Source organism: Rattus norvegicus, chromosome 7 (genome assembly GCF_021556685.1).
Source record: "Rattus norvegicus strain SHRSP/BbbUtx chromosome 7, alternate assembly SHRSP_T2T, whole genome shotgun sequence".
NCBI classification, from domain to species: domain Eukaryota; kingdom Metazoa; phylum Chordata; class Mammalia; order Rodentia; family Muridae; genus Rattus; species Rattus norvegicus.
Genome location: NC_141540.1, coordinates 43892960 through 43965048, shown reverse-complemented (window position 1 = coordinate 43965048; position 72089 = coordinate 43892960). Strand labels below are relative to the sequence as shown.

General features: G+C 41.8%; 1 pseudogene; it reads right to left on the bottom strand.

The window, feature by feature from the left end:
* Window positions 1-50426: 50426 nt before the first annotated feature.
* Window positions 50427-52282, bottom strand: Eef1a1-ps3 (eukaryotic translation elongation factor 1 alpha 1, pseudogene 3; annotated as a pseudogene).
* Between the last annotated feature and the right edge of the window lie 19807 nt (window positions 52283-72089).

The window sequence follows — 72089 nt, the reverse complement described above, 5'->3', positions numbered from 1 at the left end:
TTTCTTTTCTTTTTTTTTTTTTTCCCCCTTTGGTTCTGGGGACCGAACCCAGGGCCTTGCGCTTCCTAGGCAAGCGCTCTACCACTGAGCTAAATCCCCAACCCTCCAGCCGTTTTCTTATGGATGTCTCCGAAGAAGAGGGGAAAGAATCCTCTTCTTCTGACTGAATCCCTACTTCCTTTCTCTCCCTCCCTCTCCCCTTGCTGGGAGGAAGTTCAGCCCTATTTTCTCCCTGCTCAGTTACTGGCTGGTTAGCTCTTTATTGACCAATCAGGGAATGATTGGGGAATAAAGTTTATTCAACATTGAGATAGGAGAGTCTCTGAATAAGGATTGCAAATGGATATCACACAGAAGTCAACATGTGAATAATACAAGGATAATCTTTACAAGGGAAAGAATAACATTATGCCTACAGAGAAGGGTGGGACAAGCAAAGCAGATGGAATCAAGAGGAGATAAAACTTAGAGCATGCTGGCTGTTACAAGACTGTATACTCTGAGTGTGACGGAAAAGCATTGGGAAGTTCTTGAGCAGAGATCTGCTCATGCTATAAAGGAATCAATCTATCCATTGTGTCGTGGATAGATTGAAGTAGAGTCAAAGTAAGAAAACTACTTAGGAGGCTAGTCCAGTCATCCAAGAGAGAGATGGTGATATAAGTCTTTTGGCTACTCCTCTACAACATCGTTCTACATTTTCATGTACATTTGTGAATATTTTGTAATATTACATCTATAGGTCGCATCAATACCACATTCAATAATATTTTTAAAATATTATTTATTTAATGTATATGAGTAAACTATAGCTGTCTTCAGACACACCAGAAGAGGGCATCAGATCTCATTACAGATGGTTGTGAGCTACCATGTGGTTGCTGGGAATTGAACTCAGGTCCTCTGGAAGAGCAGTCAGTGCTCTAACCACTGAGCCATCTCTCTAGCCCTCAGGTTGGAGAGGGGAAATTCTTCCATCCATCTCGGGTCTTTATTTTATTGTGAACCTTGTACACAAGTCAAACCAAGAAACTTATTATTTCCTAAATAGTTCCGAACCTGACCCTCAAAGCAGAGGTCTGGTAATAGATCATGCATCACTCAGTTGCTGAATATTTTCAAGTAACCAACAACATATGGTTGGCTGCACCTGCTCATGGGTTCACCTGAGGCACTCTTGGGGGAATCCCAGAGATGCTTAAGCCAGACCTCACAAGGAGTTGGCCATATTAAAAGACTGTGTACAAGGCAAAAAGCAAACATTCACAACCTATCAATCAGGCTTCTTAATTATAAAGAAATAAAGTACTAATAAAAACTGGAACTTATAACTTGCTTCCGTGGTTCTTAAAAGCTAAGATTTCTTGGCTTGAGGTACCAATTTAGAATTGGGGGGGAGGGGATTGTAGTCTCTCTCTCTCTCTCTCTCTCAGGAAGAGACCCCCCAAAAATGGAACCATAAAATATAAGATTAGAATTTCAGTCCTGTGGTAAGACTGTTGCTGAAGATACCACCACGCACCATGCTGACAGGACATGAAGAAGTCAAGTTGATAGTAGACAGGAAGCTTCCCTGATGGCTAGCTTTCATACTACCTGAATGTACTGTGTGGGTGGCTGTGGGAGAAAGGTCATCCAAGGCTCACCCTGCTGTGAACCTTGGTAGCTAAAATAATAACGGAGTGGCAAGATACGCCCACAGGAGCACTAGTCTATAAATGGTAAGGAAGGAACCGATCACTTACTTTCTGATTGGATTTAAGGCCCACAGACAGAGGAAACGCAAGCCTGGCACTGAAAATAAGGCCAAAACCCAGAGATTGGGGGAATCACAGGACCCAGAAGTTAATTCACCGCTATTATTTTGCTAAATGGACCGAGTGGCTAACTGCCCTCAAACTCCTCTCACCCATAGACTCGCACAGGTCTCAAACCTCATCAAAGAAGTTCCTTTGTGTGGTGGACAGCGGTAAGTCTAGAGTCACAATTTGTCAAAGAGCAGAAAACAGGTATCTGTGGAGTCCACAAAAGAGAGGTCTATATCATAGCCCCACCAGCAAAGCTCAGGGACGGTCACCAAAGAGGCAACAACAAAACTGTAAAAGCCAGAGGTCAGAGAGGACAGCACTGCTGTAGTTGTAAACTCACAGTATGTGCTTTTATAGTGTGCCCTGCCCAAGATCTGCTCCAGCATGGAGGGGGAGGGGCCTCATAAGGCCCCACCCCAAGCTGAGGAACTATTGATAGTTGATGGCTTCTGGTGGGGAAGAGAGCTATTTTTCTTTAAGGTTGTGGCCACTGATGGATTCTCCCATGCTGAAGGTAATGGCCCCATCCCCATGAATATATGGGAAAGACAAATTATTGTTGAAAAGGTAAAGGTGAATCTGGGAGGAGTTTGGGAAAGGAATGGAAAGTAAATACAATCACTATACACTGTATATGTGAAATTATCAAAGAGTTAATAGTTACATTATTTTAAAAAGTTTCTCAGTTTCGTATTTACTTCTGATTAGATGTGGGCTTCAAGAATGTGGCTACCAGATATTATATCACTGTGGACAACCCACTTCTTAGACCTAGCACTTCAATTCCATTCTAGGGAACCGGACCACAGGGAAGAAAATTTAAAATAACTCAGACACTGAAAAAGTTCTAACTGTTGATGTGGCACTCCCCTTGATGTGTCTGTGTTGATTACCACAAATTTGGGTTTTAAAAGATAAGGTGAAACAAAACAAAACAAAATAAATTGGAAATAAACTGGGCAGCGAAAGTCTGGGAAGATGGCTCATGAAAAACTAATAATTGTAGTCTTTAAAATCCACACTTTTAAGGTTGTGTATAGTGTCACAGGCCTTTGATGGCAGCACTGGAGAGACAGAAACAAGAGTGTCCCTAAATTTGCTGAGCGAGCGCTAGGTTCAGAGAGAGAGAGAGAGAGAGAGACAGACAGACAGACAGACAGACAGACAGACAGACAGACAGACAGAGAAACAGACAGAGTTACTGTCTTAAAATATAACATGGAGAACAAGTGAGGAAAGCACCTGCTGTTAGCCTTCACACAGATGTATACACACACACACACACACACACACTCTCTCTCTCTCTCAAACATGTACACGCAAGTGAAGGAACAACACACACACCAACTCACAAGCATACACACACAGATAGAAGAACACACGCAATTCACAAACACCACAATACTATACAAAAGGTTAGAGACAGGAGATTGGCTTTCGGTTCTTCCGTTTTTTCCCTTGTGCTTTAAATAGTGAGCACAGAATTATGACTGTGAAAGTTCCTTGTCTCGCATTCTCCTGCCTTCAACACCTCCGTGACAAAGCCTTTAGGAGAGTATTAAAATATCATTCACAGAAGCCTTCCATGCCCCTCCCTTTCAACTGTGCATCCACAATCTTCAACATCACTGCCAAAGCAGCCTCTTCCCTGATCCTACCGAAACCCCCACTCCACTCCCCTCCAAAAGAAGTAGCAGCCTGAGCAGGAAGCCATTGAAGAGAGCTCTTGAAAAGTGTGATAAGGACTGAAGTTAGCTCGCCACAGTTGATGGCTTCTGGCACGGGTGCAGGAGGGGACAACTCAGCTCTATTTAAGGGGACGGCCACTGAGAGTGTGACTATGCTCCACGGAGCATACAGATCACACAAATCGGACTTATTCTTATTTCAATATTTATTTTCTTTGGGCGTGGCATGTCACAAGGTTGGGAGGGCACACATGAAAGGGCTGGAAAATGAGAGTGATGAGGTACATGATGTGAAAGAATCAATAAAAATATTGTTTATATGATATATAATACATGCATATATTATATGTATATATACACACATGTATATACATATATAGATAACATAACTATATATGTATGTATATAAAACATATATGTGTATAAATGTGTATATATACATGTGTGTATATGTATATACATTTCTAATATATGTCTGTATAGAGTATATATATAGTTAACCATATGTGTATAGATATATATACATATTTCTAATATATGTGTATATAGACTATACATATAGTTATACATATATGTGTGTATATGTATATATATTTCTAATATATATGTATATATATGTATATATATATAGTTAACAGGTGATATTTATACCCAAAAACCTGAAGCAATCATCTCTACTGGAAACTCATTAAGAGGCTTAAGGAGAGCAAACCAACTATGCATTGAAGATTAAAATTCAAAACACATCTGCTTACACCAGTGGTATGCTTTATACTTTCTCTGCTTATAAACGTGGGAAGTTTTAGGTTCAGTGTCTTGAAAAAAACTGGACAACAATAAGACTCAAAGCCCAGGTGTCGGAAGAGAAGGCGTCTGGGAGCTTCTCGCGGGTGGTTCCACGGTACGGTGAGGCAATTCTGCAGCTCCTGCCTGTGTCACAGGTCAAAACACCAGTAGGTCCTCCGCTGGCACTGAGGCAACCCCACAGCAGGATGTGCTCCTTCCTTGAGGTGACAGGTTACATCCCCATTCAAAACATCTCATTTGTTGCCAAACTCTACGTAAGGGAAAGGAACAAGGTCTGCCCTCAAGGGCTCCTCGGAGACTGAGACCGGAGAATAGCCGGACACACGCGCAGTATGAAGAACCTAAATTAAACAATGCCTTTACAAGAGCACCTCCCCCATGTGACTTTGAATCAGAGTAAAGGGAAGTCCACAAAAATCAAAGCAGTAAAAGGGACCTTTGTTTTGAAAGTACTCATTAACTAGGCAAAGCCAAGCTTTAAGAATTAGATCTCTGAGGAAAAAATCCTCCCGGCACTGAGACCCGGGCTTTGATTTCAACTGTCTTATAAAATAAATGATAATATTCCCTTACAGCCCTGCGTGACTTTCCAGTTCCCATATATTATTCTACTTCATCCTCAGAGCATGCGTCCCAGGTACTGAGGTCTGACTATTCCCTTGTATGTGTCAGGGAACTGAGGCACAGTGTATGGACAGAACTTCCTCAAAGACGCGTGGTTATTAAAGAACGAGAAAGGAGGCATCTATCAGGAGCTTCTGTGTCTTTGCAGTCAGTAGACCAAATCAGAATTATCAAATGTATTTCTGTGTGTGGGAGCTGTATTGGATTTGGGCCTGGTTGCTTTGTCACTGTGTGGCACAAGAAGTTTACATTCACAGAATGTTGTCAGCCTGAACAAGACCCTTCTGGGTCTCCAACAAGGTTTGACCCCTGCTGAGCCCTGCCCTTGCATGTGGAAGCCTTTTGTCCCCAACTGGGAACAGTCTGGCCAGGTACTTCTCACCTGAGTCAGAATTAGGCTGGCCTTCCTGGTTATTTCCCTAATTTATTCAGGCCACATAGTCGGTCCTTTGTTACCGAAGTCTCAGCCAGGGTTCCCCACTGTGCTTGACAGATACCTGCTAAGTGGTGTTCTTTGGATATATAGTTTGGTCAATAAAGAAACCAGAAGCGCGCTCTCTTCCTCTTCTGGCTTGACACGAATAACCTGTGTGTGTGTGCTTCTTTCATCCCACAGGCTTTCGCCCGATTCTCGGTACCGTGTCGGTGCTGGCGCCGACATCTGTGTTCACCGGGGAAATTCTAAAAGCAGGAGAGAAGAAATAGATCAGACTTGGAAAGTGGCCATTCTTCAAGCTGGTTTTTATGCACTCTGTGACAATAGCAAGGGTTTTAGTCTGAGAAACTAAGTTTAGTTTGTGAGTTATGAGTGTTTTGCCTGCATACATGTATGTGCACCCCATGCCTGCAGTGCCCATGGAGGCCGGGAGAGGGCGTCGGGTCCCCTATACCTGGAGCTAGAGACCGCTGCCATCTAGGTGTTGAGCAAAGTCTGAAAGAGCCGCGGGTACTCTTAACCAATGAGCTACCTCTTCGGCCTGTGAAATGATTTTTACTTTTGAAATTTATAATACTTAATATCGAAGGCCAATGACACAGTATGTATAAGAAGCTTTGTTAAAAAATGAAACAGATCAGTGCATACATAAATACATAAGCAAATGTTCCTAGGCCAGTTTATAAGCATGATTAAGCAACTGCCAAGAAACTAAATAATGTCATGATGTACCATGTTAGAAATATATGAAACTGAGTTGGAGTAACCAGAGTTGGGTTTTGGTATGTTGGTTAATTGACTGACCCTTTCGTTGGCTTTATTTATAAATATGAGCCAAGATAAAGCAGAGAGCTATGGTAAGAAAGATATACCTTTTCGGGGCTGGGGATTTAGCTCAGTGGTAGAGCGCTTACCTAGGAAGCGCAAGGCCCTGGGTTCGGTCCCCAGCTCCGAAAAAAAAAAAAAAAAGAAAAAAAAAAAAAAAAAAGAACCAAAGAAAGATATGCCTTTTCTATACTGCCTCGAAGAGACCCGAGCATTTTATTTAGCCACTGAGAACTTTATATGATTGGGGAAAAGAAAAGTCTGGTTTGGTTTTCTACCCTGGTACAGAGGCAGCCTTGAAAAACCAGCGCATTGGAAGGAAAGATGTGGAATTCTTAGTTGGAAAAGAAGCACATAATTGTGAGGGCTACGGGCGTTGCCATATCCGTTTCAGTCTGTAAGGTAGGTTAGCCCTTTTCTGATCTCGCCACTGAGTAGGACGCTGTGGAAGAACGCAGTACGCGAGATGCCAATCACTACCCAATGTTCACACCCACTTCAAAGAGACCTGCTTGGGCCAAATGGCACCCGTCCCCTAATGCAAGAGCTCACTCATAATTCAAGGAAATTGGATTTCCCTGGCCTGGAAGTCCAGAAATTAGCCTTATTAATTGAGATAGTAAAATAATGCTGGTAGGTTCGGAATACGGCAGGAGGGTTGGACCCATTCCAGCAAGAGCAAACGATAAGGGTGGGGGAGGAGGGTGTCACAGAGCAGCCGCAAGAAAGGTTGTTAAGAGAAAGCACAGAGCTGAATGGATGAGCCTAGAAAAGCAGAGCTGAGACTTGCTGATTTCATGGTTCCTATTTTCCTTCCAGCTTCAAAATGTTTTAGAGATGCGCCGGTATCCTTGCCACACGCTCTCCTCATCAGCATCTCGAGGCTTTCCCCCGTCCCTTTAAAACAGAAAGTCATAAATGCAGCAAACACAGAAAAGGGCAGGACATTGTTATCATAAAGGGGCGGTGTTACAACAAAAAAAAATGTGGAAAATTTGAAGGACAAACTAAAACCAACACAGACGATGACTAATGCAAACAAACAGCTAACATGCAGCCATAGCTGGCTGAGGCTGGCCTCGACCAAAAGAAATGAACGGAACCTTGTTTGTAAAGCAGAGAGATCCTGACTGCGAGGAAGGTATTTATGGAAATATGTGCGAGGGGCAATGACAACTCAAACCGTCAGAAGATCCTTCGAAGAAATGGGGTGGTTTTTTGATTTTGTTTTTTATTATCAACTTCAATTTACTGAATTCCTTTGGAATGCATTTTCTGCCATCCCATGAAAGTAATTTTTTTTTTGATAACTCTTATTCATTTAAGTCCAAAATCAAGTGTGGCCTTCGGATCTGGTTAAATGCTGTCAGTTTCTGACTTCTCAAGTCATCACCTGTTAAAAGTCCTGGTTAGAAGGCGCGAAGTAGATTTCCTCCTTCATGAGTTAAATACAAAAGGAAGAATTAGCCTATGCCAGACTCCCAGCTAGGTTTAGTGCTGTTGGTTCTTGGTTCTACCACTTATGTTTAAACACTTTGACATAAGATACACAAGGCAGATGTCGTGGCATATGCCTTTAATCCCAGTAGCTGGAAAACAGAAATGGTGCTGAAGGGAGCTTTGTGAGTTCAAGGCCAGCCAGATCTACATTGTGCATTCCAAGACAACCAGTGTTACATAGTGAGACCTTGTCTTGGGAGAAAAAAAAATCAGAAGGAGGAGGAGGAGGGGGAGGAGGAGGAGGAGTAGAGGAGGAGGAGGAGGCAGAAGAGGAGGAGAAGTATTTTCTCTTAACTTACAAAATATATGCATACAATGCATACATAATATCTTGAATTAGGAGTATGTGATGACAGGCTGATGCCCTGCGACAGTCTCAGAACACTGACTGTGTTTGACACAAATATTCTGTGTCACCAGCATGAAAAGAATTGTCAGATCAGTCAATAATGCTGGCAAAATTAAGGGCAGTTGACAAATGAGAAGAAGAGAAAATGGCTAGGAATAGCTGTCAAACAGCAGTTTCTCCCTCAAGACTGTCAGAAAGGAGAAATATGAAAGTCAATAGGAAAAGCCAACTCCTAGTGCTAACACATTGCTATCAGTTCACATAGCGGGGCTTCAAATGTACAAAGTTAGATCTTGAAGTCAGACATTTGTTCCATAAATATTCATGGATCTTCAGTTGTATGCCAGGTTCTAGGTACGAGTTAAGAGCCCTCTGTTGTGGCTGTCTTAGTCAACGACGTACTATTTGCTTCGAGGAGACACCATAACCATAGCTACGTTTAAAGGAAAACATGTCACTGGGGCTGGCTTATGTTTTAGAAGTTATCATGGCAAAATGCATGGTGGTACAAAGACATGGTGCTGAAAGGGTAGCTGAGAGTTCTACATCTGGATCTACCAAGCAGAAAGAGAGACATGGGGCCTGGCTTGAGCATCTGAAACCTTAGAGCCCACCCCCAATGATGCACATCCTCCAACAAGGCCACACCTACTCCAACAGGGCACAGATTGCAAACCTTTCAATTAATACTGCTCACTTCCTATAAGCCTAGGGGGGGTCATTTTCATTCGAACTACCACAGTGGTCCTTATCATCTGAGAAAGCATAGGACCTCTTTAAACTGCTATAGTGTGTCATCTCCATCATGTCTCTTTACCTTTCCACTGGAGAAGGACACACATGCATGCACTCACACATGTGCATACACACAAGCTCAAGGAAATGTTTTCCTTTATAAAAGTTGCTGTGGTTATGGTGTCTTGTCACAGCAAATAGGGCACCAGAAGTATACAGTTTTGTCTAGTCATTTCTAATTTTTCAAGCGTCACTTCAAATAGTACCTACGGTGGGACATTTACTCCCAACTTTGTCTGCATCTGATTTAAACCTCACATCCCTTCAAAACACAATAATGTGCAATCTGCAATACCTCACGCTACTGCAGAGCTCCCTGTAAAGGCTTCAATGTATCACAATATCAGATCCACAATGACTGCCCTGTATGTGTTTCCTGGATGAAAAAGATAACTGAACTGCTGAGACGCCGACAAGCAAGAGTTAAAAGCAAGCAGTCTTACATAGTGAAAATAGTGGCTTTTTTCCAAACTGAAAAAGGGGGCTGGGTTACGATGACAAGAATGGTTCATGTCACTTGTCATGGGAGCTTGGGAACAGCTTTACTTAAGACCTGAGTCTCTTAGGAATATTATAGTTTGCCCTTCACCAAGTCAAAAGTCTGGCAGTGTGATCAGTGTCTTTAATTCTGATCTAACACACAGTTGACACGTATGTGCTTATGAGTACATGGGATAAGGCAAGCACACACACACACACACACACACACACACACACACACACACACACACACACGGATACCTTCCTACTCTTGTCTTCACTAGATGTAGCAGCTCAGTACTTTGAGCACAACACACCCAAGATATCATACCATCGATGTTCTACTGAGGAAACCAAGTAAATACATTTTTTATTTCAGAGGGGGAAAAAAAATCCATGTTACAAGTTGCCCAAGTGTGAAATTTTAACAGACGACGATGACAAGTAACTTACCACATCTCTGGGGCCTGCCTCATGCTTCATTCTGTTGAGTAACAGCTGAACAGCCTGGCCTTGTGATTTAAATGCAAGCCTGGGATGGATGCGGCATGCCTACGACACTGAGGGGCCTGTCACTGCTGTACAACCTGACCTCCAAGTGAGTTCTATTACTGTCCAGGGAAAGACATTTTGGGCAGCTAGAAGAAGAAAGGCTATCACCACGGGTTCTCGTCATGGGCTAACTAATTTGGTCAGTGGTGTTGTAGGAGCCTGGAGAAGCATCTACGAATAATTGAAAACCATCGAGGAAGAGTCCAGTGATGTCAAAGCCTACAGGGAATGTGGGAGGCAGCAAAATGTGATGGGCTTTCTTTCTCAGTGTAGGGATCAGAACCTGACGACACTGACATAATTTGTCTCTCTCACATACATGCCCATCTCCACCTAAGGGATAATTCTAAAGCAAACTAATCTGTACAATGGTAGGTCTCCAGCTGTGTACTCGAGAATATTAAATTGCTAGTAAAAAAATAATCATCATTTCTGCATTTGCTTTATTATAGGCAAATAGAGTTCAATTCTAGTCTGAAGACCAGACGACTCTTTTAGTATCACTGATGTGAAACTCTTGGAGAGTTCTTCTATTTTGTTTTGTTTTGTTTTGTTTTGTTTTGTTTTGTTTTTGATTTACTATAATGATCAAGCAAGATGGCAGAAGGTAATTAAATAATGACTTCCTCATAGTTTGCTGGTGGTGGTCACTCCACTATCCTTAGTACATTGATGTAGAAGTTAAAAGGCAGATTAACAAGTGAGTGACTAGCACTAAAACTAGCCTACTGGCCAAGTATAGTGGCGCACACTTGGGAGGCAGAGGCAAGTTGATCTCTGTGAGTTCAAGGCCAACCTGGTTTATGTAGTTAGTTCTAGGACAGCCAGAGCTACACAGCGAGACCTCGTCTTGAAAAAACAAACACAAACAAACAAATAAAAAACCTAGACTACTCGGAGATTCTGAATGGGCAGCAAAGGGCACCTGCTGGTTGCAACAGCAGTGGTCTGTTTCTAAGAATATATGTCTTAGGTTCCAAGGTAAGTAACACCTACAAGGACTTTGTCAGGAAGAGCAGGACATATGTCCCATTCTGTTGTTCTTGGGCTCTCTCTCACTCCCTTCAGTGAGAGATAAATTTATCAGCGATGAATAATAATGACTAATTTACCAGACTTAAGGGAATATTTGCAGAAACGAGGTATTTTAAGTGTTTAGCCCACTCTAACTTCTCTCCGAAATACCTAACGTGACATAGACAGTAATGAAAGACTAACGTTCTACCTCTACAAACAAAATTAGGAGACTCACCCAAGGACCTCTTGGATAGTTCTGTGACATCCAACAGTGGAGCTGAACAATGCAGAGGCCTCTCTCTGCTTCTGAAGAAAAAGAAAAGTAGGAAGCCTAGTGGTTCCTCTCCTCTTTCCTCAGGTCCTTAAATCTTACTTCAGGACCCACAAACTACGGCCTTGCTACTGGTTGACATTTTGAGATAGCTCAAAAAAAAAAAAAAAAAAAAAAAAAAAAAAGACCAAAAAACAAAAAACTACCAGCTCTTTTTCCTGTATTATCCTATATCTGTTTGGAGACCAATTCTAAGAAAAATTCGAGAGAACTGAACACTCTAGGAACCGTCCTAGCCATTTGTCCTTGGCATAGATTTCCAAGTACTCTGATGTATTTCAGAAGCATTCCCAAAATAAAGTTCACAGAAGAATAACATCATGAAACGACTTTCAAAGGAACCTTGGAGACAAAGAATTTGGGAGAAAGGATGTATAGCCTTTTCCTGGATGCTTGCAGCATGTGGAACAACTTCAAAATATCTTCAGGAAGTAAACATACTCAAACCTTTATCCACTGTGGCCTAAACCCTGTGCGAGGAAATAAAGTAACAATTCTCAATCCCCTACATAGCAAAGCCACCTAGACAAATGACCACTAAGAGAAACAGAAAATGGGGTTAAGATCAGTCTTTTTCCATGCATGAAGCTGTCTGCCTGACCCAGAGAGGTCGGTAAGGAGGCCAACTCAACCTTTAACTATACAGTCAGTTGTGCCCCAGTTTTCCTCTGAGAAGAGATGTTCTCCTGCACCAGAATTGTCTGTGGAAAAAAAAAAAATAAATAAGGGAGAGCAATCCACAAATGCCATCTGATTGCAAAATAAGTTTAAAAGTCTAATTCTCTCTAACCATGGGTGAATAACCAGATTTTTTTTTCTTTTTGTATTTATTTTTTTATTTTTATTTTTTTTAGTCAGAGTTTCTCTTTGTCTCCTTGACTGTCCTGGAACTGACTCTATAGATCAAGCTGGCCTTGAACTCAGAGATCCACCTGCCTCTGCCTCCTGAGTACTAGGATTAAAGGTGGGCCCCACAGCCGTTCGGCCAGAAATCATTTTAATGTCTATAAATAGTGTATAAGTAGGAGAAAGGAAGGAGCGTTCATGGCCGCGAAAGGAAGGGTATTCCAAAAATGACTCTATGGCTCAGTGCCTTGGTTTTTAAATTTTCATCAAAATATGAAATTTAATCAAATGATAATATAAAATACTCAACAACCTAAATAAATTGATAAGCCTGAAGTAAATTGAATGTTTTCAAAAATATTGATTCGAAAATCAAGTCAAAAGAAGAAGCCCTTGGTCCTGCCAAGGTTGGACCCCCCCCCACTGTAAGGGAATGTGGGGGGAAAAGGGGTGTGGATGGGTAGGGGAATAACCTTATAGAAGAAGGGGAGGTGGAGGGGATAGAGGGCTTATGGACAGGAAACCAGGGAAGGGAATAACATTTGAAATGTAAACTTAAAAAAATCCAATAAAAAAATGTCAAAAGACAAAGAAACAAAAAAACAAAACAAAACAAAACAAAAGCCAAATCTTTAGATCTTTAGAATGAATCTTATAACATGTTACATTATATAAACAATTCCAGCATGAACAGGAAAACCTAATCCTCCTGGCTTAATTTACAAAGCTAGTATAATCCAACATTATACACAGCACAACACATGCACATACACACAGAGAGAGAGAGAGAGAGAGAGAGAGAGAGAGAGAGAGAGCTAGCATGTTTAGTATAGTCAGAAGAATGAACACAATTTATTCCCAGACTAATTCTCTCAGTACATTGAAGCATTTATTGCTTAAGCTGGCCGGCAAGAAATTGTTAGTGTCCAGTTTTTTTTCTGTACATGTGACTTTTCTCAACCTGCTTTATATCAACAGCTTTGCTATAGAAACCATGTTGACTATTAATTATATAATATACATTATTATATTATTTAACATGAAGTGTTAACAGAGCAACTACACAAGAGCCTACTGAAGAGACAATTCAGTCTCAGGCACACACGTCATGGGTAGCTTGTCCTCTGTTTACTTTGTCCCGAACTCAACAGAACAATGTCTCATATAAGAAAAGGAGAGGGTTAACATGCCCTTCCAAATTAATCACGCATTTCTCAACTAGACATCTAGCTGAGAGCCCTGGTGTCAGGTTTGGTGCAAATGAAACACGGGCTCCCGTCCAGGAAGGAGAACACACCTGCACTCCGCGCTCTCCCTGAGGCTATGGCTGTGCTGGCGCATTTGAACTTTGGAGTTCTCTGATTTCACTGCTCCACTCGAACTTGGAAATCTTTCCCATAGGCCCTGAACCTGGATCGCTTCGATAACCAATTTAATACGTCATATACATTTCCTCTGCCTTTGGCCTTCCATTCCCGTTGAAAACCTGTTTGATGTTTTACCTCACACAAGTTAATAGGGAAATATTTTTAGGAAAAAGACGATAAGGCACAGTTTTGGGCACCCTTTTGACTAATGGAGTCCAAACCGTTTCTGTAGGAAACTGGAGTGCTTGGCATCCAGCTTCAGAGAACACAGAGCTGAGAAGGTTAGACGGGCTCCTTCTCTAGAATCAGGAAGCAACTGAGTTTACTCCGAAGCTTGCCCTGAGTCATCAGAGCTACGCTTTCTTCCAAGTGAAGCAAGTCAAATTATTTTTACTTGGAGTCTTTAAAGTGAGGTTTGTGAGAGAAACGAGATTTTTTTTTTTCCCTTTTGTGTTTTACCTCATTGTGAAATGAACATTCAGTGGTACAGATTTCTTCCCACAATCGAGGCTGAAAGCTTAGTCAGAGATTAATCATTAGTTCACACCGCCGACTTCAGGATCGTCGATGTCTGGTTATCTGCTTTATGGAATTTTTTTCCCTAATTTAATCTCAATGAAAAACGTTCCCTTTTATATCTTTGTCGTGGTTGCTTTTGTGAGCTATCTAAACTGAGCTAAGGATGCCCACATCACTGGTGAAATATTTCTGGGAATATCCGTGAGGGTATTTTCAGAAGAAACTTGCCTTTGAATCAGCAAACGTTAAGCGGGATATGTCCTCAGGAGGACAAAGCAGTACCATGCAATCTGTTGAAGATCTTAATGGAACAAAAAGATACAGGAATGGTGAATTTGCTCTCTACCCATCTTCTCCCTGCAGAGGGATCTGCCCTTCATACTTTAAGGTTCAAGCTTGGACAGACACTGTCACCACTGACTGGCCTTCTCTCTTCCCTTGCCCAGCCTTGCAAATGAAACTGAAACTCACATCGTTGGCTTTCTAGTTGTTGGGCCTCTGGGATTGATAGCTTCTGTGGTTTGCCAGCTTGCAGATGGTGGACAATAGGACTTCTTGCCTCTATAATCATATGGACTAAGGCCTATAATAAATTATTACTGGTGTCAATGAATCCACCTATATCTATATGATCCCCATATAGGATTCAAGAGTCCTGACCAGGATTCATTATACTTGATTTGAGGTCCTGTAGTGAATATTTACATCTAATTAATTATGTAACTTTTACTATTTAAAGATGTGAACCTAATTTGCATCTTTCGGGTAGTCTTTTCTTTTTAGGCACAGTTCCATCTGCTTCTCTCTTTTCCTTGGGAAATGCTTATTCCTCACACCAGCACATACATCAGGGGAGCCACAAATTACAATGACCAATCTATATATCAGAGGCTGGACCCTCTGGGCAAACTGAAGATGGTACTCCAGGAAACAGGGCCACTCCTCTCTGGTACAAAAGCTTAAGATGCTAATCTGAAAGTTCTCGCAAGAAGAGTTGACCTTGTGAAAAAGACCTGGCTGGAGATTTTTTTCCCCCAATCTGTAGGATGCTGATTTGTCTTGTTGACTTTGTCCTTTGCCTTACAGAAGCTTTCCAGTCCCATTTATCAATTCTTGGTCTTAGAGCATGAGCCACTGGAGTTCTGTTTAGGAAATTTCCCCCTGTGCCAATGAGTTCAAGGATTTTTCCCACTTTCTCTTCTATTAAATTCAGTGTAACTGGCTTTATGTTGAGGTCTTTGATCCACTTGGGTTGGGACCCATCTTCTCCCTGCAGAGGGATCTGCCCTTCATACTTTTAGGTTTGTGCATGGTGACAAATAGGGGGTCTATTTTCATGTTTCTACATACAGGCAACCAGTTAGACCAGCACCATTTATTAAAGATGCTTTCTTTTTTTCCATTGTATATTTTTGGCTTCTTTGTCAAAGGTCAAGTATGTGTAAGTGTATGGTTTTATTACTGGGTCTTCAATTCTATTTAATTGATCAACCTGTCTGTCTCTGTACCAATACTATGCAGTTTTTGTCACTATTACTGTGTAGTAGAGCTTGAGGTCAGGGATGGTGATTTCCCCAGCCGTTCTTTTATTGTTGAGAATTGTTTTTGCTATTCTGGGTTTTTTGCCTTTCCAAATGAACTTGAGAATTGCTCTTTCCATATCTTCGAAGAATTGTGTTAGGATTTTGATGGGGATGGCATTGAATCTGTAGATTGCCTTTGGTAGGATGGCCATTTTTACTATGTTAATTCTGCCAATCCATGAACATGGGACATCTCTCCATTTTCTGAAATCTTCAATTTCTTTCTTGAGAGACAACAGAGGAATCTGAAATGGTTGAGAAACACCTAAAGAAATGTTCAAAGTTCTTAGTGATCAAAGAAATGCAAATCAAAACAACCCTGCGATTACACCTCACGACAGTTAGAATAGCTAAGATCAAAACCTCAGGTGACAGAGGAATATGCCTCCATTGCTGGTGGGATTGCAAACTGGTACAACCATTCTGGAACTCAATTTGGAGGTTCCTCAGAAAATTGGAAATAGACATACCTAAAGACCCAGAAATACCACTCTTGGGACTATACCGAAAAGGTGTCCCACCATGCCACAGGGGCACATATTTCACTATGTTCATAGTGGCCTTATTTGTGATAGCCAAAAGCTGGAAACAACCAGATGTCCCATGACAGAAGAATGGATACAGAAAGTGTGGTCCATTTACATAATGCAATACTACTCAGCTATTAAGAATGAGGACATCCTGAGTTTTGCAGGCAAATGGGTGGAACTAGAAAATGTCATCCTGAGTGAGTTAACTCAGACCCAAAAGGACATGCATGGTATGTTCTCACTAATAAGTGGATATTAGCAAAAAAAAAAAAAATACAGAATACGCAAGATACAGTCCATAGGACTCAAAAAGGTCAACAAGCTAAAGGGCCCAAGTAAGAATGCCTCAGTCCCACTTGGGAAAGAGAAGAAATCAACCACAAGGGAGGGAGGAAGATAAAGGGGTTGGGGTGGGTGGAGATGGGATCACGATCTGGTATTGGTAGGGGAAAAGACTGAAGCCTTGAGGGCCAACAGAAAGAATGGAAACAGGTGACCTCGGGAAGAAGGAGGTCAGTGACAGGCCCATAGTGCGATCCAGCTCAAGAGGAGATCCAAGACCTGACACAATTACTGAGGCTATGGGGTGCTCACAAAAAGGGATCTATCATGATTGCTCCCCAAAAGACCCAACAAGCAGCTGAAAGAGTCAGATGCAGATATGGGCACCCAACCAATAAACAGAAGCTGCTGACCCTTCAGTTGACTTAGGGAAAAGCTGGAGGAAGCTGAGGAAGAGGGCAACCCTGTAGGAGGACCAGCAGTCTCAATTAATCTGGACTCCTGAGATCTCTCAGACACTGGATCACCAACCAGATAGCACACACCAGCTGAGATGAGGTTCCCAACACATATACAGCAGAGGACTGCCCAATCTAGGTTCAGTCAGAGAAGATGCACCTAACCTTCAAGAGCCTGGAGGCCCCGGGAAGTTTAGAGGTCTGGTGGGGTGGGTGGGGTGGGGACATCTTTGTGGAAATGGGGGTGGGATGGGAGCATGGAACTGTCAGGGATTGGACCAGGAGGGGAATAAAATCTGGAGTGTAAAAATAAATAGATAAATCAAAAAATTTTTTAAAAAAGATCTGGCTGGAAACATTTTAAAAAGAATGAGGCTAGACAAGAAAGAAGTTTGACAGCACCTGGGTCTCTGTGTCCAGTGGCCCTGTGTAGAGGAATTTTAATCCAACAGCACAGCTGCTCTGGCAGAGGATCAGGGATCACATCCAAAGACCTTCTAGTCTGTGTGATCCAGGAGGAATGACATACCTTTAATCCCTTTGGCTGGAATATGGACACATCATTAATCCCAAACAATTAAGGTAAAGTTTGTGGAAGGAAGTAGCCACGTTTGAAAGTAACATCAGTAATTGAGGGGGCAGACAAAGTAATGAATCAGAGAAAGATCTGACAAAATGAGTCAGAAATAGGATACTCCCAACTCATTAGAACAGACAGGAAGGAGAGGCTACTTAATAGAGGAGTGCAGAGAGAGCGAGAGCGAGAGGGAGGGAGGGAAAGAGAAAGAGAGAGAGAGAGTCTAAATTGAAGGTCTTCATCAAATCCCTCCCTCAGAACTCAGGGGATCCTATTGTAAGAGGCAGAAAGTGTGTGAGAGTCGGAGGAGATAGAGGACACCAGGAGAACAAGGCCCTGGGAATCAACCAATCAGGGTGCATATGAACAGAATGAAGCAGCACAGAGCCTACATGGGTCTATACCAGGTCCTCTGTGTATAAACTGTAGCCATTAGCTTTGTGTTTTTATGGGACTCCTGACTATAAGAATGAGTGGGTCTCTGGCTCTTGTGCCTGTGCTCAGAACTCTTTTCCTCCTGTTGGGCTGCCATGTTCAACTTTGATATGAAAGTTTTGCTTTGTCTTAGTATATTTTATTTTGTCGTGTTCGGTGGTTATCTCTTAGAAGCCTGTTCTTTTCTAATGAGAGACAGGAAGTAGATCTGGACAGAAGGAAAGGTGGGGTGGAACTGGGAGGAGTAGAGGGAGGAGAAACTGTAATCAGGGTATATTGTATGAAAAAGAGTCTTTTTTCAATAACAATAATGAATACATAAAGTTTAGTTGGGAGAGAATCTGAACCACTGTCCAACTGAAACTGGGCTTAACACATTTCTACAATTTCTGAGATTTGGGTCCGGGTACCATCCGGAAGTCACCAGCATTAAGGACCTGTGGGCCAAGCTCCATGCGATAACATGCTTTAGTTTTCTAACTCCTGAATCCAGATGAGGTCACCATGGTGACCTCACTCTGACGTTCCGGATGAAAGGAAGCATGGTTACGGGTGAGTCAATGCAGGGGCGAGTCTCCCTCCTCTAAAGTTGTTTCCAGGCAGAGAGAAGACTAAGAGGAGGGTAAGATTCTAAAAGCCAGCTCACTGTACAAACCAGTAAGCAATGTGTTACTTCTCTGGAAGATCTGCCTGGAGGCCCGAAAGGTGACTCCACAAACAGCTCCGCCACTCCCACCGGCGCTCATATTTTCTTGCAGCAATAACAGCCACTCCCAGCTCTGGTTTGGGTCCAACACACAGTGCTGGCTGTCTTTAATACCAGCCTTCTGCAGTGAGCTCACATCCTCCCTCTCTCTTCCTCACACTCTGACTCACGGCGCTCAAAAGCTTTAAGATGTAAGAACTTGTTGGATCAGCTAGACTGGAATTGCCAACCACCGATGGGCCGGCCTTCTGTGAAAGCGAATCTCAACTTTCATTGTTTGCTCTAAGGCTCTGGGGTTACTTAACTTGATCATTAAAAAGGCCCCAGTCCCAACTCATTTTTCCACCACCAAAAACAAAAGAGTTCTATGTCTTTAAAAGGTAAAGAAAACATGCCCTGAGTAAGTCAGGTTTACACTGGCATTTGATCATCTCAGGAAAGACATCATCCGTGGACATTTCAAACTGAGTGGCCAGGTTGTGGCTTCTTAACAGGTACTGTTTTTTTAATATAGATTCCCCCCCCCCCCTTGGCTATGATTCACATGGTTTGAAAGAATCCTAACACAGAGAGGTAAGAGAGAAGTTGAGCTGGGTGGAATTCCATGGTATTCCTTTCCTACCGTATAACTGCCATTGCTGGTTTGTGCTGTTTGGCTTTATATTATATTGGTTTGTTTGAGATGGAGTTTTTCAACATAGCCTGGCTTGGCTCAGTGTTTGCTATGGAGCTCAAGCTATCCTCAAGAAAAGGCAGTCTCCCTGCTTCAATCTTTCCGTTTCTGAGACTGTAAGCATATACTGCTCGCTAGATAGCCTGCTTATTTTAAATTAATCAACAAATACTTGTGGGGTTTGTAAATAATAAAGGGCTTTGCCAGTAGAGAACCAAAAACCTACAATTAAAAAAAAATAATGAAGCAAACATTCAGGAGGTAAATGCCCACATTAGAAAACCATTTGCCACATCCCACAGCTTTCAGAATTTCTCTTGTGTACCTATCTTTCTTATCTTTTTTTCAAAAACATATTAATCTAAGGTATCAGGATAAATAAGTATATGCTATCGGAGGTTTGTATTTAAAATCAGGTTGGCATTTCATTATCTTAAGTCTCCCAGTCGACAGGTTAATTAATCAAGCAATTTTTAACCAAGACTAAGGTCAAGCTTATTTTGTTCCTGGCCCAGTAACACATACTTTGAAAGCCTTGACACTTAACAGGGCACTTTTCATTTTACATGTTGTTTATTAGTTTCCCCCCAAGACATGAAAATGTGATAACTCTTCATGAGTTGTTCAAGGAAGCATAGAAAAATAACTTGGGGGAGGGGAGGTAGGGAGCAAGAGAATCATAAGTTTAAGGCCAATTTGGGTTATATTGAAAGTTATGGGGAAACCTGAGCTATATAAGAAGACCTTGTCCAAAAAAATAAAGAAAGGAGAGATAGAAAAGAAGGAGGAGGAGAAGGAGGAGGAGGAAGAAGAGGGATTCTCTCAAGGATAAAATACGGGCCCCCAGATTATTTGAATTTACAGTAATCATGGGTCTATAAAACAAGATGTAATCAAATAAATTAAACATAGGTATATTTTACAGCACTGTCAACCTCGCTGGCCTAAACACTCTGGTTGGTTTTAAGTAGCCTTTTCTAGAAAGTAATTCGCTGTGACAATATTAGCTTTCAGTTACATTCAATGATCACTCAAGTTTCTCAGCCCCTTAACTCAACCTTTCAGACAATTGGTTCTCCATAAACAACCCCAGCACTTGATCACCACAATAAAACAATAAACAAGGAAACATAATCATATGGCTAGCTCTGTTAGTACTTTGGTAAGCTCTTGGAAAAATTATACCCACAAAATAAAATTGAAAATGTTCTGGCAACTGTCAGTCCAGGAGAGACCCAGAAGAACTCGCGGCTCTGAGGTTCTCCTCAATCCCCTACATGATCAGTGACGGGAAGGCGGGCCTCGCATTCTGACACAAGAAATGGCAGGTTGAGTTCTTCAGTCATGCTTAGGCCTCATTTTCAAATTCTCTACCATAGCCCTTCCTCAGATGGCTCATTTATGTCAGTTTTCCTTGGAAAGACACTTCAATCAATTCAAATATAATCAGAGTTATTAATATACTAATATAAGGCAGCCCAATGAAAGGGGTAGGAAGTTAGGCCTAGAGCTTTCTGAGCTGAGAACTTACACAGTCAGTGTTTTACTGTTTTGTCTTTCAAAAATTGGGGTTGGGGATTTAGCTCAGTGGTAGAGCGCTTGCCTAGGAAGCGCAAGGCCCTGGGTTCGGTTCCCAGCTCCGAAAAAAAAAAAAAGAACCAAAAAAAAAATTATTTGGGATGGATGTTTATGAAAATATCTCTGGGAACCACCCCAACTGTCAGAACACAGGGTGTAAATGACCAGGTCTTATTGCTGTGAACAGACACCATGACCAACATAAGTTGTAAAAAGGACAACATTTAATTGGGGCTGGCTTACAGGTTCTGAGGTTCAGTCCATTATCATCAAGGTGGGAACATGGCAGCATCCAGGCAGGCATGGTGCAGGAGGAGCTGAGAGTTCTACATCTTCATCTGAAGGAAGTCAGGAACAGACTGAGCATCCCCAGGCAGCTAGGAGGAGGGTCTCCAAGCCCACCCCCACAGTGACACACTTCCTCCAAGGCCACACCTTCTAATAGTGCCACTCCCTAGGCCAAGCATATGCAAACTGTCGCAGGTAGGAAGTTAGACCCAGAGCCTTCTGAGCCCAGAAGTTACCCAGCCAGCGTTTTACTGCTTTATCTTTCAAAAATGGTTTGGGATGGATGTTTATGAAAAGATCTCTGGGGACCACCCCAACTGTCAGATCGCAGGGTGTAAATGATCGTGGAGTGGTCATATCCAAATGGGGTACCTGTAACACCCTTGCAACTAAGGCTCAAGAAAATCCACAGGGAAAATCAACTTTCATCAGAGATGAACCATCTGACAGATTACCCAATCCTAAACGATCAGCTCTAAACCTGTGATATATGGGAAATGCTAGCACAAGCTTGAATCAGTAGAATGCATGGAGTAAAGTAGAAGAAATGATAAATTTGAAGGGGAATATGGAGGGGACTTGGGACTAGTAGCAGGGAGAGAAAGAAGGTAGAAGTGATGTATGTACATTGAATTAATGTATGATAGTCTTAAAAATAGCAAATTATCATTAAATTCTAAAAAGTCTTTAATTTCTTTCTTTAGTTCTTCCTTGACCAGGTTATCATTGAGTAGAGCATTGTTCGGCTTCCACGTATATGTGGGCTTCCTGCTGTTTTTGTTGTTATTGAAGACCAGCCTTAGTCCATGGTGATCTGACAGGACGCATGGGATTATTTCTATCATCTTGTATCTGTTGAGGCCTGTTTTGTGACTGATTATATGAAATAGTACTCAGCTATTAAAAACAATGACTTCATGAAGTTCTTAGGCAGATGGATGGGACTAGAAAATATCATCCTGAGTGAGGTAACTCAGTCACAAGAGAACACACATGGTATGCACTCACCGATAAGTGGATATTAGCCCAAAAGCTTGGAATACTCAAGATACAATTCACAAACCACATGAAGCTCAAGAAGAAGGAAGACCAAAGCATGGATGCTTCAGTCCTTCTTAGAAGGGGGAACAAAAATATTCACAGGAGGAAATATGGAGACAATGTGTGGAACAGAGACAGAAAAAAAGGCCATCCAGAGACGGCCATACCTGGGGGATCCATCCCATATACAAACACCAAACCCAGACACTATTGCAGATGCCAAGAAGTGCATGCTGACAAGAGTGTGATATAGCTGTCTCCTGAGAGGCTCTGCCAGAGCTTAACAAATACAGAGGCAGATGCTCACCGCCAACCACTGAACTGAGAACAGGGTCCCCAACGGAGGAGTTAGAGAAAGGACTGAAGTAGCTGAAGGGGTTTGTAACCCCATGAGAAGACCAACAATATTAACTACCCAGACTCCCCAGAGCTCCCAGGGACTAAACCACCATCACGAGAGAACACAGGGATGGACCTATGCCTCCAGCCGCATATGTAGCAGAGGATGGCCTTGTTGGGCATCAATGGGAGGAGAGGCCCTTGATCCCCTCAAGGCTCAATGCCCCAGTGTAGGGCAATGTGAGGGCGGGGAGGTAGGAGGGAGTGGGTGGGTGGGTAAGGGAGCACCCTCATAGAAGCAGGGGTGGAATGGTATAGCAGGTTTCTGGAGGGGAAACCAGGAAAAGGGATAACATTTTTTTTAATCAAATAAAAGAAAAAAAGTAATAAAAAAAATTTAAGTTCTCTGTTTTTGTTGGTTTTGTTTGTTTGTTTGTGAATGAAAAAAAAAAGAAATTAAAGGAAAGGACCTGCCTGCTTCGAGGTGTAGTGGGGGAGAAAGTACATAAGAAGGAAAACATAGCCAAAGGTAGAGACATCGAGCAGAGTCCAGAGTCGACACGACTCTGTAGACCCTGAACCGTGGAAAGAGAGAGGAGGAGGGGAGGGAACCGCTGACTAAGAGGGGGCGACTTGGGTCAAGAGACTGGATAGGAGAGTAAAATGTAGACTAGGAGATCAAAATGGCTGGATTATACGGGGGAAGGGCAGCTGTGGGAACAGAAGGCCCGCCCCGTGGGCTGGAGAAGTTTTTGAAGGAGGCGGGGCTTGTCTATCCTACCTTGTAACTAGTGGGGACTGAGGAATACAAGGAGAACCTGGGGACAGGGTCCACATTGGTTTGACAAACAGGCATCTCAGCTGTGTGTCTCAGGTTTGAGGCCTTAAAGGCTTGCTCGCTCGCTCTCTCTCTCTCTCTCTCTCTCTCTCTCTCTCTCTCTCTCTCTCTCTCTCTCTCTCTCCTCTCCCTCCTTCCCTCTGTCCCTCCCCCTCCTCTCACTTTTAAGACAAAGTCTTACCTTATAGCCCAGGCTTCCTACAGACTTGCTGCATAGCCCAGTCTGGCCTGGAAGTTGCTATGCTTTCCTACCACCCGCTGGATGCTGGAATTCCAGGTGTTCAATCCCAGCCCCAGACCCATCATTTTTTGAATTCCATGGCTCTTTTTCAGAAGAGAATTTCTACAGCCAAAGTTTAGTGTTTTACTCAAGATCACAGACTTTTCAGGCTTTTAAAAAATTTTTTTTAGATTTTTTAAAAAATCTTTTTAAAGATTTAAAATGCCTTTTTTAAAAAAAAAAAATTAACTAGTTTTGGGTCATCGAGCTCTCATTTTTCGGTTTCTGATGAAAATAGCAAGGCATCCACTGTTCCTGTCTGCCTCTGGCATGGACTTTTGTATCTGGAGAGTGGGAACAGCTCCCGTTACAGTAATTCACACGAACTCACGTGTTTTAAATGAAGCCTGGCTGTGAAGGAAGTCAGGGGAAGTGGAGAGCCGCCTCTGATTGATGGCTCGCTCCACTCCACACACAGCTGGCCTGAACATAAAGCACACTCCTAAATTTAGTCTCAAATTCATTTGAAAGACTCTTTCATGTCTTATCACCATCTTGTTGGGTAACTGTGTGGGCTTTTAATTTCCTGTTCTAAAATTTTACACCATCCAAAAATTAAATCAAAATGTTTCTGTGTTCCTTTAGGATCCTCTCTCTCTCTCTCTCTCTCTCTCTCTCTCTCTCTCTCTCTCTCTCTCTCTCTCTCTCTCTCTCTCCCCAATGAAGCTAGCAGCTTGCATCCTTTCACCAGTGTGGCAAAACCAAGAAGGGAAATTAATCTAACCACTATTTATTTTTAGCACCCCCAAAGGGAGCTGTGTGTTTTCTAAGTTGACTGAAAAGTCTTGGCCAGCTGCTTTGAGAGTCCCTGATGAGAAGTTTTGTTTTTTTTTTTTTTTTTTTTTTTTCAAGTGATGGTCTGTCCTTTGAAGAGAAAGAGGATCCTTCTACCCTGGGAGGTGTCAACCTAAATATTTACATGTGGCAACAATTAACACAGGAATACTACACAACACTGACAAAGAACAGGCTCGGGGCTTTGGAGATAACATTGGAGAACTTCATTCGATGTTGTGCTAAACAGAAGATTAGCTACCTCACAACGCTCAAAGCTGATACTCATTACTGCTAGATGAGGCAGTGGCTGGAGGGGCCCCAGGGAAGCTTATGCACACGTCCCACATAGGCATGTACACTCGTATAGTGGTTGGGCTGGGTATTTAAGATAGTATGTTCTTTAATATCTTGTGGGCTAGGTATTTAAGATGGGATTCTTTAATATCTTACTCAGTGTCTTCGTACCTCAGTAAAGCCATTTTTGATTTTAACCTTAAAGAGGAGTGAAGTGATTCAGATTGTTACTAACGTCGTTAACCACTGAGCCATCTCTCTAGCTCTTGTTTTCTCTAAACGATGTCTCACTATGTAGCTTTGGCGGTCCTGAAACTTGTGGTGGAGACTGGGCTGGCCTCAGACTCACAGAGACCTGCCTGCCTCTGTCTCTCCAGTGCTGGGATTAACTACATCTGTCTGACTTTATGATACTCTTTAAACTGGAATCTAAAACCTATGGCTCCTTAATTTGTTATGTAATCCCAACAGCACTGAAAGACGAAAATCAAAAGCTACCCACCTGGCATGACATTATTTTGATTACTTCCTCCAACATTCTACCACGTGAAAGTATCACATGTCTGACTACTAATCTTTTGGCTACAGAAGGTTGCTATACCCCATAACGGTGCCACCAAATATATGGTACATGGACTATCTTAAGGTGCCACCAAATATACAAATATATACGTGCTTTGTTAGCCTTTGCAAAACCCAAATACGGTCTAAATGTCAAAAGGCATGTAGTGCTTATAGGTTTAGGTAAAGATACTATTAAATTTGATTTATTTGAAGATGCATTAAGAGGGGTCACAAGCACAATAAACCTGTGGTTTCACTGATAGTGTTGCTTAAGATGAGGTTAAATTTAAGTGAACTGTGAGTTAAAACTTTTTTTTTCTAATTAAGAAGATAATAATAAAGTGACTCACGGCCCATGCTGGAAACATAACACAAGACTAAAGCTTGAGAAACCTCTTCCACGTGTTATACAGGATGTCTGCGTGCCCAGGCAAAAAGCACACCTGCGGCAGGAGACAGGGGATGACAGCTGTGGCTTCCTTTGGGTCTGCCCAGCACCCAGTCTAATTTTTGCATGTTGCCCTCAAGATTTCTCTGGAGGCTGGAGAGATGGCTCAGTGGTGAAGAGCACCGACTGCTCTTCCAGAGATCCTGAGTTCAAATCCCAGCAACCACATGGTGGCTCACAACCATCTGTAATGGGATCTAATGCCATCTTCTGGTGTGTCTGAAGACAGCTACAGTGTACTCATATATAATAAATAAATCTTTAAAAACAAGGTTTCTCTGGGTTGAAATGAATCTCTAACAGCCTCATCCTTTAACGTAAGCCATACCCATTGTTGCAGAAGGGAAATGAACGACTTCAAAAGTAGAGTTTAGGAGCAGTGAGAAATCACATGTAGGTGTTTTTGAGCTGATGAGAAAAAGAGGGGAAACTGTAGAATCATGTCTTGCTTTTTGTTTTAACATCGGTGCCTTTCTCTATTCAAAGCTCTCAGAGACTCAAATGGATCTGAAATCCCTGTTGTATACTCTGTCTGTTCAAAGAAGAAATCTTGCAAACATGTCACAGGCCACAGATCCTTTGGGCTTACTCTAGGGAGAGATTCTCTCCCCCCACCCCCTCTGTGTGTGTGTGTGTGTGTGTGTGTGTGTGTGTGTGTGAGAGAGAGAGAGAGAGAGAGAGAGAGAGAGAGAGAGAGAGAGAGAATGTATGTCTTAGTCAGGGTTTCTATTCCTGCACAAACATCATGACCAAGAAGCAAGTTGGGGAGGAAAGGGTTTATTCAGCTTACACTTTCCACACTGCTGTTCATCACCAAAGGAAGTCAGGGCTGGAACTCAAGCAGGTCAGGAAGCAGGAGCTCATGCAGAGGCCATGGAGGGATGTTACTTACTGGCTTGCTTCCCATGGCTTGCTCAGCTTGCTTTGTTATAGAACCCAGGACCACCAACCCAGGGATGGCTCCACCCACCTCCCTCCTTGATCACTAATTGAGAAAATGCCTTACAGCCGGGTCTCATGAAGGCATTTCCTCAATGCAGGTTTCTCTCTATGATAACTCCAGTTTGTGTCACGTTGACACACAAAATCAGCCAGTACAGCATGTGTGTGTGTGTGCGTGTGAGCAAATGTTCCTCGTGTGTGTGTGTGTGTGTGTGAATGTGCCTGTGTGTCATGGGTGGAAAAATGTGCCCATGTGTGTATGATGTGATGTGTGTGTGAGTGTTCTTGTGTGTGTGTGTACAAGCACCACAATTTCTGATCTACTGTTTTTATGTTTCCCTTTAGATCCTTATATTGCCCCCCCCCCCCCCAAAAAAAGAGAATTGCTGTCAGTTTTCCATCTCGGAAGCACTGAAAGTGTCTACTTCATGCTTCTGCGCCGTAAATCAGCAGTCTGTGGGTGAGGTACTCAGACCCCAAACATCCCTTTGAAAAACCCCTGCAGCATCTCTCCTTGGCAGCTGCAGCCTTTTATTAATGGCTCAGGAGTCTTTCGCACCTCCTTTTAAATCCAATGCATTGAAGTAATAAAACAGGGAACAGTTTATAGGCAGGAAATATTAAAATATTTAATTGCTTTTTTTTTTCTTGGCACAAGGTGGACGGCCTCAAGCTTTCTGTAACACATGAAAAGAGGGGGACACCTGCCCAAGCTTGAACAGACATGAAGCGCGGACTTGCCAAATTAAATACATCTGTGACTAAAGCTCTGCCTTTAAACCCACATCAAGCCCATTTCTTCTTTACTAGTGCTAACCATTTCTCTCCAATTACTTTTCATTTTCTTCTTCTCCTCCTCATCTAGGCTACAACAACAAAACCACTAAACTAAATTGATACCATCACGCTGAAAATGGTTCTCTAGGCTACCCCAAAGAGGGATGGGACCCAACTTGAATCTGAAAATCATTCCCACTGTTTTCCTGTGGGTAACAAGCCTATCAAAGCCTTCTCCAAGAAATTCTAAAATTGCTGTGAATACTGGTGGAATACTGAAGCTTTTGACTGGTCTAAACAGCAGAGTAAGACACCCTTTGATTTTACCCCCAGCTGTCAGTTGCGTAGAATGAGCTTGGTTATATTACTTGGGTTTTCCAGGCTTCGGGTTTTCATCTCTAATCAGGAGATAATGGATGGTGTCTCTTACATGAGTTAATTGTGGGCACTGAACAAAAGGACACCATTGCCAAGTGTTCAGGGTGGTCTTTGTTCATCTGTAAGGCCCTGGGGCTAGCTGTCCTTTTTTGTTATGATTCAAGATAAAAGCAATAGTTCCTAAAGCAAAAGAAGATGTTTCCTTTCAGGAACAAAGTGTTATCTTGCTGAAGTGTGTACTAGTCAGGGGGCATGTGTGTGTGTGTGTGTGTGTGTGTGTGTGTGTGTGTGTGTGTGTGTGTGTGCGTGTGCGTATACATGTGTGTGCACGCGCACGCATGTGTGTGATACATATATGGACAACTGCATGTGGAGGCCGGTAGTCAATGTTTAATATCTTCTTCTCTACATATTTTACTATAAGACAGTCTTCCACTACATCTGTTTCCAGTTGATGAGCCCGACTGGCCGGCAAGCTCCAGGGTATCCTCCACGCTCTCCTCCCCGGCACTGAGATTATGGCCATGTGCTGCTCTACTCAGCGTCTTACATGGGGGCTGGAGAGGAAATTTGGCTCTTCAAGATCTTGTGACGAGCAGTGTACTGAGTAAACTGAGTAAACTGTCTCCCTATTCCTTTTTCATTGTACTTTTTTTTTTCCTGAATAATAAATTTCCCCCAAAGTCTACTTCTTGAAATGACACCCCTTGATTAGCTCACGGCTGTACAGTCAGGAATCTGGCAGGCTACGAGCACCTGACTGGGTTCTCCTCTCACAAAGCAGAAACCTGGAGTTCCACGTTAGGACTTTGAGCATTATCTGTTTCTGTATTCCCGCTGTTGTCATAGAAGCTTCTGTTTCTTGTCTCCTGTCACCAGCAAAGCTTCTCTCAGCATTTAGAGTACACACTCCATGCTTTTCCACCTGAGCCCCTCCGTGTTCAACATCAAGCACAGAGAATTGCCTTCACAGTGCTTCCCCTAGTGCTTTGGCTCTCTTTGGCTTCCCTGGTCAGGCAGAAGAAGGTCTGTTTGTAGAGTAATCGGGTGTGAACAGGTTAGATCAATCCCCGTCATCTCATTATTAAGTCGACTAATAGCCCTCATTCACCAGTAAGCATCTTCAGCTATGTAACAAGTGACCATAGAGTAGCACTGGACAGCCAAGGTCACTCAAGCCACCACAGAATTCTGACCATCATAAAAGAAAGAACAGACCTTGGGAAGAGAAACAATTAACTTCAAGCCAGAACCAGGAAAGAATGAAGCCATAGGATAACTTGTCTTCAGACGCTCTGTTGTTATTCCAATCCACACAGAGCTCTTTTCGAATTAGCTAACTATAAGCAGAGAGAGTTAGCTCCTCACAGTTCAATATTTTCTCATAAATTAAAAGCTGCTGCCCCCCTTTCAGTTTCATGCTTTTATTCAAGCTGTGCACTGCACCTAGACATTGTGTGCCCGATACTCTTTTGTCTAGGGAACGCCTATTCACCCTTTAGTTTTTCTCAGGGGTCACCTCATTTGCTCATTCAGCCAATAAACAACCACTGAATAGCCACCTTAGGCTAGAAACCAGGCAAAACACTCACAAAGCCCCCGTCTTCAGAGAATAGACACTATCGTAAGGAAAACACTTGACGGCGGTCAAGGAGAGCAATGACTAGAAGAGGGCTGGGGCGTCTTAGGAGGCACGCAGCCCAAACCAAAGGTTATCTGGGGAAGAACTGATACCCAAGTTGCTGCGGACTGCACTGAGCTTCCACAGCCTCGAGAGCTAAAAGCTCGGTCCCCAAAACAGATGGCAGACTACTCAAAGCAGAGTCAGAGGAGACAAAGTCATTGGAGGTGTCTTCTCCAAAAGAAATAAATGAGGTTCTCCCAAGATTCTGGCAAGCTGTGGTGAGAGTGGCTGGTTAAATGTGAGGCCAGTGCTTTAACTTCACGCTTTCTGCGCATGTCCGGTTCTCTTTCCATTTCTCCGCTGCGAAGGAATCCATCCAACGGACACTTCCAAGGGCACCGGTACTGTTTGCAAGCCTCAGGCACTAGAATTATGAACCAAATAACGCCCCCCCCCATAAAGTAACCTTATTTGTTAAAAAAAAAATGCAAAGAAAACTGAGATACAAATCGAGAAGGAGTGAGCAGAAGAGAGGGAACAGTTCCCACCACGGAAGTGAAGTGAGCAAATGAAGTCTGGCATCACAGCACAGGCTTATACTCCTCGCACTGGAGAGGCAGAGGCAGGGGCGTTCCACAAAGCTCAAGGCCAGCCTAACTAACCTACAGCCCCAGTTTAGGCCAGCCAGGGATACACAGTGAAACTCAGACTCAACAAACCTGAAGCAAACAAGAAAAGTATGCAAATGGAATAGCAGAACACGTGCGTCAAAGAATAGTGTTTCTTAGAGGAGCTCAAAAATATCGCAGTTTACAGAACACTATTCTTGTGTACTGGCAGCAAGTGAAACGCTTTCCCTTGGGCAAAGAGGAGACACTACAACTCTAAGACTACAACTTCTGTTTGGTGATATTAAGTTTCCTTTGTTGCCCTGTAGGTAATTAGTGGAGGAGGGACAGAAAAGAGGAGAAGAAAACAGAGGAACCATTCAGATGGCAGCCACTGGCTTTAGGAAGAAGCAACAAGGGCGGGGAGAAAAATACAGACTTGAGAGAAGGTGCCACCGACCGGAACTTAGTAATGAATCATATTTCAGAGATGAGGGAAGCTGATGCACATGTTTCTGGTTTGGGCAACAGGGTGTCTCCCTGTGGCTGTCGCTGACACTGAGAACATGGGTAGGGAGTGGTGTGTGGGGGAAGATAATTGCTGCAATGGTTTCTGGGATAGCCAGTAATTTACAAAGACTATTTCAAGCCCACCTGTATGATTCAACTATATTAAGCAAGGAAAAGAAGAAGTCCATTTGTTGGGTACAAGGGCAAGAAGTACAGAAATGACACCATCACTTCTTCCCTTAATTATCTACCTCAGTTCCCAGAGTGGAAGACTCATCATCTGGAATTTCTTACTCAGTGTAGATGATGGAGGATGAAGACACTTTCTGACAACTGAGTTCTTTGAGATACGTGCTTGGCTCAGTGCCTCCCTCACTCACACAGGTCTCCACTTAACCATCGTCTGACTAGAGGGAATTTGCTTATTACTCTTTCTAAGGAGCAAAGCCTTCCACCCATATGCCAGTACTCCCTCACTTGCTTGCTTTTCCTTCTCAGCACTTTCTAATCGGGGCACAGGGGGTTGGGGACAGCAGGGAGAGACTGTGTTTTGTAGTCTGCTTCAGTAGAAGTTGGACAAATGCAGGAACTTCGATTCCTGCTCAGCCTCCACCTCTAAGATAGTGTTTACCACACAGTGGGAACCAGCAATTATTCACTGAATAGATGAGAGGGTTGCATGAAGACAGTCTAATGATCGGAAGATACATCCCAAAAGGAGAAGTCGTATAGGTATCATCAGGTTAAAAGTGGTATGGGAATCATAACAGGAGAGTTACCTCAGGAAGAAAATACAGCACTGAAAGAGGTCCCTGAAAAATTCCAACAGTTACCAATCATTGAATTGTGAACTGTAGAAGAATGTGCATTTAGCCAGGAAGAGCACAAGGAAAGCCAGAGAAAGGCAGAGTGGTAGGGGTGGGGGCACGCCAAGAAATCAGAGCAGGAGAAGGCAAGGAAGAAAAGGGCTGTCAGGCCGGGGGGACATAGCTCCATTGGTTAAGTACTTATGTGAGTGTGAGGACCAGAGTTCAATCCCAAACACCCACATAAGAAGTCAGAATGGTGTGATACACTTAGCCCCAGCATTGGAAGAGCAGAGACAGGGGACTCCCTGAGGCCTGTTGACCAGCCACCTTAGCCTAATGGATGAGACTCAAGTCACAGTGAGTGATTCTGTTCCCCCCAACCAAGATAGAGGTGGGGATGATGGCTCAGAAAGGTACAAGCCCTTGCTTTGCAAGCATAAGTTCAAATCCGCACACTGACACAAAAAGTTGCATGTGCCTATAATCTCAATGTTAGAAATGGGAAGACATGGGTAGATGTGGAGAACTTGGTGGCCAGCAAAAATGGTGAGTTTCCTGGTTCACTGAGAGACTCAATTCTCTCAGTTATGCCTCAAGTGGGTAGAAAGTAATAGAGGGAGACAACCGATGTCCAGCTTTGGCCTTAGAGTGCACATGTACGTGCACACATACAGACACACACAGACACACACACAAAAAAGTTGGTTGTGTTTACCAACCAAAAAGTCATTATTAACCTCTATTAAGAACACTTTGGGGGCAAGATCAAGATGTGGGCCAGGAGTCAGGCAGTAAAGGATGAGGGTCTATGGGGGAAGAAAAGAAACCAAAGAGAGAGAGGTAAATGAAGGATGGGAACTGGAAGGATCCAGGGCTAAGAGAGATTGTTTTTCTTAAGCTGGTGGAAGCTTGAACAATCTTAAAGGTTGATGGGAATGACTCAGTAGACAGGAAGCGGTTTAAGCTTAGAGAAGTCAAAAAGATAATCAATACCGGGAGATCTCTAAAGTACAGGAAGGGAGGTTTCCCTCTTCCGGAAGCCTTCTGTGACCTTCTCTGCCCACATCTCTGTCCTTCTGACAACAGCCTGTATCTGGGATGAGCATGCACAGGTCTATTATTGTGGTTATGCAGAGGAAGTGCAATCCTGTGGTTTCTCCACCGGCTTTGAGCTTTATTAGGAAAGGGACAACTTTCTGACTTGTTGTGAATCCCCCAAGAAACAGCCCAGAATCCAGTATCTTAAAAACATTAAAGAAGTATTTTATAAAAGAACGCACGAGGCAATGTGTATTTGAAGGTGTGAGAAGGCGGATGCAGGGAAACGTGGACTCAGCAAACAGCTCTTGAAGGGTGTGTACCAACAAAACACAATGAAGTCTGTGAATGTGTAAATACGAGGGAAAATAATGAGAAAGCTGGAGAACAAACTAAAGACAAATGTCAGCCAAATAAAGCCTCTCAAGGCAGAATGTTAGCAATTCAAGAAAGCCAGTGTGTTAGCGCAGACCCTCGCGTCTTCCCAGCAGACCTTCCTATGGGAAAGGAAGGGGGGCCTACCGTTTATAAAGATTAATCACAGGCTCGCTCCCTCACTTCCTATTTTTCATAACTGTGATCTAGGAACCATTTGCCTGCATTTGCCTTTCTCCATAAGTTCCCAAAGGTCCACTGATTTCTAAGGTCTTTACCAAAAGAGATGCACACCCATGCTCCCAAGGTACAGTAGTTAAAACCCTGTCAGCGGCTTATTCCAATAGGCTTTTCCACTCAGGATCCAATATCTTTGCATTGTTCTTCCAGGACTATGGGGTGTGTGTGTGTGTGTGTGTGTGTGTGTGTGTGTGTGTGTGTGTGTGTTTAGATGAGACCAAAAGTATAGGAAAACCCCATGTGGCCATTCCCTTACAGAGGAACCACCAAAAAACAAAACAAAACAAAACAAAACAAAACAAAACAAAACCCAAAGCCTGTAGAAGCAGTACTCAAACGTTCCCTAACAGAATGCCAATGCTTGAATCATCAGCACATATTCAGGGACATCCCAGGCCTCATGCACCAGAGTGACTGAAGTACAACATGCACTAATGCCTGAAAGTTATCTAGGTCACTTATGCAAGTGGCCAAAAGTTATCCAAACAAACGCACAAGGAAATATGGCTGTCACCTTGGAGCGGTCCAGAGTCCACATCTTGAAGTCTCCTGGACATCAGATGCTAATCAGACACTTGTTTCCTTTTTACTGACTTCCCTTATTGTAGTCATGCTTAAAACAAATGAGAATGGTGTCCTTTGTTGGTTCCTCTTACTTGGAAACCAGGTCTCTAATCTTGCTTTGGCCTTTTACTCTCGTCCAAATATGCTTCTCCTCCAATAATGACACCCGGCTGAGAACTAGAGTCTACAAGAATTGCTTCCATGAGCTCAGACCTACTTTGTAATCTTCCAGCTGGATATCCGGATGTCCCTCCGATACCACAAACCAAATTTGCTCAGAGCCAAACTCTTCCTCTTCCTCCACAAAAACCTGTTGTTCCACTTAACACCCCCCCAGCTTCTTTGAATGATGCCACTGTTGTGTCGAGTCCAAACCTCAACTGTCCTCAAACCTCCTGTGAATGAATCTCTACTCTCATCCAATTCTTAAATTCCATTGCAAAATTCTTTAAGCCCCATTTCCCACATGTCACTCCCATCTAACCTGAATGTCCCACGCCTTCTTCCGGTTCAGTACCCTCATCCGGCTAGCTCTCTTATCTCCTCCTGTGCTTTATTGCTAATCCTTACTCATAGAAGAAAGCAGCCAATGCAGAGTGTAGTCAACTCCTGCTATTATCTCTTTCAAGGGGTATGATCTTGAGCAATTTTCCAAGCCCTCTAAACCTCATTTTTTTTTCATAAAATGGTCATTCATTACAGGACTACAACTTGATGCAATTTAAAGCACGTCGTGTGTAGTTGCTCAAAGAATCAGTTACTCTTGCCCTAGAGAAGTGCTCTGATTATGTATTTTCCACACCCCAAGCCTCACGATTTCCCTTTCTCCACTGAAACAAGATATAGCAATGTTGCCCTTCATGACCCCCTGTCAAATTGTTTTTCTAGCCTTCGTCTCCCAGACTGGTCCTAGTCTTTCCTAAACACGCAAGCCTTCACCACGCCGATCTTTCCACGTGATAGGATTTTCCCATTTGTCTTCATCACTCAAAATCCTCCCAGTTTAAAAAAAAAAAAACAAAAAACCAAAAAAAACTTGAATGCCATTCCCTGGATCCTAACTCTGATAACCCAATACAATCTCTTCTGCTTTTGGCACATAAGATTGAGTATAGGCAGCAGGTATGGCCATAGACTTCTGCTTTTGAATTCTTGATCTGTTCTTTTAAAATATGTATTATAGAGGCTGATGCAGTTACACTGATTTCATATATATTATTCTAAGCACAGAGCTCTGAACTAACTTAGTGCCTACCTCTAAAGCCAGATACTTTTCTACCACACTCTAAGAATTAGCTTGTTTGGTTTTTTTAAAAAAGAGAAAACCCAAAAGACCATGTCCGTGAAAGAATGGCATGTGTACAATAGGCATACAAAATTGACAGAGACAATCAATTTTGTTTATTTTAATCAATGATTTGTCCTGATTACCCTGAACAGTGCTTAAAATAGAGTTGCTGTTCACAAATGAACCATTGAGTGACTTTATGGTCCAAAATTACCCTGTAAGCCAAGGAGAAATGAAAAATATGACCCCATCTAATCCAATTTTTTAACGTTATGCCAATTAGCAACACGGAAACTCTGCATGGTTTCATCAGCTCATATCAGGACCATCAGACCATGCATCATTGACAGGAAATGAGCACCAGCTGTCCACTCAGGGAGTGCAGCTGAAGATGTGAAGCCCTATTCAAAGTGCCCTTGGGTGCTCTTACCCAAAGAATCTCATGGATGCCTGTTACCTTCAGTCACTCAGTAGTCACACACGACTTACACACGAGGCCTGCAACTTGGCCTGGGTATGAGTCAAAACCCAAGAGAAACCTGTGAAATGAAGGTTAGCCAGTAGCATGGGTTTAGCACTGGGTCTCACCTCCCTTAACTTCAATCAGAATACTCAGCAGACTCTCTCACTAGCCTAGTCAGGTTCTACACAACTTTGCTAGACTGTTGGACAAGATCCCCAAGCCAGTCACAGACACCATTTCTCCAATTCTGATACAGCTTTGAACTCTCCTTGTGGTTCTATTAATAGCCTGTTTGTTCCAGATTGTGTGGGCTGGAAGAAAGAGGAAGAGGAGAGACCACAATATCTTAAAGTCAGAGATACCTAGTTCTTGAGTTTGGATTTCACTGTCTGGCTATAGGCAGAGTATTAATCTCCTAGGTTTAGATTTTCTATCTAAATAATCCCTTCCCTACTGCATTATTCTCATCCTTAACACAAGAGCATGTAAAGCACCAGGGCCAGCTATTTGTGTTGGCATTATTGCTATTGTTAGATGACAGATCAGGGCCAGCATGCCTAACACAGTCTTAAGAATTCATTTTGACCAGTTCTCTTGAATATGGTTTATTTTACTCCTTTGAAAAATAACAAGTTTCTAAGAGAATCAAATGTCCATATCATGTTTTCTAAAACCTACTTGGCACTAAAGCTTTCTGATTTATTTTCAGAATTTATTCCCTTGCAGAAAGTTGATGGATCTGACCCAAACCCCCGCCCCATATTTTGAACCTCAAGATTCACCATCACCTCAGAGGTTCCCTTATTATTGGTAGTTTTCCCACTAGTCCTGCTCTAACCCACTCCCCTTCTCTCTCAATCTACTCTAGTATACACTGAGAGCTCTCTCTGCCACCCTGTCCCATTTCTAGCTACTATTCAAAGCCACACTTACCGTCCTTCTGTGGCTACCAGGCCCTGGGGAGAAGAAGTAAGAAGGGCAGAAGAAGGAACTTCGCACCACAACCTGCCAAACAAATTTGGCAATCATAGCAACTACACACTTACTCAACTGTAACCCATTGTTTCTTGTTCTAATGAGTGAAAAACAGAGTCCTAGATCTGACTTTGTCTGAAATACACATTTTCCCCCAGTTCTGAGAGTAATACTAAGCCTTTGTGCTCATTAAGCAAGCATTCAACCACTAAGTCAAACAAACCTTTTGGTTTTGGTTTTTAGGGAGTTTGTCGTTGCCATTGTTTTTTAGACAAAGTCTCGTTATACAACTCAGGCTATCCTCTATAGAAATGTTCCTTTCCTCAGCCTCCCAAGTGTAGGATCACAGGCTGCACTACCACACCTGACTCTGAGATATATACTCTTGAGGGGTGCTTTGTATCCTGTATCATAGACATACAGACCCTATAGACTTGAATGAGGAAGACTGTTAAATCGTGTCCTTTACCCCATTGTGGGTCAATATGGTTGGTGTGGTCATTTGCTGAATTGTGGATTTTCTTTTAACTTCCTTTCCTTGAGTCTCAGGTTTGAAATCTAATACTGATTCTGGAACATTCTCCCCTGCTGATCTTACAAAGAGTTGTAGCTTTTCAACTCTGGGACCTGAAGTCTGGTGGAGGTATCTGGCCTCGGCCACCTGAAAGCACGATTAGGAGTTATCTGAGGAAATTGCAGTTATCTGTCAGTATCTATAGGTTCTGGATCCACAAATTCAAAATTTCCAACCTGAACATGCGCAAGTTTCTTCTCATCGTTACTCTCCAAGAAATACAGTCCAATGACAATTTGAAGCATCTACACTGTATTACGTGTATGTATCATCTCCACGTGGTGGCTTGGGATGATGAATAACAGGACTGTTACAAATGGAGAGCCAGCCCCACTTACATAGAAAGTGCAGGCTAGCCAGGTACAAAGATTCATCTGTTCTCCTCCAAGTCAGGACTTCACCAGATCTGTTCATCAAATCCTAGGCTGACTGAAAACACCCAATGCCATCAAATGCCTTCATACCCTCATCTTGCCAGGAGAAATGCCCACCCCCCTTATCTACTTCCCAACTATGGAAATCTCATAGCTCCCTTTCAAGACTGTGCAACTAAACAATCCTACCCAACTTCAACACCACAACAAGGACCAGACTGGCAAGGTTTTGTATAAAAGTTTGATCCGCGGCAATTCATTGGTGGCAACCAACCAACGATTGTCTAATTGGACTGAAGCACACACAAACTACCACCACACTGCATATGCGTGCATAAAACAATAATAATCAAGGGAAAAGACACTATCAGCCTGAGAGTATGAGGACACGGAAAGTATTCAAAGATGGGCAGGTAAGAAAGATCAGAAGGAAGAAAGAAAGGGAGGAAAATAATTCTATTTCAATTAAAAACATGCTAGATGGAAAGAGGAAGAGGAAGTGGAGGGGGAGGGGATAACTGTACAAGCCAACCTTTCTGGCTAGACTTGGAACACCTCTTCTCCTTATTATCCTCCTTTTCTTGTTTGTTCTTCTGTGTCTAGCACACCCACTGAATCTCTTTTATTTATTTCTACACAAACTACTAGACCGTGAGCTCTTTGACCAGAGGAATAACCATAGCATATAGGAAGAGCTCTGTGGCTAGTTACTTCAGTGACCTTTGAGTTTCTTCAGGAAGTATGTGGAAGACATCTGACTTTAAAACTACTTGAAATGACTAATATTGAGATAGTTTCGACCATGCCAGATTCTAGGAACCCCAAAAATGCCTTTTAAAACAAAAAAATTTTTTTTCTTAGAAAGTCATCTAACTTTTGCCATTTTGAATGAGCCTAGAAAGTTTTGGCATTTGTCTTGAAACAGAAACAAACTTTTCTTGCGGACTTGGACATGGTTGAGAAGAGACCCACAGAGATGATTAAAGACTAAAAAGGAGACTAGGGGAACTGAAGGAAGGAGCCAAAGGCAATTTGATAATCAAAGTCAACCATGCGGCAGGTTGTTATTTACAGGGAAGATGACTAACTCGTGATGCCCGTGCCCTCCAAGGAGAGAAACAGGAAATGAGATGAGTGTTCCAACCTGGAATACTTGGAGAAGTAATGAGGCACTTACTTGGAAGAAAATGTTACGAAATTTTTAATGAAATGTTCTGAAAGTTTTAACAGGAGTGGTGCCTTCTTAGTCTTTTTTCTTTTTTTCTTCACGTGCATACAAAGCACGAAAGATCACCATGCACACAAAACATGTAAGATCCCCCTCCCCATGCATATAAAACATACATGATTCCCCTTTCATACAAAACATGCAGGATCCCCCTACACACAAAATATTTAGGATCCCTAACTATCTGAATGTTCTCTGTGTGTTACTGACCAAATTCAGGAATTATACAGTTCTGGAACCAGTCCTCGGATTTGATAGAGATTTCTGCCGCTCAAAGGTCCTTCTGGTTCTAAAATCTTGGAGAATGCATCTAAGCAGAACTGAATTTAAGTCCCTTTTTCACTAAACATTATTAGACTCCCTTCCAGGCCCACCTACCAGCTACCATCATAATAATGAAGGCATAGCTTACAGTAACAGAGGAAAGAGTCTTGTCAGGAATCACTCAGAGGAAAAACGAACGGTTAGGCCTCAGCTCTCAGAATTTTGTCTGCTCTAGTACACAGCTGCTACAAAGCAAACACCACAGCGACATGCTTTTCCTCTGGGTGACACCAAGCCCCAAACTGCTCTAACCTCCATGCATACACATATGATAGTTCTTTAGCTTGTCATGCCCTTTCCCCAACTTCCTGACCTGTAAAATTATCCTTGTCCCAGAAGCCAAGGGACAGATAGTGCTCAATTCAAGCAATGGTGTTGTCTCAGCTATAACTCCCTTTCCAGACTGTGATACTATTCCATGATCCCCACCTATAAGCATTAGAAATGGACTTAAAAGTCAGAGAAATACAAGAAAACTTACTGGAAGGCTAGGAAAAGCCCAACAGTAGCTTGTAGTCCTAGAAATGGCTGAAGTTCAAGGCAGTTGATACCCAATGACAGAGTGATGCCAACTGTTTTTTGCCCCGAAGCACCACGGTTATATGCATCTATCTCACTTGAACCTGAAAAATATTCCTTCTACCTCCATCTTCCAGACCTAGAAGTGGGTTTCATTGGCCAATCTTAGGTCTTCTGCTTAGCCTATGGCCACACTAAGATAAAAGAAGAATCATCTCTTTCAGTTTCTCGAGTGGGAATCAGTCAGCAGAAAGCACTGTCCTACCCGCATAGCCTGTATATAGAATAGCAGGGTCCTCTCTTGGACCAATCCAAGAAAGCACAACTAGGAGAGTGAAGAAAGATTACTTGTCTCAGGAGAGGAAATCACTGGGCTACTTCCTAAGCCGCAGTCTTAACCTAGAAAGAACACGTGGAGATTATGACTGGGAAGAAAACACATTCATACAGGAAAGTACTTTAGAGGTAGGCAAAGTACTTAACATAGTCAAGTTAAGGTGTACATTTCTGAGCATGCTCAATTGAAGGTCATTCTTCAAGAAAAGCATGTGTGTGTTGGGGTGGAGGCAAGAGTCATTCTGGCCACCTTCAGTTCAGTGCTATAAAACATTTACTTAAGTCATTTTCAAGAGTCTCATTAAGAGACTCAGTGACTTCAGTTAGTTCTCTGCAAAATTCCCCAACGTTGTAACTGCTGTAGCAGGAAAGACTCAGTGTAAATGCAGAAATGTGTCTCCAGTGGGTGCCTGCCATGCTTAGCTGCTAAGAAGTCAAGGAGAGATTATTTCCCCATAAGGGAAAGAAGAGGGACTGGGGAGATGGCTCAGTGGTTAAGGGTACCTGCTGTTCATCTTAGAGGACACAAGTTCGATTCCCAGAACCACATGGCAGCCCACATGTTCCAGAAAATGGCCTTTTTCTCATCTCCTTGGTCACCAGGCCCATGATGCACATATATACATGCAAATGAAATACTCATACACATAGAATAAAATAAGTCCTTTTTTTAAAAGAGAAGAAATCCAAAGAAGAGGAGGGAATTGGTGGCAGGCAGCTCTTGCTGACATTTATTTACCACATTGCAGTTTTGGTCTGGGTGTTTCCTCTCTGTGCTCCCCAGGGTAGGAACTCAGCCTTTTCTCCTTTCATATAATGATCCATGTAGAATCAGGAATCAATAATCCCCGATATACTGGATTAGCCATTGATATTTGTTCACAGACTCATGAGAGGCAACACAGTTCATCCCAATGCTTAGCCACTGAAACCTGTGTCTTTGTACGACGGTAGAAGGAACATGTGCTACATTTTAACCTTGTTGGCAGTTTGGGGCGGTGTCCAGGATTAAGGCCAAGGCTTTATTCATGCTCGGCAAGCGTCCTACCAGTGACCTACATCTTCAGCCCTCTTGAATTTCTTAATGAATTCAAATCGATATAATACATCTTTGTTAGTCAAAATATTCCCAGAATTGAGGCCTATGATGTCCAAATGTAATAGTTAAACATTGAGTCAAACTCATACACCCATCCAACTTCTCAGAGGATAATACTCGGGCTGATATTTTACTAAGTTAATGGGGAATACAGCAAGAAGAAATAAGAAAAGCAATGCCAGAAGGTTGGAAACAGTCTCTAAACACAATGAATTAACTAAATATAGCCAAAGCGCATGAGTGTCTCCATGGTTACAGTCAAAAACAGAAACAGGACTGACTGGCTTGGTGAGGCCATTTCACTTCCATCAGTGCTCACTGACAACATCTATGACTGTTCAAGCCTGTGGTGCCTCATGGCTGGTTTAATCCAATTTCCAGTTTATTCAGAGTCATACTTGGCCCTGTGATGACGATTGCTCCGCTGAGATGAATAAATGTACATCTTGTTCATGAGGGAGAGGAGGTCTTTTGTGATCCACTAATAGAATTTTGGCAGTTCAGGATTTAGGTCTGAGATATGCTGAGGTATGCTGATATTTCTTTAAGAATATACTGTCATGGAGGATTACGGTCAGGTTCTTGGCGGTGAATTGGCCATGCATTTTTGGTCTTACGTGGTACCACATAAAGGTTAAGCATCAAGAGTGCACCAAGCAAAAAACTGAGCCTCGGACTCTAAATTTAATTACTAGACAAGAACTCACCCAGGGATCCATCCTTTTGGGTCCTTCAATAAACGTTTCACATGAAGCTTGCCTATCTGCCCTTACGTTCTGTATCACCAAGAAATACGTCACATGGCGCAGTTTTTGCCTAATGAATTGAGGAGACTCAGGTGTAAGAGGAAGCAGTGTTTGCTATTAAGAGCTTCACGTGAATGTTACCTATGATTTGCTCCTACTTCAAAGGGTGTGACAATTTGGAAATGTTGTAAACTTGAAATTCACATCTAACGCACAACTAGGATGCTGTACTGATTCTTGCATGTCTAACCTCAAAATTACTCCTTTTCCGTGACAGAGAACTTCATTTTAAACATCGTTTGAAAGATAGGCCAGCTAGAAGGTTCAGTGTGTAAGGGCATTTGCTGACATTTGCTGATAACCCGAATTTGATTTCTGGGACTCTGGCATGAGTACACACACACACTCACACACACACACACACACACACACACACACACACACACAACCTGAGTGTGATCTCTGGGTCTTTGGCATGTGTACACACACACACACATACACACACACACACAAAACCTGAGTGTGATCTCTGGGTCTTTGGCATGCACACACACACACACGCACACACACACACACACACACGCACACACACACACACACACACACACACACACACACACACACACACACAATCTCACATTCTTTTTAAATGAACAAAAGTTAGCTCTCATCTTTCCAGTCCTGGATCTACAGGTTGGCTGCAGTCTGGGTGAAAGAGGCCATCGACTACCCTGAGACTATTTGCACATTGCCTCTGTGATGTGCAGCTCTTTTGCGGACCTGTTTGGCAGTGCCGAATTGTTTTGGCTGCAGCTGCAGAGTACCTGTGGTTTCAAACGAACTACTGTGTGTGTGCATGGTTTATATGATCCCCTCTTCCTGTTGGAAAAACAGCTGGAGAACAGACATCCCGCTGCTCAGAGCCTCAGGCCTTGGGGTATTAATAGGAAGCCACAGAAGGCATCTTCATTACCTCACCTGTGGCATGAGCGGCAAAAGGAATGGAACTCGTCAGGAGGACCTGATTTAACACATACGTTTGTAGACCATATGTTTTCAAATGCCAATAACTGCCATTTGCCTAAAACATTGACACCTTCATAGAATTCAGTCAAGGAAGGAAAACAGTCAGTTTCCAATAAGAAGACGGAAAGGCAGGCTTCAATAGCCTGGGGCAGTTATTAGAATGAAATATTTGTATAGTAAAGCAAGAAGGAACATCCCAGAATTTATAGCCATTGCTTTGTGTTTTAGCAAAAGACGTGGGAATGGATGGCTGAGAATATATGGAGGAGAGAAGGGAGCAGATAACCATACAAGGTACTTTCCTATGTTTTCCATCATGGATAATTACTGATCCTAAAGCAAACGGGGCTATTGCACAAGCATCATTCCAAACATTTGCCCTGTTCCCACTTGGAGTAGGGAAAGTGGATGAGGAGATGTAATCATAAAGAATTAATGCTTTCAGTCTCCAGAGAAGGAGTTGGGGTTAGAAAGCTTATGTGACCTATCTAAGGCTCTTTATGTGATGGCTGTAATATTATAGGGCCAACGAATTCCTGGAAATGGAATTACCTTGTGATTCCCCATCTCCCAGTCTGTAAAAGGAGGCTGTGAGAAAAACATTCTGGAGAAAGAATTTCCCCTCAAATGTAAATTGGTGCCACTGAGCAGAAGAAAAAAAATAGACTAATAAATACAGCATTTGTTACTGAACACACTTGAACCCTTATCGTACTGTGCTTAGGAAAGTCTTACATACCTGTAGGCACTTGATTTCTCAGAGCTGAACATGTGCACAGCTTTTGTTGTTGTTGTTGTTGTTGTTGTTGTTGGTGGTGGTGGTGGTGGTGGTGGTGGTGGTGGTGGTGGTGGTGGTGGTGGTGGTGGTTTGGGGTTTTTTGGGTTGGTTGGCTGGTTGGTTTTTGCCTAAGACAGGGTTTCTCTGTGTATCTTTGGCTGTACAGAAACTCACTCTGTGGACCAGCTGGCCTTGAATTCACAGAGATCTGCCTGCCTCTGCTCCCAAGTGCTGGGACTAACAGTGTATGCTGCTGCCACCACGGCTGCTTCGGATGCTTAACATTCAGTGTTGACATCAGCATCACCAAAGAGTTTTCTCCATGTCCACAAGGGCCCTCTGATGGGATCTTGAGAAATGTTATCCCCAATCATGGGTACCAATTCACATAAAGAGACAACTGAGTGCGTGTGCATGCTGTTTCTTTCTGTTCATATAATATAACTGATACATCCCCGTTAGGGGCTTTTGAAACTTAATATGCTACCCTTGTAATTACGAAGTCACCATGTCCGCTCACATCTAATGACTGAATCTGTCAGTTAACAGGCAACTTCCATAGCCTTAGAGATTATATCGGGAGCATGTGCCTTAACATATTGATAAGTGCCCCAAATCTGATAGGCTTTATAAATATTAGCATATAAAACAACTTACTCGTAAGGAGCGGGCTTAGAAGCCCTCTCATCTTATTCTTTAGTGCAGGGCTTAATCTCCCACAAGAGTCTGCTTCCTCTGTTGTAGAACAGAGCTAATAATAGTCCTTCGCTGGCAGAATCCCGGTGCGGACGAAGTTAGATGACGCACTTCAGTGACACCCCACACGATGCTGGGCCCCTAGACATCCACTCAGACATCTTCCCACAAATTAAAAACCCTGAAGACATAAGCCTGGGGCAACGGTGGAAGTGTAGGCAGCTGAGAGCAGTGTATAAGAACGCACGTGATTAGTCCAAGCGAAGTAAAGCTGACTAACTGGGCATATCTGTTCCTAAAACAGAAAAGGCCTCAGACATAGTCAGAGCACCTCTGCTGCCTTTGCTCAGTGAGATGGACACAGAATACGACTGGGTGACAACATGAAGGACTTACATTGTACAGAAGGAAGAGATACCAGGCAGCGGAAGTCATGGACAATAATGAATCATGTTCAGAGGAAGAACTTAAACCAGAAAGATCGCTTGAGATTATTAATGTATTTACTGCATTACTCCCTTCCCTTCCCCCCTCCCTCCAATCCTCCCATACACCCTTCCTTGCTCACTTTCAAATTTCCATTATTTGTTATTGCCTTCATATACATCCCTACACATATTCCTGATAAACAGTGTTCGTGAAGGAATGCTCGTTCTTTTTCTTTTTCTTTTTTTCGGAGCTGAGGACCGAACCCAGGGCCTTGCGCTTGCTAGGCAAGCGCTCTACCACTGAGCTAAATCCCCAACCCCAGGAATGCTCTTTCAAGATGCCAGGTTATCCCCAATTTTTTCTGCACATCAACCAACTTTGAGCTAACACACCAAAGAAAAGTGTGAAACTTTAACACCAGGCCAGGGCAGAGCTGGAGACTGAGTATGTGACTTCTTTTGCTGAGTATCTTAGAGATTATCAAGGAAAAGAATCTTTATTATTTGTTACTCCTGCTGGGGGGTGAGGGGGGTGAGGGGTATAAAAACGTCAGAAGCACAAAGACCTGAGCTCTAACACTAGCTTATCTCCCTACCACATGAACATGACAATCTTGACTACATGGTTCATCATTGGCGCCCATCTAGAAGCATCAGCAAAACTCCCGGGAAGGCTGCCGATTCTCTGAATACCACGCTGGCCTCCTGATTGCTCGCCTAACCCTATGCAGGTTTGTAGAAGCTTAAATGACAAGGACACAGTACATCAACAGCTAGGATCCATCCAATGGAAGGAGTTTACTCCTCCAGCCAGAACAAAGCTGCAGTTTTGTTTTATCTCCAAGTAAGAAATTCACTGACGAAGAAATTCAGTGGATGAAGGGGAGCATGGCCCACTGAGTGCAGAAGGCTTTTACGTAGCTCTCTGCTCAGCAGCCAAACTAGGAATGTTTGTCCTGTTTGGGTATTCTCTAGAAGGAAACATCATTTTTGGCTATAAAACTTTCTTACAACTCATTTCGGCACTTGGAAGGTAGAGGAAGGCTCATCTCTTGAGTTTGAGGGTGCCCTGGTCTCTAGAGTGAGTTCCTGGACAGCCAGGACCACACAGAGAAACCCTGTTTTCAAAAACCAAAACCAAACAAACAAACAAACAAAAAAAAAAAGGACTTCCTTACAACTTCTACAAATTTCTCTTCTTCACTTAGTTATGAACAATTTGAAATGGTTTTGTACATCCTAGCAAGCTCTATAATTAGGATAAGGCTCATGGACATAACAAAAAGACCCAAAACACAGAATCTACAATCAAACAGAAATGACTTCTTTTTCATTTCAGTATTCGAGGAATTGATAGGACAGTATGGTAATCCACAAAATATGGCTCCCACCCTAGGATATAGGCAAGTCCATCCAGTAAGAAGGGTGGAAAATTGAGAAGGACAGCTATACAACCCATAAGGCTCACACATGCTTTAAATTTCAACCCATTAGCCAAATTTAGTCACACTGCCATATTAGTTACATGGGAGATTGGGAAATGTAGTGTTGCCCTGGAAAGTCGTCTAGCAGAAGCTCAGAACATGAAACGTGATGGGAGGGTGTAGGAGACACTAGCAATGTCTGTGTCACAGAACTGAAGTGGGGAGTGACCTCAATGCCATATAGGTAGCATAGCTCAGAATCTGAAACTTGGTGTGGCATTTACAAATATTACTCAGTGAGTAAAGACCCTGGCAGCATAATTCGAGGCAACAAAACAAACGTTCTTGTTGATGTAAGAGAAACCCAAGTCACTGCATGGTACTGGGGCCAAGCTACATCTACAAAGATCTTAATATGCTGACCTAGAAGAGTTGGAGTGCAGCTATGTTGGAGACAGACAGCACTTGGCATCATTCATTTAAAAATCCAAAAGTCATGGGGTAAGCACTCTTAACAAGCCTGAACTAGCCTAAAAAGGCCCACTATGATTCAGAGTTCATAGCTTATGAAACACCAGGCCAGATGAAGTGATAACACCCCCATTTGACTTCGAGAAACTATTTCTAGGGCCAAAGAATAAGTATTCCTACTTCCTGCCAAGAATGTGTTTACCAGACGCCATCTTGTAACGTCTTACGGAAATCTTTTTCAACCTATTTGAGGAAATGCATTACTTTATTTTATTGTCTTGGCTTCAGATTCTCTATACAAATTCTCTGGATTCAGGGAATCCAGAATGTTTTCTCAGGAAGCGATCATTCGTTCATTAACTTGGAAACATTTATCTTAATCTCAATGTTTTTGTGAATAGTTGGTTCTCTTCTCTAACTGCCTACCTGGAAGGAACTTCTACACTATAAGGCAAAGAAAGGTTCCCCCAGAACAAGAGACTACACCATAATTTCTAGTTCCTTCATAAGCAAGAGGGAAAAAAACAGACACCAAAATACAGACCTACCAAAGATAAGCCTCAATCATTTGCTTAAAATCAATATAAACAAAAGAATTCCCCTTGAACAGCCTCCCAGGACAACTGAGAAAACCTGTTACATTAAGCAAGGCACTGTCGACTATAAAAACTCTTGGGAAGGAAAAAAAATCTTGACTTTCTGATGCAACAAACTTACACAGACACACACACAAACATATACACTCACTTATACACAGATACACACATACAAACACCCACTCGCACACCCGCTCACACATATACACAAACACACACATATACTCACTCATACACAGACACACTTACACACAGACACACCTATTCACAGACATAAGCTCACACTCATACACTCATTAATACAGAGACACACAAATATACACATGTACACTCACACACAGAAACACCCGCTCACACACACACACTCAAATGCACACGTGCACTCCTTCATACACACAGACACACCTACTCACACACAGACACACAAATATACACACATAGACTCACTCACACACAGATACACAAATATATACACATATACTCACACATACACAGTTACACACAAATACACAAACACACATTCATCCACAGATACACATGTACACAAATACACCCAGACACACATACTCACACAGAGTCAGAAATGTCAACCCTGTTTCTAGATATGCTCCTTTCCTTACCATAGAGATGTGGATAAATTCTATATCTTTGAATTTCAATTTTCTCATTTTTAAAAGAAGATAAGTTGAAAATACTATTTCTATTAATCAGATCTTTCTCTTTTTAACCATCCATGAGTTTTCAAAACTGATACTAAACAAAATTTTTGTTACAATATCATGAAGAGCACAAAACCATATTTAAAAGATTTCCTACTTCCCATCGAATTTAGTAAATGACATTCTCCCCAACAGTTCAAGAAAGATTCAGATTCTAAATATCCTTTGCAAAATTAAATTTTATGAAGAATATGGATGAAGCCTCAGGCCTGAGCTCTATCCCATGGGAAGGAGGGTAGGAGTGGGGGAGGACAAAACTAGGTTCTAAGGAACTTTCTGTTTTCATCTTCATCTTCTTTCCACACGCATATGTCACTTTATGGGTTCCTATTCCCTCCAAAGTGACTTTGTTTATGATTCATATCCTGCTGGCAGTAAAATGCTTACAGCAGATGATCCCACCACTAACGTTAGCTTCAAAGGATTCAAGTCAATTACGGCACTTAGGCTAACTTAGATTTGCTCTAGAACGATACACCATGAACCCGATGGCTCTAACAGGCCGTGAGATTTCCACGTAGGAACCAAGGATCTTGCTAATGCTCAACTTTGGCCGCTCCACCAGCTCCTGAATGCAGATAAGCTCTGATGCGAGGTTTTGCATGTCCTAGATCCAATACCTAGTAAGTCAGTCCCAGATCTCTTAGTAAAGGAAATAAAATTCAGTGCACATTCCCAACAGGTCTATCTCTGGTCAGGGATGGTTTCTGAGGCTAGACTGAAAACACAAACAGAAACGATGTGGAGGAAAAATAGTGCCACGTCTCTAGGGAACTCACCTCTGACGACACATTAGATTTCAGGCAACTGTGTGGTGCCAAGCAGCCTGGGCTTTCTCTCCCAATTTGCCCCCCATCCCACCCCCGTCCCTAAGCCCTACATATTCCTTCCTCATCCTCCTTACCGTCAGCCTTATAAAACTTGAGCACCTTAAAGTTTTGACTCTTATCTTACCTTCGCCCTCTTCTCCAACTCCCACAGCACATTTTCTCCCCTCTGAGCACATGGTACCCACCCTCACCTCTGTAGCATCCTGTGCTATGACAGGATTCATATCCCCTATTGCATTTTTATTGCCTTGGTTTGAGGGGAATGGGTTTTATGCATATAGCCTCTTTGTGTGGGTAAGTCATCGTTATCTCTATCCTGGTCACGTAGGACAAGGTTCTGTCTCTCTTATCCTGCTTAAAGGAATGTTTGTTTGGATAGTCTTGAAGTGGTTATAACACTTAAAATCTCTAACACCAGAAGCTGGTTCGTACCCAACTACATCTCAAAAAATAAAGATATCCATTCACCTAATTTCTTTTTAAAATTAAAGTTTTCTGTTTTAAAAGCGTAAGGTGTGATATAATTAGTTTGCAAACATTGTGTTATACTCTCTTCCTGTAAATTTCTCTAGTCCTATGTGTTTCCCCATAGATCATTATGAAATGAAGAACTGATGTCTACTGACCGAGAAAAATTTAGGTCTGGTTCCTGGATGGGGAGTGGTGAGAAAAATCTGTTCTTTTGGGGAAAAGTCATTAGTTTTTAGAGAAAAGGGAGTCCCTGTTTCCAGAGACCATCAATCTAAAGGGACACGAGTCATCTCCTACCATTTATTGAAAACCAAGAATCAGTCAAGGACAGTCTGGCTACATAGCCTAGGCTGGGTCTTCCTAGTGACTTCCAAGCCAGTCAGAGCTACAAAGGAAGGAAAGAAGGGAAAATAAAAGGGAGGGGAGGGAAGGAAAGAGGAGGGGAGAGGAAGTAAGGGAGACTGCATGACATATGTCTGAGGTTTTTAGGCTCTTCTGTAGTGGTACTACAGGACCTATTTTTAGGATTCTTGTAAAGGCTAAACGAGGAAATGTTCATAGCAGAGCCCATACTATACTTCAAATAATTATTTGCTAATATTTATCTCTTAGTTATTAACTACATACATATTGAGAATTGATTTTGCTGTAATTTTTAAAAGCCTACAAAATAGACCCTATTACATAGCCCTGAAAGCAATTTGAGATTTAAAGAGTTCAAGACTGTTTCCAGCTCTGTTTGTACTATTTGTATGCCAGAACTCCCTGGACGAAACAGAAATAATAGAATGTGTGCACGGTTATGAGACTTACAAGATTGGCTTATAAGGGTCAGAGGCTACCTCGTCCCCTAATGTTTCATTGATGGCTGCTCTTAGTTGTCACCTTGATTGGAGTAAAAGATGTCTAGAGCTGATAAAACACATCTGTGTGCCTTGGAGGACATTTTCAGAGAAGATTGACAGGTGAGTCAGAGCCGTGGAGGATGGGGAGTACCCATTTCCCGGGTGAATAGCCTTTCCCCACAAGCAGCCAGCATGCAAAACAAATGCGAGAGCACATCACTGTGTGCTTCTGGCAAGTGCTTCTTTCTGAGTGTGTCTCTTGCCTCTGCTGAGATCCTCTGCTGACACTCCAGTCTCTTCTGCCTAGCAACACGAATTCCATGCCAGTAACCTTGTAGACTATCAGTGCTGGGCTGAGAATGTGGAGTTTCCTGGACTAGGCAATTTCTGGTTTCTCTGCTGCTCCAAATACAGAAAAACATTGTTGGATTCCCAAGTCCTACCATGGAAGCCACTCTAAATTCCCTCTTTTTTTTTTTTCTCATTAAACTTGATTTAATGGGTCTCAAAATTCTATGACAGATTTTTGTTTCCATTAAAAAGTACTGATTTTGAAAACTAATAACTTAAAACTGACACACACACACACACACACACACACACACACACACACACACACAAATGGTCCACAAAACATTCTTTTGTGCTGAAAGTTTTACAATGCATTGTTATCATTAACCAGTCTTTTACTATTAAACTTAAATGGCCAACTGAGACAAACAGTTCTGAAACCGTTCTTCCCCCCATGGATTAAGACTGGGGTGGCAGGTGTTAGGGATAATATTCATTTATATTCATTTAGCCTTCTGAGCTTTCTGGGCAGACTTGGTGACTTTGCCAGCTCCTGCAGCCTTCTTGTCCACAGCTTTGATGACACCAACAGCACTGTCTGCCTCATGTCACGAACAACCAAACAACCAAGTAGAGGATAGTCAGAGACGCTCTCAGCACACATGGGTTTGCCAGGGACCATATGGCAGCATCGCCAGACTTCAAAAATTTGGGGCCAGCTTCCAGCTTCTTACCAGAAGGACGATCGATCTTCTCTCTAAGCTCAGCAAACTTGCATGCTATGCAGGCCATGTGACAATCCAGAACAGGGGCACAGCCAGCACTAATTTGGCCTGGATGGTTCAGGATAATCACCTGAGCAGTGAAGCCAGCTGCTTCCATTGGTGCGTCATTTTTGCTGTCACCAGCTACATTGCTACGTCTAACGCCTTTGACTGACACATTCTTTACATTGAAGCCCACATCGTCCCCAGGAAGAGCTTCACTCCCATGGTGCATTTCAACAGACTTGACTTCAGTTGTTACATTGACTGGAGCAAAGGTAACCACCATGCCAGGTTTGAGAACAAGAGTTTCCACTCTGCCCACAGGGACAGTGCCAATGCCTAAATAGGAAATGTTTTGTATAAATAGAGGTCTTATAATACATGAGACATAATTAGTTAAGGCTTACACTTCAAAGAAATTCACTTCAACATTCTACTTAATGTTCTACTTACCCCAGTTTTATAGACATCCTGGAGGGGCAGTCGCAGAGGCTGGTCAGTTGGAAGAGTTGGTGGCAGGATACAGTCCAAAGCTTCCAGCAGCATGATGCCACTAGAACTGCCATCTTTGTGGATGACTTTCCACCCCTTAAACCATGACATATTAGCACTTGGCTCCAGCATGTTGTCACCATTTCAACCAGAAATTGGTACAAATGCTACTGTGTCAGAGTTGTAACCAATTTTCTTAATGTAGATGACGACTTTCTTAACGATTTCCTCGTATCCCTTCTGACCGTATGGTGACTCAGTGGAATCCATTTTGTTGACACCATCCATTAGCTGTTTCACACCCAGGATGTAAGCCAGAAGAGCATGCTCATAGGTCTGCCCGTTCTTGGAGATACCAGCTTCAAATTCATCAACACCAGCAGCCACAATAAGGACAACCCAGTCAGCCTGAGAGGTGCCTGTAATCATATTTTTGATGAAGTCTCTGTGTCCTGGAGCATCACTGATAGTCACATAGTATTTGCTGGTCTCAAATTTCCACAGGGAGCTGTCAGTAGTGACACCACACTCACGCTCAGCTTTCACTTTCTCCAAGACCCAGACACACTTGAAGGAGACTTTTCCCATCTCAGCAACCTCCTTTTCAAACTTTTCGATGGTTTTTTTTGTTGATTCCACCACATTTGTAGATCAGGTGGCCAGTTGTGGTGGACTTGCCAGGATCTATGTGTACAATTATTACAATGTTGATGTCTTTTCCTTTCCCATTTTTGCTTTGAATTAGCAGTGGCTTTCACAACACCTGCATTTTGACAGCAAACCCCTTGCAAAAAAGCTAAATTCCCTTTTATAAAATACACGAATATACAAACATAGACGCAAACACACAACACACACACACATATATACATATATATCACACACATCTAGACATATAACATATATACACACACATATATAGTTATCATACACATATATACATATAAATATATACACAAATAACACACACATTCTATTTGTTCTGTTCCTCCACAATATGGCTTCTTAAACTTTTTCCACATGTATCTCATCTTGCCTAAAAATATTTTACACAACTTCAGGTGTATAGGTATATGGAATAGGTATTTAAATCAAATATGGGCTGATAAGAAATTTACTTTGAAGCATATACATATATACTTGCCATGTATTAAAGAGAAAAGCAAATTCACATGTCAGTGAGATGGATAAACTTATTTTTGTATAAAGAATTAAATCTTGGGCTGGAGAGATGGCTCAGTGGTTAAGAGCACCGACTGCTCTTCCAAAGGTCCTGAGTTCAAATCCCAGCAACCACATGGTGGCTAACAACCATCTGTAATGAGATCTGATGCCCTCTTCTGGTATGTCTGAAGACAGCTACAGTGTACTCATATATAATAAATGAATAAATAAAATATTTTTTAAAAAAAAGAATTAAATCTTAGGTGAATATTTGCTGACTGAAAATTTAAGTTTATAATCAAGACTGCTAAGAAAGCTGCTTCACACACACACACACACACACACACACACACAGAGTACATGAGGGAAGAAGTATGTTTAGAGCTGTTTGAAACATTGTTGAGATTTCTGTTCTAATCCTAAACCATAGCTTACTTAGTGACTTTTTCTTTTTATTGAGCTCAAGTCAGCAACTCAGACAGCAAATTTTTAAATTTAGGATTCGAATGCAATGTAAATATGTATAATTCGATGCTTATATGCTAAAGAATGGTGGCAGAAGAATGCTAAGTCTTTGTTTTATGTAAATAAATGATTATATTTCAAAAACAGCAGAGAACTTTGTATGCACAATAAAATCCCAGAAATTCGTGACACAGTAGACTGGACCCTGAGCCACTGTATCTCAGGCAGCATTTATTACACTGTATAGCATGATGCCACATGTGTGCAATATAAAGTACACACACTGTACATTCAGAACTAAGACTACAATGACGCCATGTAACACAGGTGTCTTAGTTAGGGTCTTATTGCTGTGAACAGACACCATGACCAATGTAAGTCTTATAAAGGGCAACATTTAATTGGGGCTGGCTTACAGGTTCAGAGGTTTGGTCCATTGTCATCAAGGCAAGAGTATGGCAGCATCCAGGCAGGCATGGTGCAGGAGGAGCTGAGTTCTACGTCTTCTCCCGAAGGAAGCCAGGAACAGAGTATGCATTCTCAGGAGGGTCTCCAAGCCCACCCCCACAGTGACACACTTCCTCCAATAAGGCCACATCTCCTAATAGTGCCACTCTCTGGGCCAAGCATATGCTAACCGTCACAAAAGGCAAGTACTAAAGATTCATTACCTGTTTGATTTTGAATGAAATTTTGGCTGCTGTACATTCAGAAGACTTTTACCACTGCCAATTTTTTTATGACTCCTCCTGGCACACTCAGAGTTACATGAGCCCATACGGAATGCCAACCCACAGTTGAAGAAGCTAGGCTCTGGAGAACCATGTACATTCCAATGGCCATCTACAGGAAGCTAGGTAAACCAGTAGCTGTTCAGCCCAAGAAGTTGAGAGCCTCAGAACAAAGGGACCAAATGATGCAAACCTATCTGAAGTTGAAGACCTAGCTCTCCAGACAGTTGATGGTGTGAGCCCTTATTCATTGCCTGGGGAAGACGGCGTGTGGGATCTGTGGATTATAGATAGCAGCAGAAACAGAAAACACATCTGCTCAAGAGGAATCAAGCTTGTATGTTTTGCTACCTCCCTCTTCTTCTGAAGTTTAGTTACATCGGTGCCCCCACCTTATTGGACATCACTTTCCACTCTACATTCCCAACAAGCCCAAGTCTCTGAAAACACTCTCACCGACACAGCCAAAATTGTGCTTTACCAATTCCCTAGGCATCTCTCATGGTAGTCAAGCTGGCCCAGGATTGGCCAGCTCGCTGTTCCTGTGAATGCCAATAGCTATTCCTCTGGAGCTGAAGCAAGTGGGAAAGGTTTCAGACAGGATGTAGGAGCAGATTTTCCTATTTGTAGAAGAGAGTTCTATTGTCTTCTTACCTTTAGTCCCCCTTATTTTATCATCATTATCCAAAATGATAAGTCTCAAGAATTACCCGGCCCAAAGATACTCCTGTAGCCCTGAATCCTTCCCAATTAAAAGCAATTATGGAATATGAGTATAATTCTACAATATATCCTTTAAAAGGAAAACATACATTATTCCTTATTTCTTTTTGTGGTGGCTTGGATATGCTTGGCTCAGGAAGAGGAGTTATTAGGAGGTGTGGCCTTGTTGGAATAGGTGTTGGAATAGGTGTGAAATGTTAACGAGCCCCAGAAAGACCACCAAAGAACCAATTCCAATGCAATCACATTAGGGTCTCTTCGTTTAAGCTGGAGCTTGGGCTCCCCCACCAACCCTGACACAGGAGGAAGGTGGAACAGCCTTGAACCCTCAGCAGGACAGGGAACAAGTGAGGGGTGCCCAGCCTGGCAAGTATCTAATAGAATGACTATTGTAAGCCGACAAGTGGGTGCTCTGAAACAAGACCATATATAATCAAAAACAGTCTGAAAATACATCTGAAACAATCAATTTGATTAACTATTGCTAGGAAGTAGCTAAGCAATAGTAACTCTGGCCAAGGACAAGCCATGGGGTCCTTCCTGGTACTTGGGTATAGCTTGGATTTAGCTGTAGGTGAAGATCTCAGTGCCCCCCCTTTTTAAGATGGAGGCCAATCCCAAGATGGAGTAGGTTTGGCTTCTCAAAAGGAAGTAGTCATTGTGGGGGTAAGCAATGAGATTCTCCTCCTAACCAGGCGGGAGTTGGTCTGCTCCTGTTGGCCTTCAGAACAAGATGTAGAACTCTCAGCTCCTCCAGTACCATGCACGTCTGCCTTCCTGGACTCTGCCATCCTTTCTTTTATGGTTACAATGGACTGAACCTCTGAACCTGTAAGGTAGCCTTAATTTAATGTTGTCCTTTATAAGAGTTGCCTTGACCATAGTGTCTCTTCAGAGCAATGGAAACCCTAACTATGACACTTTTATTCAGCCAGATCCTTGGAATAGAAAAGTGATGTCTGCAACACCAAGTGGAGACACAGCAATGGAAGGCACATCCACGAAACAGTACAGGAAAAGGTTAGAGGCATCTGCGTCCCAAATACAAGGAGCAGAGGCCCACCGTATCAGCTCTGACTTGCTAACTGCTGGGCTTTCCACGGAGGCAGAAAGAACACTCCTAATTTAAGAAACTGTGAGTCCTATCCCTTCTAAAGTGTAGCACTAGCATCTAAGTGAGGTGTCAAGAAGCAAGCATACACATCCAGCAGGCCAGCAATCTGGAGCCCCGTGTTATATACTAGAACATGTATACTCGGGGCTGGGGATTTAGCTCAGTGGTAGAGCGCTTACCTAGGAAGCGCAAGGCCCTGGGTTCGGTCCCCAGCTCCGAAAAAAAGAACCAAAAAAAAAAAAAAAAAAAAAAAAAGAACATGTATACTCCCCACACCAACCCAATCTTTGTACCTAGGTCACATGTCATAACAATCGAGTAGATTGGTTCTTATCCTTCTTCGTCAAGACTTGTGAAAGAGTAGCTGCTTGTGTATCTACTCATTTTCAGAGATGACACTGGACACAATCTGCTCAGGGTTGCAGCCCACATTCTTGGAGCAGGATATTACATCTGGAGACTTTCAAGGATGAAAAACTGCTCATTTTCCTTTGCTCTTGCACCGAGCTCTTTATAAAAAGAATTCATAAGCTTAGCGAGAGAGAAATCCCACTTCTACCTTCTGTCTTATGATTTACATGCAGAATAGACTCGGGTAAAATCATTTCTGCAAGATGATCCTATCCAAGTCTATTGTCTGCACAGCAGAAGGGTAATTTTGAGGGTTGAACTGTTCCCGTCCTCATTCATGACCATACCTGTGATAAATAACATTGATTGTCAATGTAAAAGGATCTAGAATGCTCGGGGCTTGTGCGTGAAGCAGTTTCTAGACTGTGTCAACTGAGTTAGGAAGCCCCACCCAGAGGAACTGACGCTTTTCCATGGACTTGGGTCCCAGGCTGTATCAAAGACAGAAAGTGTGTGAAACACTGAATTCTTCTCCTTCTGCTTTTTAAATGCAGACACAGTGGGACCAGCTCCCTCACACTCCTGCCATCATGACATCCTCAGCCATGCATCATGCACTCGAACTATAAGCCCCTCCTTCCTAAAATAAACCCTTCCTTCCTTCCTTATATTGCTCTTGCCACGTGTTTTATCACGGCACTGAGAAGAGTAACTAACACGATGGTATAGCATCTGTATCTCAGAAGGGGACTGGATTTTGAATTAGTGTTTTAAAGATGCAATGAAGTTCAAATGAGGCCACAGGGTAGACCCTCATCCAATATGACTGGTGTTAAAGGAGAAGAAACCAAGTCACAGTCAAACATAGAGTGAAGACGATTTGAACGCACAGGGAGAAATTGGTTTCTACAAGCCAAGAAGCAAGAGCTCAGAGAAAACCTGCAGGCACCTTCATCTTAAATGTCTAAAGAATCTGGGGCTGAATGGAAAGAAATCACTGTCTAAGCAGCCTGGTGGACTGATCTTTGTAGGGAAGCTAACACAGTGAGACAAAATGGCAAGCCCAGCTCAAGGAACAAGGATCAGAAAGGGGAAAATCAAAGCCTTAACAGGCACACACACACACACACACACACACACACACACACACACACACACACACACACACACAGAGAGAGAGAGAGACAGAGACAGAGACAGAGACAGAGACAGAGACAGAGACAGAGAGACAGAGAGAGGCTACCATTGACTTTGTGTGTCAGAGGCACACTCACCAGAAACAAATACATCACATTTATTAATTTGGGGTAGGAATTGAAACAACGAGCCTGGCCTTTCAAAGTCTGTGACCATTCAAGCCCTAAGGCAACCCCTGGAACCCAAATCTTCCACCTACCCAAAAGAGCCTGGGAAAGCAGGCAGCTGCCCAGGACCTGCTTTAGATGTGACCAGAATGGCTAATGCAAGAAGACAGCTCTTCCTTGAAGGTAACATCAACTGCTTCCAGATGCTAAGCAGGAGAGTCTCTCCTCTCCCAGGGACCAGACTTCTTCCTTAATTCTGCTCCAGCAGGACTTGGTGACCGCCAGAGCCCAGCGACTGGACAGACTTTCCCTTGGCTCTTTTTCCAAATGAGAATTTCCCTGGCAGTTATTATGTTGCCGCTGCACTGGAGCATGCTGGGTAACATGGGGCCGGAAGATTACTGAACGGAACAGAACTCTATTCTGACAGAGAACATGCCTCGCATCCAGATGGGGATCATGTTCTCCCTTTTAAGTGTGGGAAGAAGGCACCGATATGTTTTCACCTGAATGGAACCTCGTAGAGACTGTTGGGTTATTCTAAATGTCTTTCCCCCTTCTCCTTCCTTATTAGAACTCAAAAATTTAGTCAACTACTCAGCTGCCCAAATTAGAGTCCTACTACAGCCTCTTCTGAAGCCCAGGATGGCCAGCATCATGAGCAGGCAAGAGGTAGACTTCTTGAAGGGAGGATATGTACCACACCTCCTATTCCTCTCATTTTTTCCCTTTAGGTTAGAGCCTCACTTATCAGGACAAAGGTTCCTCAATAAGATGGAAACTTAGAGCTGGGCATCATGGTACATCCTTCTAATACTTGGGAAGTAGAGGCAGGAAAATGAGGAGTTCAAGACTAGCCTTAATACCATAGTGAGTTCCAGGGTAACTTGAGCTACAAAAGATCCACATCTCAAAAAAAATAATTTTTATAAAGAAAGATAAAAAAAAAAAGTTAAAGGCAACCATGTTCCAAATGGCTGAAAAGCCACAATATGAATGTTTTATATGAAAGAGAAGCAAATATATGTCTTAAGTAAACAAAGGATATTTTTTAGATCCCTATTTTTCTCATCGGGACTTGTCTTCAGAGTGAAGACTGGTCTATGTTTCCTTGTATCTGCAAATGTGAACGAAAAGATTAAGAATAAAGCCAGAAGGGGGTTGGGGATTTAGCTCAGTGGTAGTGCGCTTGCCTAGGAAGCGCAAGGCCCTGGGTTCGGTCCCCAGCTCCGAAAAAAAGAACCAAAAAAAAAAAAAAAAAAAAAAAAAGAATAAAGCCAGAAGCGCTGAGCAGCGGCGGCCCTCAGGAGAGGAAGAGGCAGGTAGATCTCTGTGAGTTTGAGGCCATCCTGGTCTACAGAGTGAGTTCTAGAACAGCCGGGACTACAGAGAAAACCTGTCATAAAAATAAATAAATATTTATTTCTGGGCAGAAAACTATCATATGATTCTTAATTCTGTTCCCCTGTTTGGTTTAGGAAATGTGTCCCTTTATATTCCACCCTACCTGTGTCATAAAAGAGCCTCCAAAAAGTAAAAGATACGGAGAGAAAGACAAGAAGGAAGTTGAAAGCAGGAATGGAAGTGGTGTCCAATGGCTAGTTGGTGAATGTTGAGAGGCAGACAAGGCTGACGAGGCCTCTCTCAGTGCTGTGCTGACAGAGAGTCAAGACAAAAGATAACAAAAGATCTGTAGCCCAACATGGCTGTGTGGGTCGTCTTCTCCCTGATCCAGGCTTCATTTATACATACTCTCAGAGTGCAATGATCAATTGCATAAATTCTCACCTTGGCTCAGGGATAAAGGAAAGAAGAATGGAGTCTTTTCTCAGTGTGTTTTGTGCAGACACGCTCACCAAGAGGACAAGATTCTCACCTGCACCGTTCACTCTTCTGCTGATAAGAAGTGATAAAACCCAGGCACCGTATTGCATGTTCTGTGTCTGTGTGTGCATAGGTGTGTGTGCATGCTCACATATTAGGTACACACATGTGAAGATGTGTATGTGTAGTTGGTTTTTCATACGTGTGTGCACGCATGCGCACATGCGCATGTGCATGCATGAGGAACCCAAAAGGACAGCCTCAGGTGTTTGTCCACCATGGCTTTTTTTTTAATGTTTTTGTTTTCAGACCGTGCCTCTCCCAGGCCTGTAGTTTGTGGCTAAGGCTAGGCTGGTTTCACACCGTCCCCAAGGATCTGCCTATCTCTGCCTCCCCAGTGTTAGGACAAGCATTCACCAGCACACCCACCATGTTTTCACAGGGGTTCTAGGGATCGAACCCACGTTGCTTTGCTTCCATGGTAAGCACCTTACCAACTAAGCTATAAACCATGTTATTGAGCGTGTGACCTGGCACAAGGCTTAGAAATCTCTCTTAGGGTCACAATACTGGTGGTACCATCAAAGAGTATATGTATGTCCTCATCTAAACTGGACTACACGATCATATACGACGACCCCACCTCCCACCAGTAGGCAAAGCTTTTTCAGTGTTTCATTTGTTAATAGTAACTGAGCCAAGTCAATGTGTGCTTGGCTGTGAATTTAGGGAATTATTCATACAAAGGAAAGAAGTACATATTACTTAAGGGAACTAACTGAATTCAACTAGAAGTCACTCCAGTGGCCCAAATGAATATAATTCTTATTCTAGCCTACTGCATTAACCACAATACTCTCTACCTCTAGCTATAAAGTGGCTTACATCAATATTTAAATCCCTTACATGTACTTCTCTAGTGACTCAACTAAAGAGCATATGGTTTCAGTCACCTGCTAAACATACGGCGCGAAGTATGAATTCACTCATTTGAACCGTAATATTAAAGGATTTTCTTGAATTTCAATCGTTCAATACCAGGTTACAATTTCAATCCAAAGCAGACATGCCCTGGAAACTTAAGAGGCCTTTTCAAAGACAAAGAAGGCTTCTAACCTGCTCACAATTAGCCATTACATGCTACTAGAGCTGTTTAATTGGGACTGCCAGTCTCAATTAACCAACAAGAAGGGAATGAAGACTGCATACGCCAAATGAGGTACACATGTTACCAATTATTCCCATTAAGATTGTAATGAAATTGTGTTCTGCTTTGGTTTTTCCTTCTTTTCTGGCTCCAAGAACTTACATAAATTAAACTAGTGGGGGCGGGAGTGGGGGGATGCTAGGCGTAAGTTTTTCTTTCCAAAGGGTGAAAGAACTTCTTGCATCCAAACTCCTGCTGCTGTAGCAATGGCTTCTACTCCTGACCTCAGCAGTTAATCTGCAGTGGAACTGATCCAAATGCCAATGAGGCTCTCAAGAGATTCAGGTGGGCCTTTGTGAGGTAGCCTGGGCTCACTCTCTTTTCTTCACTGAGTAATAATGGACAACCCCCCCCCCCCAGTTTTTCGCTTGGAAACAAAGGGTACTTGATTTCTTTGCTGTGATTTGCTAGGTTTCTGGCTGGTGGTCTTTAAAGACTACATCGTTGGTACAATGAAAGGAGAAAGAAGAGAATTGTCACAGACTTCTTTAAGCCATTGATTCTCAACCTGTGGGTAGAGACCCCCATAGGGAGGCAAGTCAAAAGATGGCTTCTTTTTTCTTTCTATCTTTCTTTTTTTTTCTTCAATTTTCTCGTCTCTTGCGTACTATATCCTTACCCCAGTTTTCCCTCCCTCCACTCTTCCCAGTTCTCCCCCTACCTCCCTCCCTTTCTCTCAGATCCCCTCCTCAGGTTTGCCTCAGAAAAGGGCAGGCCTCGCAGAGATATGGACCAAACACTCCATAACAAGATGGAATAAGACTAGGCCCAAGCCATATGTGTGTGTGTGTGTGTGTGTGTGTGTGTGTGTGTGTGTGTGTGTATCAACGTTGGACTAGACAACCCAGTAGGAGGAAAAGGGTCCCAAGAACAGGCAAAAGAGTCAAAGACTGTTAGGAGTCCCACAAAAATACCAAACTACAAAACCATAACATATATGTAGAGGACCTAGCACAGATCCATGCAGGCTCTGTGAATGCCACTTCAGTCTCTGTGAGTCCCTTTGAGCCCTGCTTAGTTGATTCTATGGCTGTGTTCCTCTGGTGTCCTAGACTCCCCCTGGTTTCTATAATTCTTTCTTCCTCTTTTCAGCAGGAGTCCCCAGGCTCATGGGAGTCACCTAAGACCATCTATATGTCAGTTACATTATAAATCATAACGGTGGCAAAATTAGAGTTGTGAAGTAATAACATGCATAATTTTATGGCCGGGGGTCCCCACAAAGGAGGAACCATTTTAAAGGGTCTCAGCATTGGGAAGATTGAGAACCACTGCTTTAAGCTAAAGGATCTGCCACTTCTGTCTGCTCTTGGAGCCAGTCTTATTAGCCATCCTCCAGAATTCCACTTAACACTTGAATTTCCTGGATCTGACAGCTTTAAATTTTATATTTAGATGTGGGTTTAAATATACACATCTAGACGTGCATCTGTTTAAATATAGGCTATTTTTAAATTTTTACACGGCACCAAGCTTTTGATATAAATTGGTCAGAATCCAAAACGGACTACAAGGGGAGTAAGATCTTGAATGTGTCTCGATGACACTAATCATTAACATATTTGATAATTTCCTTCTGAAGTGAAAGAACTTCAGAAATGCACATGTATCTGGAAATCATAAGCTCTATTCTTGCGAATGTCTCCACTCCCTCCAGACACCACGAGGACAGCAATGCTCTTTAAGCAGTGTGTCCGCTTGGCTTTAACAGCCTAAAAGAAAAGCCGAGAACCTGTTGGACCTTGCTCACAGAACATGGAAATACTCACATAGGCAGCTGACTTGAAATTCAATAACTTCTACAACTCATCTGTATCAAGAGCACTGTTGAGTTTGAGACTATGAGCCTAAATGTTTTCTCCTGAGAGCCAGACCTAAAATATATTATTAGGGTTTGTGACACTTGAGGTCACTGGTTGCAACCCTGCCTGTGTGGTGAAAGTAGCCTTGGGCAATAAGTAAGCAAATGAGACTGGCTGTGTTTCAATAAAACAAACTAGGAGTCCAGATTTAGCCTAAGGGGTCATAGTTTGCCCACCCCAACCCCCATCGCCCTAAAACTGCCTATTCCTTTTGATCTTCTATTTCACCATCCCAGGAAATGCTTTGATGGGAAGCGACACAAGTTTAGGATTGAATGAAATGATCTGGAAGCATTTGAAGAACTTGATAAAAACATTGATTTGCGTGCCCTTTACCCCGAAGCTTAATTTCGTCCATCGTAGTTTCCAGGAATGTGATTTATTTTCCTCTAAATTTTCCCCCTGATGGATTTTAATTCAAAGATTCGTGATTTCCTCTTGTAGATAATGAGGCCAATTTCTCCAATAATTTTATAACATCTAGTTATATCTGCTATCTAAATCAGAGTCATAGTGCTAGCTGCTGAGATACTGAACCCTAAATCTCAGTGGCTCAACTCAGTCAGAACTGTGTTTCTGTTTCACATGACTCACCCTCCTGTATTTTATACCTACAACTTCGAGACTCTTGAACAGCAAATGGGGGTGGCATACCCTCTCTTGTTGCCTCTCCTTGCAAAAGAGTAATATGAGGTACTTCTGCAAGGCTTTCATTGGCTGAATAAAATGTGTGAATGTTTCCAACCTAATTGCAAGGGAGACTAGGAAAAGAGAAGGCAAGTGATCTGACATATTTGTCAATCAAGACCATGGCTCTCCCTGAGACTCCACAACAAAGCAGATGCCCAAACTGTTTTGGTCATCAGTTAAAGTCAACACTATGTGGAAATAGCTTAATGTCCAAAATTATTACTTACACCTTGCTTTTTGGAAAGGTTAGATCCTTTGAATTCTAAAATGTAACAGATTTTCCAAGTTAAATTAGATCTTTTTTGAAAATTAATCAGAAATTATCAGTTTGGTGTGGTGGTACACTCCCCTTTAATCCCAGTACTCAGGGGGCAGAGGCATGCAGATCTCTGAGTTCCAGGCTAGCCTGGTCTACAAAGCAAGTTCCAGGACAACCAAGACTATTACACAGAGAAACTCTGTCTTATGGGAAAAAAATTAACCAGAGAGTTATTGCGTAAGGGCTGTTGTGATCTTTGGTTTCCAAATTAGATACACACAGATAGGCGTCATGGCAGAAGAAAACAGGGCTGGGTAGATTCACAAATTGTCTTCATGATTGCAGTTGCCAAGGTTGAATGTTAGTTTGTTTATGAAATATTGTGTGTTACCATGACATGCCACTTTAGAAGGGCAATCAGAAACATAGAAGTTACTAGTTCTAACTTAGTATAATAAAAATCCACTCCTGAATCTCAGAGGAAAGGATAAGCAGATGAATGTAAGGTGTCTTCTTGAATAGTTAGAGACATGGACAGCATTTCAAATATTATGACAGTGAAAATTTTAAAAAGAAGGGAATAGAAACATTTCTGTTGTGGTATTATAGATTTTAAAGTACATATGAGAGAATACACACATACATAGCAGGGAAGAAAAAATTTAAAATGATACATTACTTACTTTAAAATAACTGAGAGATAGGATTTAAATGTATTTACTACAAATGATAGACATTTAAGGTGGTAGATATATGAATAGCCTGAGTTCAAATTCCTCTATATATACACATGTAAAACACCATACTTTATCATGTATATCTATAGATCTTATATCAATAAAAAAAAATACTAAGAAGAGGTTTCTACTAAAGCAGAACAGATATTAGGTAGATATTGAGAGAGGTCCTAAATATTTAGGGAGCATGTCTTATATGGAAACTAGATACCATATAAAACTATTGATTTACAAAGACTTAGGTTCTGGCAGGCACAAAAAGAGGTACTTACAAAGTCTATAATTTTATTTAGTATTGAAAGGAATGATCTAGAAGGGTAACCTATGCTCTATAATTGTCCATATACATTATGATTTTTCAAAGTAAAAATGTAAAAATAAAAAGGAAATGCCGGTTGACATAGAGTGCTGTCCTTCCATGAGTAGGCCTTGTTTATGACGAGCTATGACCAGAAGCGTTGCACAAGAGTGCATCTCTGATAGACGTGTGTGTGGGTTCCATGTCAAGTTGCTGTTTAAACCCTGCCTCTCAACCTTTCATCTCAGGGCCTGTATCCAACCCCTTTATTTGTTAGCCTGATAGAACTCTCAGCCTACAGCTTACCTTTCTGGGTACTGAGCCACTAAACACTTGCTCAGCTACTATGCTACTATTCAGCTGTTTCACCATCTCACGGGAGGGATCTGACTTATAGACAACTATAGTTGTGACAAAGCTGACCATTTAATGTCAGCCTCACTATCGTAATGCTGAGACTTCTTCAGAACTCTGCAAAGCCACAAAACCTAACCATCAAATAAACCACGTTTTTAATATGAAGGAATTATTTCTGATCCATTTGCCAAGGAGCTATATCACAAATAACTCTTGCACTGCTATAGTACTATATATAATATAAATATATACTATAGTATATATTTAATAAGTCCTTGGCATTTCCAGTGCCTTTAAAGAAAACATAAGGATATTTCCAGAGTATTAGTTCAGAAGACTTTTATTTTATTTTATCTTTTAGTGTTGGGGATGGTGAGGATGTTGATTATAGTGATGATAATGTTCCTTAATTATATATAGATAGTCATTTTACCCCACCCAGAAAATACTTTCTTTAATAACGGTGACATTTTGAAAAAAAAGGGAATTTTGTTAGACTATTTTTATGTCTATAGACTTTGTATTTCACAGTGACAGAAAGCTTTTGTGTAAGGTTGATTTCCAAAAGAAAATAGGTCAATACTTTACCCTATATAAGTCATTGAAAATGTTAGCAATGATCTAAAAGAAGTTCATCAAATTGCTGTTTTTGAATAGTTTATGTGCATATGAAAAGAAAGCAGACATATCAAAGAGCCCGCTTCAAGCATCTCATTATTAGGTGGTTTAGTGCTATTATATTCGTCGATTAAAGCATATTACAAACAACTGACCTTTCACCCAATCGTTAGCAAAGCACTGGGTGAGATTTTACTACATCGGGGCCTCTAGGTTCACAGGTCACAAACACTGAGAATGGAAGTGATCTGACCTTGAGGGAATCATAAAAAAATTTTTTTTAATTTTTAAATAAAAAAAAAAAGGCTTTGTTAAATGGATGCCCAGAAAAAGGAAAGAAAATTGAGACAAGTCTTTCCCAGGGTCTCTTCCTACACCCTCTGTTTCTAGCTGCACAGAAATGGCAAAGGCTGCTCATCCTTGTGTTCTTGGAAGAACTGGGAAGACATTTGAATGATAGACATTCCCAAGGGATGCATGGGTTGTTGGCTTTGAAATGGCATAATCACTCCTCCCGAGAACTGAATGACAACTTTTTGTTCATCTGTTGAACTTTAGTTACCATAAAAATAACCTGTTTCCACATGTCCTTAACTCATGCTTGTTGACAGTAGCAGATGACTCATTGAGAAATGAATTTCGGCAGCTTCCGGATTGCCTGGTGGATTTTTATGACTGCCTTTTTACAGGGTCAAGGATCAGCCATGTGTAACCCGTTGGGGCCATTACTGGGTTTAAACTCTGTGGCAATTGCACTTGCTACATCAGTCATTTAATTGGTTCAAGAAAAATGCCAAGGAGACGAAAGTCAACAACTACATTCTCAGTGTGCCTCATCCCTAGCAGTAAAAACAAATGAGGAGGGGCTGGCAAGGGAGGGCACGCAGATAGATGGGCGGTAGAAAGCATTACCAGTGTTATTGCACAGTCCTCAGAACACAAGGGACCTTCCCTTTCATAGCCACTTCTCAAAGCCTGCCTGTGCACTTAAATAAAAAGCTGGAAAATAGAATTATTTGCATCATAACATTGCAGAAGCCAAGTGTGTTACTTTCCTGGGAAAAGAAAAACAGGCCGGAAATCACGTGAGCAGTTCTCAGATGTCAAAGGAGAGAATCTACTTCTTCAGATACCTAACCTAACAAGCCTTTCCTTGCACTGTTCTCCATCGGACACCTGAAATGGGTCTTCAAAAGATCTTTTATGATGGAGACACTAAATTTCTAGTTGTATTTCCCTCCATTCTTGAGCATTCTTGGGTAAACATACTAGCATAACATCTTTTTCCCTTCACTAAAACAAACAAACAAAAAATTATCATACAGCAGAGCATCAAGACATATAAATAATGCCTGAGCCGAAATAGAAATCATTTTTAGACTGGGCTTACAAAGGATACCCATTTAATTTCATTTTATGTTTTAAAGTTGCTCCCATGGTGATTACATTTTGATTTTTTTTTTTTTATAATCTTATGCTCCTATTTTGAGAACGATTATGGGTTCTCTCTAAGGAAAAAAAAAAGGAGGGTTTAAGTTTAAGATTACCCTTGAGGTAAAAAGGAAAAGCAACAAGATCAAAGGCAAAATCAGTCCTGAGGGTTTCAGCGTCTCTGAAAAAATTTGTTCTCTTCCCCAAACATCAGGTAGAATAAATCTACAGAACAGCTCTTTACTTAGCTTGATGCACTCAAAACAGTGCGAGCCATCACGGATGAGTAGAATGCTCTGTTCAAACACAGGCTCAAAGGATTCCTTTTTAAAAGGTCCTTAGAACTTCTGTAAGTAAATTTTCACCTTTTCATTTAAAGAAAGCAAGAAGTTAAAGCTAGTGTTAAGACAATTGTCTACCAAGTCACTCTCCTGGTGGAAAAAATTTTTACATTATTTTTATTTCTTTTTTTTTTTTTTCCTGGAGCTGGGGACCGAACCTAGGGCCTTGCGCTTGCTAGGCAAGCGCTCTACCACTGAGCTAAATCCCCAACCCCATTTTTATTTCTTTATTCTAGAATTATGCATGTGCTGATCAACAACCTTCCCAACACTGAAAAGATGGACAGAAGGGAGTGTTCTCTTCCAGATAATTACAACACATATGAAACCAAAAGGGGGGTGGACCATATGATCAGGAGGGCTTTAGGTATCTATAGAATTTAAGACGGTCCCGATTAAATATATTACTGAGTCACTTATTGGGCAGCGGAAGAAAGACAGCCTTGTGAAAAGATATGGTTCCTTTGGCTTTATATTGTTAAGAATCACAAAAATGCAAATGAAGCTACACAATGAAAGATTATCCAGACTGCTGAGCTGAACTTACCAAGAAATATATAAGGCAGGCATGGTGGCACATGCCTTTAATCCCAACACCTAGGAGGCAGAAGCAGAAGGATTTCTGTGAGTTCCAGGCCAGCCAGAGCTACATAGTGAGGCCCTGTGTCCAAACAAACACAAGCAAACAAACAAAACTAAGACAAACAAACAAAAAAAGTGTGACTGCTGGCAAAGATACATAGAGGTTGACCAGTTGTCCAGTTAGTTACTGTGTTCTTCCTTCAACATTATAATTTCTCTCAAAAGAAAAGAAAATTGACTTTTAGTTAGACATTAGTACATGCTATGACAGAGATTCTCCCAACTACAAGCAGCACTTTCAAAACTTAGCACAAGCCTACCATGTATAATTCTCCCCCATTTTTTTTTTTTGTTTTGCTTTTGGTTTTTGGTTGGTTGGTTGGTTTTTCAAGATAGGGTTTCTCTGTCTTATGGCCTGTGCCTCCCAGGTAGGATTAAAGGTGTGTCTTACTACACCTGGAGAATTCTCCTAGAGAGGAAAAGGGAAACAAGCAAACGTGAATCATTTATGATGGTTCTCATGCAACATGTAAACATGGGCTAGTTGTTTAAGGAAAACCAAAGCTAGGAAACTTTAAAATACTGTATTCATTTAAAACCAAAGTAACAATTCTAGTGTATCCTGGGACATTAGGACAAGGAGTATCAAAGATAAATTCAGCTCCCCAGCTAGATCATCAGTGATTATTGACCATTCATAACCAGTTGTTATGTTTGCATAAAATCATCCAGCATTCTACACTGTCTGTTACAACCATAGCAATATATAGTAAGTAGTTTACTTTTAAAGTTGTGAACACTTCAATAAAATGAAAACTTCACTTCTTCAGTCACAGTGCCTAGATGTTGAGCAGCCCAAGGCCAAATCCACAGTGGCCACAGTGCTGGACAGTAAAGATACTGAGTTCTCTGTCTTTTCAGATAGCTACTGGGTACCGCTGATGGGTTCCCAACAACCTAAACAATATAACAAAAAACAACAATAAACATAAACAAAAAACCAACAATAACAACAAAAATAAAAACCCTATTTCATAATATTTTGCAAATTAGTACTTTACATTTGTAAAGTCCTTCATGACTTTCCTCCATGATTTTTCCAGCAATTCAAAAAATGTACCTCATCTTTAAGTTAAAACTGTCCCTCTAGTTTGAGGGAAAAAGGTGAAATCTACGAGTTAGGTGACAGAACGATCATCAATTAGTCCCAAAGGTAATAAGAACTCTCTCAGTCTCCAGGCTCAGCATTTTAGGGTACAGCACAAAGGCATACTTAGAAGTCAAAGAGAGCAGTAACCCAACTCTGATCCGTATCACTTAGGATGTGGAACATGTATTTCAGCCTTCGGTTTCATTGTCTAAAAAACTGGGGTGATCATGGCAACCCTGCAAAAGTAACACTCAACACCTGACAACACTCAGGTATGACAATGGTCCTCCTCAACATGGAGCAGGATTCCCGTCTATTCCTTTTCATCTTAATTTGAAAAGCAAAGTTTTTTTATTTCAATGTTATTTTCTACAAATAGAATCAACAGACGTGGCTCATAATTTAGGAAGCCGATTTTGAATACGTTGGCATTTTAACTGTTATATACACTCTAGTCCCAGCTGCTATATTTGTGCTACCTCGGAATTTTCAGGATTAAATGGAAATTTAAATAGCATCTAAAATCTGACATGAAGATGTACAATGAATTCAAGCCCTCTCCATCCTTTCTTCTATAACCCAATGCCTTCTAAGTCTCCTTGATGTATATGTATGGCAAGTCCTGGTCCATCAAGCCTGAATCCTGTTCTAGAATAGGTGACTTAGCAAAATTTATAATGCTACAATGGTATGTAATTGCTATAGGACAACTGCTTATAGATTCCAATGAAGATGAGTACAAAAATAAGATTAGATATTCAGATATTTACTTTACAGGAAGCATCAGCTATAATTGTTTCAATTATTGATTACCTGGCTAATGCAAATGTATATTCTATGCTTTCTTCTATATTATTTAAAAGATCATTACAGGAAGATCTTGAAACAGACTTACTTTCAGAATTCTGTTGGATCCAAGATATTAAACTTAATCTACATGCCCTCAGCATATGATTTATAAACTTAGGATGGACCAGAATCTTGGAGGCAATACTATTTTAATTTACTATTTTGATTTACAAGTATATTTGCATTGTGTTGATCCTCAAAAGAGTTCTGAAAGGAAGAAATGATTAAATAATAACCTCAGAAATGTGGATGCTTTCCCCACCCTCCTCATGGTACTAATTAGCCTAAGAATAAGCTGCAAATGTGAACCTGAAAATGCCAGTGCTTTTACCTAAACAGGTAAGTTCAGAGCTTTGTCTACAGGACTTCACCTAAAACATTCCACTGGAGTCTGATGCAAACACTGTAAGGCCTGAAAGTATGACAGGTATTATATCTCACTTTTTACCATGTAAAAAAATGTGAAATTCCAAGAGATTACAGAACACAGATAATTGTGAAACAAGGACAACAACTCAAGTATGTTAGCCAGTGACTTTTCTATTACCTAAGCTTACCAAAGCAAGTGAAGCTCTTATTACAATAGCATCGAAGGTCTCATTTAATATCTTCCACCTATTAAATCAAAGGCAGTATATAAAGCAATGGCTACCAGAAAGCCAGCCACAGAGTACAGAAGCTATCAGAGGGGTTCAAAGGCAGCAAGAAGACAAGTTAGCTACGGTTATCCAGAGCCCTACTGCTGAGCTGTGGGATCACTTGCTACCTTGTGCAGGTTCATCAGTCAGTGGGAATCCAGACAGAAGTCATACTGAGTTTGCAGATGGCGCAAATTAGGGAGGAATGGCAAGAACACTGGGGAACAAAATGAGGATTCAAAGACACTTTCATTAAGCCCTAAGTCACATCAAACAAAGAGAGAGGATTGATGATATAAATACAACACCCTTGTATTATGGGCTCAAAATTCATATATTGAGGAGTTGGAGTATAACCCCATAAAAGAATACATGTTTGTTTAATATGCGAGAGATACTGAATTCAAGACTCAAACCATGTACACACACACACACACACACACACACACACACACACACACACTGTCTACATGTTAAAGAATTAGCATTAACTCTCAGTCTCTGAGAATGTGACAGCATTGAATGGTTGGCTGCTTGTTCTGGTTTCATTTCTGTGGCTGTGATGAAACATAACAGAATGAAGAGGATATAACAGAAGAGGAAAAACTTCATTTGGCTTATAATTCCAAGTTGCAGTCCATCCTATTGGGGAAGTCAAGGCATGAACTCTATAGCAGTTAGTAACATCACACCCACAATCAACAGCAAAGTAATAAGAAGCACATCATTGCAGAAATTAATGAAATAGGAGTAAGAAAAGTAATACAAAAAATTAGCAAGTCTAAGAGCTTAGTTTTTTGAGATAACAAACAAGATTAACTGAACTGGTTCTACTAACCCAAAGAAAAAGGAGATCCAAGTTAACAAAATCAGAGATGAGCAGAGATACATTACCCCACACAGACACACCACACACACACACACACACACACACACACACACACACACAAACACACACACACACACATCTTAATCTTATAAGGGAAAATTTTAAGGTAGAACTTAAATTATAAAGTTCTAAATAATTGATAAACTTCTAGATTCATCCAAACCCCTAAAGTTTAGTCTAGAAATAAAAACACAACAAATGAGACAGAAACAGTAATAAAAAAAACCTCTGACCAAAAAAAAAGACCAAGTCTAGATAAGATCTATAGCCAACACTTCTTAAATTATTCAAAAAATAGAAACAGAAGGAACACTTCCAAACTCCTTCTACAGAGCCACTATAACTCTAGTACTAAAACCAAATAAAGGCAAACACACCCCCCCACACACACACACCCCAAAGCCTACCTGCCAATTTTCCTGATGACTATAGATGCAAATATTTCAATAAAAACTTTCATACTAAATTCAGGCATGTATCAAAAAGATCATCTGCTATGATCAAGTTGGCTTCGTCCTAGAAATGCAGGATGATTCAACGTACATTAACTTATTAAATGTAATAAATCATATAAAATGGACCTATGACAGAAATCCCACAATCATTTCAATGGATGCAGAAAAGGCCACTCACAAAATTCAAAATATCCTCATCAAAAAAGTTCTGAGGAGAACAGGACCAAAAGGAACATATCTATACATAATAAAGACTATATAAGACAAACTCATAGTCAGCATCATTCCAAATGGGGACAATCTCAAAGAAGTCCCATTACAATCAAGAAGATAAAGCTGTCCAATATTTTCACTCATTTTCAATATAGTACTTGAAGCACTAATTAGATCAGTAATGCAAGGGAAGGAAATGAATACAAATAGGAAAGAAGAAATCAAATTATCCCCATTTATAGATGCTATGATATGTAAAAGCATAAGAAATTTCAAATAGTCTACCAGAAATCTTCTGGAAATGATCAACACTTTCAGCAAAATAGCAGAATATAAAACCAACTGGCAAAAATTAGTAGCCTTTCTACACACCAATAGCAAACTCATTGAGAAAGAGACTGTGGACAAACCCCCATCTACAGTCACCTGAAAGAAAATGAAGTCTACTCTCCTTGGTCAAAAGCATTCCATTGGCAAGATTGTCTAGTGATATCTGAGGTAGTTTAGTCTTTAGCCCTCCCCCATCACAGACAATGAAAGAGAGAGAGAGAGAGAGAGAGAGAGAGAGAGAGAGAGA